General features: G+C 42.6%; 3 protein-coding genes across 4 annotated transcripts in view; all 3 read right to left on the minus strand.

The window, feature by feature from the left end:
* Window positions 1–12864: 12864 nt before the first annotated feature.
* Window positions 12865–52541, minus strand: LOC124114437 (monocarboxylate transporter 12-like). Of its 2 annotated transcripts, XM_046474996.2 has the most exons (8): window positions 52411–52541; window positions 47931–48147; window positions 37079–37303; window positions 35239–35382; window positions 28791–28855; window positions 18689–19409; window positions 17715–17765; window positions 12865–15104 (listed from the first exon to the last, which is right to left on the minus strand). In XM_046474996.2, the coding sequence occupies exons 3-8, from the start codon at window positions 37272–37274 to the stop codon at window positions 14860–14862; spliced, it is 1422 nt and encodes a 473-aa protein (XP_046330952.2). In that variant the 5' UTR covers window positions 37275–37303; window positions 47931–48147; window positions 52411–52541; the 3' UTR covers window positions 12865–14859. The 2 variants fall into 2 exon arrangements, with proteins under 2 accessions (XP_046330952.2, XP_046330953.2); XM_046474997.2 differs by lacking the exons at window positions 47931–48147; window positions 52411–52541 and having other exon boundaries at window positions 37079–39880.
* LOC124114421 (sarcoplasmic reticulum histidine-rich calcium-binding protein-like) lies at window positions 48741–51098 on the minus strand. Its single transcript, XM_046474977.2, has one exon. The coding sequence runs from the start codon at window positions 51096–51098 to the stop codon at window positions 48741–48743; it is 2358 nt and encodes a 785-aa protein (XP_046330933.2).
* An 18993-nt stretch (window positions 52542–71534) lies between the features above and the next one.
* Window positions 71535–72089, minus strand: part of LOC124114436 — a 14870-nt gene continuing 14315 nt past the window's right edge. Inside the window, exon 9 of the mRNA XM_046474995.2 lies at window positions 71535–72089. This exon is cut by the window's right edge and continues 2429 nt beyond it. The gene's annotated coding sequence lies outside the window, so the exon portion shown is untranslated.

Raw genomic sequence — 72089 nt, forward strand, 5'->3', positions numbered from 1 at the left:
GTCTCGTAGGTTCACCTGTGTCCTTCCTCGAGGTGATACATTGTCTCGTAGGTTTACTTGTGTCCTTCCTCGAGGTGATACATTGTCTCGTTGGTTCACCTGTGTCCTTCCTCGAGGTGATACATTGTCTCGTAGGTTTACTTGTGTCCTTCTTCGAGGTGATACATTGTCTCGTAGGTTTACTTGTGTCCTTCCTCGAGGTGATACATTGTCTCGTAGGTTCACCTGTGTCCTTCTTCGAGGTGATACATTGTCTCGTAGGTTTACTTGTGTCCTTCCTCGAGGTGATACATTGTCTCGTAGGTTTACTTGTGTCCTTCCTCGAGGTGATACATTGTCTCGTAGGTTCACCTGTGTCCTTCCTCGAGGTGATACATTGTCTCGTAGGTTCACCTGTGTCCTTCCTCGAGGTGATACATTGTCTCGTAGGTTTACTTGTGTCCTTCCTCGAGGTGATACATTGTCTCGTAGGTTCACCTGTGTCCTTCCTCGAGGTGATACATTGTCTCGTAGGTTCACCTGTGTCCTTCTTCGAGGTGATACATTGTCTCGTAGGTTTACTTGTGTCCTTCCTCGAGGTGATACATTGTCTCGTAGGTTTACTTGTGTCCTTCCTCGAGGTGATACATTGTCTCGTGGGTTTACTTGTGTCCTTCCTCGAGGTGATACATTGTCTCGTAGGTTCACCTGTGTCCTTCCTCGAGGTGATACATTGTCTCGTAGGTTCACCTGTGTCCTTCCTCGAGATGATACATTGTCTCGTAGGTTTACTTGTGTCCTTCCTCGAGGTGATACATTGTCTCGTAGGTTCACCTGTGTCCTTCCTCGAGGTGATACATTGTCTCGTAGGTTCACCTGTGTCCTTCTTCGAGGTGATACATTGTCTCGTAGGTTTACCTGTGTCCTTCCTCGAGGTGATACATTGTCTCGTAGGTTTACTTGTGTCCTTCCTCGAGGTGATACATTGTCTCGTAGGTTCACCTGTGTCCTTCCTCGAGGTGATACATTGTCTCGTAGGTTTACTTGTGTCCTTCCTCGAGGTGATACATTGTCTCGTTGGTTCACCTGTGTCCTTCCTCGAGGTGATACATTGTCTCGTAGGTTTACTTGTGTCCTTCCTCGAGGTGATACATTGTCTCGTAGGTTCACCTGTGTCCTTCCTCGAGGTGATACATTGTCTCGTAGGTTCACCTGTGTCCTTCTTCGAGGTGATACATTGTCTCGTAGGTTTACTTGTGTCCTTCCTCGAGGTGATACATTGTCTCGTTGGTTCACCTGTGTCCTTCCTCGAGGTGATACATTGTCTCGTAGGTTTACTTGTGTCCTTCCTCGAGGTGATACATTGTCTCGTAGGTTCACCTGTGTCCTTCTTCGAGGTGATACATTGTCTCGTAGGTTTACTTGTGTCCTTCCTCGAGGTGATACATTGTCTCGTAGGTTTACTTGTGTCCTTCCTCGAGGTGATACATTGTCTCGTAGGTTTACTTGTGTCCTTCCTCGAGGTGATACATTGTCTCGTTGGTTCACCTGTGTCCTTCCTCGAGGTGATACATTGTCTCGTAGGTTTACTTGTGTCCTTCTTCGAGGTGATACATTGTCTCGTAGGTTTACTTGTGTCCTTCCTCGAGGTGATACATTGTCTCGTAGGTTCACCTGTGTCCTTCTTCGAGGTGATACATTGTCTCGTAGGTTTACTTGTGTCCTTCCTCAAGGTGATACATTGTCTCGTAGGTTTACTTGTGTCCTTCCTCGAGGTGATACATTGTCTCGTAGGTTCACCTCTGTCCTTCCTCGAGGTGATACATTGTCTCGTAGGTTCACCTGTGTCCTTCCTCGAGGTGATACATTGTCTCGTAGGTTTACTTGTGTCCTTCCTCGAGGTGATACATTGTCTCGTAGGTTCACCTGTGTCCTTCCTCGAGGTGATACATTGTCTCGTAGGTTCACCTGTGTCCTTCTTCGAGGTGATACATTGTCTCGTAGGTTTACTTGTGTCCTTCCTCGAGGTGATACATTGTCTCGTAGGTTTACTTGTGTCCTTCCTCGAGGTGATACATTGTCTCGTAGGTTTACTTGTGTCCTTCCTCGAGGTGATACATTGTCTCGTAGGTTCACCTGTGTCCTTCCTCGAGGTGATACATTGTCTCGTAGGTTCACCTGTGTCCTTCCTCGAGATGATACATTGTCTCGTAGGTTTACTTGTGTCCTTCCTCGAGGTGATACATTGTCTCGTAGGTTCACCTGTGTCCTTCCTCGAGGTGATACATTGTCTCGTAGGTTCACCTGTGTCCTTCTTCGAGGTGATACATTGTCTCGTAGGTTTACCTGTGTCCTTCCTCGAGGTGATACATTGTCTCGTAGGTTTACTTGTGTCCTTCCTCGAGGTGATACATTGTCTCGTAGGTTCACCTGTGTCCTTCCTCGAGGTGATACATTGTCTCGTAGGTTTACTTGTGTCCTTCCTCGAGGTGATACATTGTCTCGTTGGTTCACCTGTGTCCTTCCTCGAGGTGATACATTGTCTCGTAGGTTTACTTGTGTCCTTCCTCGAGGTGATACATTGTCTCGTAGGTTCACCTGTGTCCTTCCTCGAGGTGATACATTGTCTCGTAGGTTCACCTGTGTCCTTCTTCGAGGTGATACATTGTCTCGTAGGTTTACTTGTGTCCTTCCTCGAGGTGATACATTGTCTCGTAGGTTTACTTGTGTCCTTCCTCGAGGTGATACATTGTCTCGTAGGTTTACTTGTGTCCTTCCTCGAGGTGATACATTGTCTCGTAGGTTCACCTCTGTCCTTCCTCGAGGTGATACATTGTCTCGTAGGTTCACCTGTGTCCTTCCTCGAGATGATACATTGTCTCGTAGGTTTACTTGTGTCCTTCCTCGAGGTGATACATTGTCTCGTAGGTTCACCTGTGTCCTTCCTCGAGGTGATACATTGTCTCGTAGGTTCACCTGTGTCCTTCTTCGAGGTGATACATTGTCTCGTAGGTTTACTTGTGTCCTTCCTCGAGGTGATACATTGTCTCGTAGGTTTACTTGTGTCCTTCCTCGAGGTGATACATTGTCTCGTAGGTTCACCTGTGTCCTTCCTCGAGGTGATACATTGTCTCGTAGGTTTACTTGTGTCCTTCCTCGAGATGATACATTGTCTCGTAGGTTCACCTGTGTCCTTCTTCGAGGTGATACATTGTCTCGTAGGTTTACTTGTGTCCTTCCTCGAGGTGATACATTGTCTCGTAGGTTTACTTGTGTCCTTCCTCGAGGTGATACATTGTCTCGTAGGTTCACCTGTGTCCTTCCTCGAGGTGATACATTGTCTCGTAGGTTCACCTGTGTCCTTCCTCGAGGTGATACATTGTCTCGTAGGTTTACTTGTGTCCTTCCTCGAGGTGATACATTGTCTCGTAGGTTCACCTGTGTCCTTCCTCGAGGTGATACATTGTCTCGTAGGTTCACCTGTGTCCTTCTTCGAGGTGATACATTGTCTCGTAGGTTTACTTGTGTCCTTCCTCGAGGTGATACATTGTCTCGTAGATTTACTTGTGTCCTTCCTCGAGGTGATACATTGTCTCGTAGGTTTACTTGTGTCCTTCCTCGAGGTGATACATTGTCTCGTAGGTTCACCTGTGTCCTTCCTCGAGGTGATACATTGTCTCGTAGGTTCACCTGTGTCCTTCCTCGAGATGATACATTGTCTCGTAGGTTTACTTGTGTCCTTCCTCGAGGTGATACATTGTCTCGTAGGTTCACCTGTGTCCTTCCTCGAGGTGATACATTGTCTCGTAGGTTCACCTGTGTCCTTCTTCGAGGTGATACATTGTCTCGTAGGTTTACTTGTGTCCTTCCTCGAGGTGATACATTGTCTCGTAGGTTTACTTGTGTCCTTCCTCGAGGTGATACATTGTCTCGTAGGTTCACCTGTGTCCTTCCTCGAGGTGATACATTGTCTCGTAGGTTTACTTGTGTCCTTCCTCGAGGTGATACATTGTCTCGTTGGTTCACCTGTGTCCTTCCTCGAGGTGATACATTGTCTCGTAGGTTTACTTGTGTCCTTCCTCGAGGTGATTCATTGTCTCGTAGGTTCACCTGTGTCCTTCCTCGAGGTGATACATTGTCTCGTAGGTTCACCTGTGTCCTTCTTCGAGGTGATACATTGTCTCGTAGGTTTACTTGTGTCCTTCCTCGAGGTGATACATTGTCTCGTAGGTTTACTTGTGTCCTTCCTCGAGGTGATACATTGTCTCGTAGGTTTACTTGTGTCCTTCCTCGAGGTGATACATTGTCTCGTAGGTTCACCTCTGTCCTTCCTCGAGGTGATACATTGTCTCGTAGGTTCACCTGTGTCCTTCCTCGAGATGATACATTGTCTCGTAGGTTTACTTGTGTCCTTCCTCGAGGTGATACATTGTCTCGTAGGTTCACCTGTGTCCTTCCTCGAGGTGATACATTGTCTCGTAGGTTCACCTGTGTCCTTCCTCGAGGTGATACATTGTCTCGTAGGTTTACTTGTGTCCTTCCTCGAGGTGATACATTGTCTCGTAGGTTTACTTGTGTCCTTCCTCGAGGTGATACATTGTCTCGTTGGTTCACCTGTGTCCTTCCTCGAGGTGATACATTGTCTCGTAGGTTTACTTGTGTCCTTCCTCGAGGTGATACATTGTCTCGTAGGTTTACTTGTGTCCTTCCTCGAGGTGATACATTGTCTCGTAGGTTTACTTGTGTCCTTCCTCGAGGTGATACATTGTCTCGTAGGTTTACTTGTGTCCTTCCTCGAGGTGATACATTGTCTCGTAGGTTTACTTGTGTCCTTCCTCGAGGTGATACATTGTCTCGTAGGTTCACCTGTGTCCTTCCTCGAGGTGATACATTGTCTCGTAGGTTTACTTGTAGCCTTACATTATCTTACAGGTGTACTATTATATTAAGATGTTGAATATTGGCGATCGTCTAGAATCTGATCATTTACCTTTGGAATTGACTTGTAAGTTCCCTCATATGGATCAAACACATACCAAATTAAAATATGATGGTGTCACTAAGAAGAAACTAATATGGGATGACAAACTTTCGAACAACTTTTTAAGCAAACTACAAGAAAGTATAACATATTTTAAACGGTTACTTCTAGATAAACTTGATAATAATATTGAGGGGGCAATTGATGACTTTGTTGAAATTATGAACTTCAGCAGCTTGTGTGAGAAAAGCATTAAAACTGGACATGGAAAAATAAAACTAAAACGTTTAATACTGGATGTAGAATTGCAAGGCGTAACGCCCGCAAAGCGCTGCGGAGATTTAGAAAAACCCGTACTAGTCTTGACAGAAAGAAATATTGCGAAAGTAGGAATAAATATAAAAGTTGCTGTCGGAAATACAAATTCGATATGCGTAGACATAGACAAGACAAACTGAAAAAGTCTGTTAACAACCCTTCAGCGTTCTGGAAACAAGTACGATCTCTTAAGAATAGATCTTCTGCGACAGATAACATAACAAAGTCGCAGTGGCTTAGTCATTTTAAGAAGGATTTTACAAATGATGCAATATTCACTATGGCAACTGATGATATGCAAAATTATTTAAGTGAATGCTACACGGATGTTGATGAAGTTCTGCTAGATTCACCCATTGTTGAAAACGAAATATTAGATGCGATAAATCACCTCAAGAAGGGAAAAGCAACTGGTCCTGATGATGTAGTTATCGAAATGTTGAAGTGTTCTTAGTTTGAAGTTATGCCTTTTCTTTGCATATGTTTCAATAAGTTATTTGAAAATGGAGTTTTCCCCAGCAATTGGTCATGTTCTATGATAACCCCCCTGCATAAAAAAGGAGACAGGAGTGACCCAGATAACTATAGAGGTATTTCATTAATGAGCATTTTAGGAAAAGTATTTACTACAATATTGAACAATAGAATTTCTAAATGGGCTACCATGCGTGATAAGATTCTTGAATTTCAAGCTGGCTTCAGAAAAAGTTATTCCACCGTAGATCATGTATTTACACTTCATGCACTTATTCAAAAAACTTTGTCCCGGCATAAGCATAAACTGTATGTAGCATTTGTAGATTTTTAAAAGGCTTTTGATTCTGTCAATCGCTTTAAGCTATGGACATGTCTACGAAAAGCTGGATTACGTGGAAAAACGTTTAGTATTCTAAAATCAATCTATTCTAATGTGAGATCATGTGTTCGTTGTGGGGATAGTGTACTTGTTTACTACCTCGGGGTGATACATTGTCTCGTAAGTGTACTTGTACCCATCCTCGAGGTGATACATTTTCTCGTAGGTTTAATTGTTTCCCACCTCGAGATGATACATTTTCTTGTAGGTTAAATTGTGTCCTTCTTCGAGGTGATACATTTTCTTGTAAGTTCACTTGAAGCCTTCCTTGACGTGATACATCGTCTCGTAGGCGTACTTGTATCCTATCTCGAGGTGATGCATTGTCTCGCAGGTGTTTTTGGTGCCAGTCTCGAGGTGATACAATGTCTCGCAGGTGTACTTGTATTCTACCTCGAGGTGATACATCGTCTCGTAGGCGTACTTGTATCCTATCTCGAGGTGATACATTGTCTTACAGGTGTACTTGTACGCATCCTCGAGGTGATACATTGTCTTGCAGGTGTTTATGGTGCCAATCTCGAGGTGATCGATTTTCTAGCAGGTGTACTTGTTTCCTACCTCGAGGTGATACATTGTCTCGCAGGTGTACTTGTATTCTACCTCGAGGTGATACATTGTCTCGCAAGTGTACTTGTTTCCTACCTCGAGGTGATACATTTTCTCGATGGTTTACTTTTAGCCTACCTTGAAGTGATATATTTTCTCGCAGGGCTACTTGTGTACTTTCTCGAGGTGATACATTGTCTCGTAGGTTTACTTGTATCATCTTGCTGCAGCCTCCAGAAAAGCATACATTCCATGCAAAAGTTGACTTTATGCAAACCCCATGCATTTCACTACCCAAGAATGGATATAAAATATGTGCGTTAACGGGATTCCATATGCATTGTTTAGCATCGTGCTGGCAACAACCACTCAGAAAAACAACAAAATCACGCAATTATTCAACATTACGAAATGCCAGGCCTGTCCGAAAATGAGCGTCTGCGAGCCATTGGGATGCTTGAAGCAGGATCGAGTCCTGTTGCAGGACAATCTAACGTCCACAGAAACACCAGTCGGTGTTTATGGCAACGTTGGCAACAAACGAATGTGACCATCTTTGGAGTGGCAGGCCACGCGTAACCAATAATTGACAAGACAACTGGATTCGAACAACACACATACGAAATCGATTCCAGCCAGCAACAGTGACTGCAAGAAGCATCCCTGGCCTTCGACGAATATCTTCACAAACCGTACGTCGTCGCCTCAGATGTGCAGGGATTGTCGCCAGACGTCCCGCCAGACGTCCCATTTTGACAGGAAACCACCGTCAAGCACGTCTACAGTGGTGCAGACAGCGTCTACGCTGGACGGTCATGCAGTTGGGACAAGTTCTATTCAATGACGAGTCTCGTTTTTACCTCAGCCACAGCAATGGGCGGATTCGAGTGTACCGACGTCGAAGTGAACGTTACGTCACTCATTGTGTCATGAAAAAAGATCGGTTCGGGGGCGGCAGCGTTATGGTATGTGGTGGGATTACAGCAAGACAGAGGACCCGTTTGATAGTGGTAGAGGGATACCGCGAAGAGATCATCGGCCCTGTTGTTCTACCATTTTGCTTCGTCATGGCCCTGGCATTTTCTTTCAACATGACAACGCCCGGCCTCATATTGCGCGACTTGTTCAGGATTTTCTTCGACAAAACAACGTGAATGTCATCCCCTGGCCGGCTCGCTTCCCTGATCTCTCACCAATCGAGCACATGTGGGATAAGATGGGTCAGCACCTTCGACGTCAACCAGTGTTCCACAGACACTCCAGGAACTTCGAAACATGCTCCAGCAGATATGGACAGATATCCAACAGGACCTTGTGCGACGCCTTGTCCATTCCATGAGACGCAGATGTGTTGCTTGCATCGCAACCAGAGGTGGACACACACGCTATTGGTCTGTAAATTGACATGAAATCAAAGGGCGAGAGGTGAGGTGATGTGAAATGGGGTTTAACATCGCGTCCAAGATTATTGCACTTATATAGTGACGTGCATGTACGTGTGTGTGTTTGTGTGGCTGCATGTACTAGTCCGGACTGATGCCGATTTATAGTGCTAGCACACTGAGATACCATGCCGCAGTTTAACATGAATACCCCACTCAGACACAGTATACTGACTCCGAGCCGACCAGTCCTTGTTTTATCCCCTTAATGCCGAGCGCCAGACAGGGTAACAACAAGTACCATCTTTTAACGTCTTTTGGTATGACGCGGTCGGGGATCGAAACCCGGACCTTCCGCTCTCCGGGCGGACGCTCTACCACTAGACCACGGAGGCGGTCTTCAAAGGGCGAGAGAAATTGCTCCAAACTTTCATCAGGCAACTGCAGTACGAGCTTCGATTAATTGGATTTTGAAACTTGCATATAGGTTTGTATTTATTTCTCGTGTGACAGTAAATGCGTTTACATGTTGGAATGTTTTCAAATGACGTCTAGCTTCTCGTTTAGCCTGTTCACGTTTCCATTCATGTCATAGTCGTCTAAGGCGCTGCAATTCGCTGTGCAGAGTTGCGTCCTTGGGGCACGCCAGAAACCTGTGATTGTAGGTTTGAATCCTGGTTCGCCTAGATTATGTTTCTAGGTTTTTCAGCACCATACCCGTGCTCGTGCTCGACTTGCATCACTTCGGGCTTTCCTCCCACACTAAGCTGACACGAGGTGATAAAACTGGAATACTGTTCAAAGCGACGTTAAAACAAATTATAAAATTCATTTTTTTTGTATCTATTTACAACAGACTTCTGTCGTCATTCCGTTGCATTGAGAATAATGTTTACAAACATTTCTTCACCAACAGCAGCATTAGTTTCCACTATACTTATGTATGTGTCATTCATAGACGGTCAGGAATTAATATCTAATAATGTAGCCTGGTTCACATCTCATCTGAATTTACACGATGTTTCTGCATTCTCGGCATTTACACTGTTAATTATTATATTGAGTTAGCCAGTGGTCAACTGTCTCTGTGACTGCGATAGGAGGGGCATTAATTCCTAGAATTTGTTGTCGAGGAATAAGCGTTGGACCGAACACCTTAAAACAACCAAGAGAAGCATCTATTAGTGGCCAGTCTTTATTCGGTGTATCTCATCAGTCATTTACATATCACAATAAAGCAAGGTACAACCTGAGACAATTAACATATTCCGAAAAATATGAATAACAGTTACAGTAAAACTCTTACTGACAATGTATCATACAATAAACAATTGCGTTTTTAAACAATGAAACGAAGACACTTTAAATTTGGTTGAAAATACACGTGATATAGAACAGTTGAGGACAATGTATGGTAAATATACTCTTCAAAAAAACCCGCAAAGCCAGATTTGTGTGAGGTAGGAAAATACATTTATACGTACAAGGTATTTTGCCAAAATGTTGTGGAGAGAACACTTGGTGATTTTAGTCATCTCAGTTATCGGTACATAGGAAAGGTTCAAGGTGAGGGTCAGCTGCCGTCAATAACACGTATGTCCCCCGTTGGAATCGATAGCGGCCTGACATCACCTGCCCATGGAAGAGATGAGTATGTGAATCACATCCTGGGGAATAGTAGCCCACTCGGCCCGCAACGCAAAAGCCAACTGCTGCAAGGTCTGGGGTTGTGGTTGACGTCGGCGTAGCCGTCTATCCAATTCATCCCACGGGTTCTATCGGGTTCAAATCCAGGCATCTGGAGGGCCAGGGGAGACCATCAACGTTGTTGTTGTGTTGACAGGCTCTTGTATGCATCGAGAGTTGTGCTGCTGGAATACACCATTGCCGTTGGTTGCAATTGGGAGAACGTTTGGTTGTAGAATTTAATTGATGTATCGTTGAGCCGTCAGACTGCCCTGGATATGAACCAAATCTGTCCTGCCATAACGAGAGATAGCCGCCCACGTCATAACGCTTCCTGTAACGTTCCCCCCGACGTCTGTAAACCCCTGCTCCCCTACTCTTCCATCCCCTCGCGATCGGCGGAGGAAAAATCTTGATTCATCGCTGAACCAGACATCACTCCATCGCAGTTGAGGCAATACCTTTTGTTGACGACACCAATGCAGTCGTTGTTGACGATGTTGTCGACTCAATATGACGCGTCGATGTGACGTCTTTGTCGTAGACCTGCTGCTTCTATTTCGTACGGTCTGGTCGGAGATTCTGAGCAGTCCGCGTATTTGGGATGCGGTTGAGGTGCCTGTGGTCTTCCTTTCACGTAGGTGGCGCAGTCGGATGTAGCGATGTTGGGCGGGGATGATTACTCTTGGTCGGCCTGACCTTAGCCGGTCACCTGTGACCCATGCTGTTGAAACCGATCCCATAGCCTCGTGATGGTGCTGGGCGCTACATTGAAAACCCTGGCTACAGCTGATCGGGATTCCCCTGCCCGCAAGCGGCCTATGACGATGTTTCTTTGCACATATGTTAACCTTGGCATGTTGTTGAACTGTCACTGTTCGATTGACGAAGATGCCAGGAAATCAAAAACCCCTGCACTTTAATACCGTTCATAGTGCTGCTGCACGTGCAATACGTGCAGCTCCATGGCCGTTTTCTTTATGCACTAGGTGGGTTTTTCCGAATCGTACGTGTTTCCCGACTAATGGTTTGCATGTCCTTGTTGTTATCATTTTGATCCGGGAAATTTGTCCCTCACACCATAACACATTAAACCTCTTCATTTTGCACCTCTTGGTCCACTAATTTTGCTTTTATGGCCACAAATTTCCGTTTTGTGTTTCCTTTTTTGACGAGTATACATAAGATAATTTAAGATAACTCCTCACGTACTAGACACATACTACATAATTATGTAACCAATAACTAATAATCATACATGATCTTTGATATTTATGAAGAACGTAATGATAAGCTTTACTTTAATACAACCTTACTGGATACAACTTAAACCGATTAATACAAATACACAATATTAATATAAAATTTCAGTCTGTAAGTTCAATAATATGGCCACATCTTTTATATTTAATCTACCGTTAATTACCCAAAATCTAATGCCAAACGGCATGCCATTGAATCTGTACAATGTATACATATAACTGTTGTTTGTAGACAATGGTATTTTTTATAAATGATTCTAAACGCACCAAATGGTCAATGTTACTTCTGGGTTTTTTCTGAAACCACACTGGATGATCTGATTGACGGACAATTGGGGAAAGTTCAACTGTTCAAAGTAACACGTACAGTAGCAGCCTGAAGAGAAGTGTTAAGTAGAACATGGCTATGGATTATGCCCTGCTTCAGGATAGAAGAACCTCCTCTAGCTTTATCACCAGGAGGGGAAAACGAGTGGTAAGAACTGTACTGACGGATATCAACTTGATCTGTGTTTTTTAAATATGTTTCTTAGAGACAAAACGCTGACGGTTTAAATCCTTGAATGAAAAGTTGTATTTCATTAAAATTCTTCTTCAGACTTCTGTAATTCCATTGTATAATGTGTTGTGGATTTATGGTGGTGGTGCTTCCACTGGTGAGATGTCACGGGAACGTGGGGCCGACTTGTAGTACTCCTAGTTGTGTGGTGTGGAGATAGAGTTACCTCCATGTCCGGAGGATCACAGAAGCTATGGACCTCTATAGCAGTCAAGGATGTGTCCGAGACTGACCACCCTGTCCCGTTAGTCACCTTCCATAACAAGCTTCTGTTACTGCGGACCCAATTCACCCCGGGATTCCACAGACTGGCAAGGAACTGTTCCAGCAAGTTCATATCGGGTGTTGTCGGGAAAGCTTCTGAAGTAACACATATGTGTGAAACACTTTATCACTGACCGTCTCCCAAACAATGTGTTTCCGCACTCAGTACATCAGAAATGTACTAAAGAAATATATAATATGTATTATCGTGAAATAAATCACGCTTCGTTCTTTATTGTTCTTGATCATTTATCGCGTAGCTATCTTTATTTTGAATAACATACATCAAGTCATGCATAAGGAATGTAACACCCCATGAGACAGCAGAACGTTTGTGTTTTCGATGACTGTCAAATACGTCAGCAAACAACGCAAGGATAAATGTTCATTCACATCCCACCATGGACACTGTTTAAAGGGGGAGAACTCTTCACGGCTTAACCTGTGCGAGCAGCATTGCACCCCCGTCCAGGCTTGCCGCCATCACAGACAACATGACTCCACTTGGAAGCCACAAACTATCCATACCCTCGTGACGCAGTGAAGCGCGAACGCTGGGTGGTAACGAAGAGATTGTGTGAAAAGGCATAGCGTGAGTCCGGTGTTAAGAGTGGAATGCCTCTCTGTATGAACGTAACACCCGTGTAACGCTGTCTCTGCTAACAGTAAATATCAATAGTAATACTATATCCATACCACAGGGACATGCTCAAAGCGCTACACTATTGTGGCCCCGGTCAACGGATCAGTGTGCACTCAACCATCATTCTCAGCTCCCTAGGGAGTATGCTGGATTGCCATCCCATCCTACCGGGTACCCAGTCACTGCTTGGTGAACAGAGCAACATTTCGAACAAAGTCTCGTCCCCAAGGAGACGACACATGTGTTGCAACTAACGGGGTCGGGTGGTTAGACTCGCTGACTTGGTTGATGCATTTCATCGTATCCCAGTTGCGTTGATCGATGCTCATGCTCTCAATCATTTGATTGTCTGCTCCAGGCTCGATAATTAACAGACCGCCGCCATATAGCTGGAATATTGCTGAACGCGGCGTTAAACAACAAACAAACAAAAACATGAGTTGCCTTTGTGTCAGTGTGTGGTAGTACCAAGGCCCCATTACTCTCAGGAGCCAAGCTGCCCAACACGCCCACCTGCCCAAGACCTCCGTGGTCTAGTGGATAGAGCCTCTGCCCGGACAGAGAAAAGGTCGTGGGTTCGATCCCCGGCCGCGTCATACCACAAACACGATAAACGATGGACCTTGTTGTTACTCTGCCTGGCGCTCGGCATTAAGGGGCTAAAAAACATCTTTCTCATTGCTCTGCAGCAGCTTAATAAACGCGTCCTTGGCTGGAATTTCAAGAAGATGGCGTAATATGGTTCTTTCTGAGCCGGCTGTAATGTTGACAATAAAGTAAACACTGTTCCATAGCTATAACTAATCACATCTGGTTTGGAAACTGGTTGATGTTAATATGTAAAGGATTATTACCTGTTTGTTACTGATTTCAGGGCACCAAACTTCGATATGTCTCTTCATATCGAACGTTTTGTCCATCACAACCGCTGATGAATATTACTGATTTTGATATAGTCGACCATGAGTCGACCATAACAACTTGATATATTTGTAGCGCACGGCAAACTCTGTGACACTTGTAGAGAACACACACTGGCTTCACTACAGTCGACCCTGAGTCGACCATAACAACTTGATATGTTTGTAGCGCACGGCAAACACTGTGACACTTGTAGAGAACACACACTGGCTTCAGTACAATCGACCATGAGTCGACCATAACAACTTGATATGTTTGTAGCGCACGGCAAACACTGTGACACTTGTAGAGAACACACACTGGCTTCAGTACAGTCGACCCTGAGTCGACCATAACAACTTGATATGTTTGTAGCGCACGGCAAACACTGTGACACTTGTAGAGAGCACACACTGGCTTCAGTACAGTCGACCCTGAGTCGACCATAACAACTTGATATGTGTGTAGCGCATGGCAAACACTGTGACACTTGTAGAGAACACACACTGGCTTCAGTACAGTCGACCCTGAGTCGACCATAACAACTTGATATGTGTGTAGCGCACGGCAAACACTGTGACACTTGTAGAGAACACACACTGGCTTCAGTACAATCCACTCTGAGTCGACCATAACAACTTGATATGTGTGTAGCGCATGGCAAACTCTGTGACACTTGTAGAGAGCACACACTGGCTTCAGTACAATCGACCGAGTTACATCCATAAACTGAATGTTTAAAACTTGTCTGTTCTCAAATTTTGTACACAAAGCCCTGTAGCCTATATGTATAGAAATAAAATGATGATGATGTTCATCACAATCGCCGATGAATATTAAGGAGTGAGTGAGTATGATTTTAAGGCAATTTTAGCAATTTTCCAGCAATATCATGGCGGGGACACTTTAAAAGGGGTTCACACATTGTACCCATTTCGAGAATCAATCCGGGTTCTCTGGGTGACGAGCGAACCTATAACCACTGGGCTACCCTACCACCTTCAGTGAATTTAAACAAGTCTACCCAGAGTTATACTTGATATGTTTGTAGCGCATGGCATACACGGTGGCACTTGTAGAGAATACACACTGGCTTGAGTACAATCGACCCTAAGTTACATCCAACTTAGATGGGGATCATATGTGTTGATGATGAGCATCGCTAAAGGTCTTCATCCACACAAGAGGATCAAATTGACTTCGTTGTATTAGTCCCTTCGGGACATCCGACTTCGATACACCCGGGGACACAGGTGTTCCTGTCTTCTAAGGCGACATGGAGAGTTGCGTCCCATTTGTCATCAGAAAGCTTGGATCTTGTGTTCAAATCTTATATTCTCCATGACTATGTTTCTAGGTTTGATAGCACATGGGTATCATTAAAGTGGTAAACGTTTAGTCGTTTCCTCCCGTCTCCAGCTGGCACGCCTTGATATAACTGAAATAATGTTCAAAGCGGCGTTGAACCCATCTCACTCACTCACTCAATGCATTTATGCTCATTCCACATGTCATCTCGGAAAGGTGCACTAGGAATGGGGGCGTGGCCTGTGCTGGGAGGCTGGATGACGAGAGTGATTCCGTCAGCCTGATGGGCGTGGTCCTTCCCGTCTGTCAGACTCTGTAACTCTGGGATGTCGGACTTCTCCTCCGCCAGGTCCGAGTGCGTCTTCTTCAGCAGCATAATCATCAGGCCACACATGGACGACACAAAAAACGTTGAACCTTTAACGTAAATAACGATTTTTGTATCAAGGTATTTTACAGACTTCAGTCAGTCTTATTTTCATAAAGGGGTAACACGGAGGTTTAAGTGTTCTCTAGTTACGTGTTGGCATGATAAGTACCATGAAAACTTGGAGGATTAGTTGGGGGAGTGGGAAGGGGGGTGGGGGTGTGGGTTGGTGTGGGTGGGTGTATCTCTATAGACTGTAAAAGATAAGTCAATACAACCTTTTTAATATTGAGTCGATATTGATATCTTACCAACTTTTAAGGGTATTCAACCAGGTACAACTCCTGTGCATTCCAATTTCGTTAATACGATTTCAGGTTTTAGGAAAACTAAACCCATAGATGTGCCAGAGGAAAACAGTTAATTATTTTTCAAAGACCGGACTTTTTGCAGGTTTGTCTTTGTGAACGATGACGATGTTGACATCATTGGTATACTAACAGCCAGGACATTCCATACACTCTCACTTCATGTGCTGGAGTGAGTGAGTATGGTTTTACGCCGCTGGAGACAGGAATGGGCTTCACACATTGTCGGGAATCGAACCCGGGACTGCGCCGTTACGAGCGAACGCTTTAACCACTAGGCTACCCCACACCCCCCTCATGTGCTGGAGGTGTGGAGACTACGGGTAGGAGAGCAACTGATCTCATCCTCCGATCATTAGACGGAAGTTGGAATTACTCTTTTTGATGTAATCACATCCCAGATGTGGGAGAAGAAAGTCCTACCCCCGATGTCGCCAGACATCACTGTCACGTGACGGATATCGTAGACTACTGACCGGACCGGGAACAGAATGCATCGATCCCTTGGGTTGCACCCCTCTGTTTTCTATCTCCTAGAATGACTTTACCTGACAATAGATCTCAAGCTTTGAAGCGAGCCCAGATACTTCATGATAGCCTTTGGAAGAATCCAGAAAATTCATGCAGAAACTGTTAGATAACAATCATGCGTAAATAAGTCTGCCTGTGAGAAGTGGTGAGGAGTGCTGGTTTATGCCAACATCTGGAGTATGCCACCTTTAAGATGGCATACTCCAAATATGGACAGAAGGCAGCACTTCCAAAAAAAATCTGTGTTATTTCGGTAATATGTTATTTAGATATTAGCTGACCTCTTGTTTGTAGAGCATACAGAATATATTGGTTCATTTTTCTCTTAATGTTATCTTACCAACTTTATTAGTATTGTGATAAGTGTAATTGTGGTATCTTTTTGGTTTTCAGTCTTTTACCCTTAAAGGAACCTTCAGAATATATTCTTGGCTTGAAGCATGCCTTGTCTGTGTGTCAAAGTAATCCAGAGTCAGCCGTGAATAACGGTGCAATGTGTGTACATGTAGATTACCTGATCACCTTTAAAACGTCAGTATACATTTTTAGTTTGCATCAAAGAAAAGCGGTGGTGTTTTTTTTATAAAATGTTTTAGTTTGTCCATGCATAAAACTAGTAAACCCTTATCACATCACAGGGAAATATACTTGCTGCTCCGTACAATGCCTACAGAAGGTGGATATTTGTTGTACAATGTTGGAGTGTATCAAACAGTAAACCGTTGTCACATCACAGGGAAATATACCTGCTACTCCGTACTATACCTACAGTAGGTGGATATTTGTTGTACAATGTTGTAGTGTATCAAACAGTAAACCCTGGTCACATCACAGGGAAATATACTTGTTGTACAATATTGGAGTGTATCAAACAGTAAACCCTTGTCCCATCCCAGGGAAATATACTTGTTGTACAATATTGGAGTGTATCAAACAGTAAACCCTTGTCACATCACAGGGAAATATACTTGTTGTACAATATTGGAGTGTATCAAAGAGTAAACCCTTGTCACATCACAGGGAAATATACTTGTTGTACAATGTTGGAGTGTATCAAACAGTAAACCCATGTCACATCACAGGGAAATATACTTGTTGTACAATATTGGAGTGTATCAAACAGTAAACCCTTATCACATCACAGGGAAATATACTTGTTGTACAATATTGGAGTGTATCAAAGAGTAAACCCATGTCACATCACAGGGAAATATACTTGCTGCTCCGTACAATGCCTACAGAAGGTGGATATTTGTTGTACAATGTTGGAGTGTATCAAACAGTAAACCCATGTCACATCACAGGGAAATACACTTGCTGCTCCGTACAATACCTACAGAAGGTGGATATTTGTTTACAATGTTGGAGTGTATCAAACAGTAAACCCATGTCACATCACAGGGAAATATACTTGATGCTCCGTACAATGCCTACAGAAGGTGGATATTTGTTGTACAATGTTGGAGTGTATCAAACAGTAAACCCATGTCACATCACAGGGAAATATACTTGTTGTACAATATTGGAGTGTATCAAACAGAACACCTTGTCACATCACAGGGAAATATACCTGCTACTCCGTACTATACCTACAGTAGGTGGATATTTGTTTACAATGTTGTAGTGTATCAAACAGTAAACCCTGGTCCGCCCAAACAAAAGGTAATAGAAAGGTTTCCTGGTCAAACAAAGTGAAATACGGATTACACCCGTGAAGAACCACGTTACATCGCCCAAAACTATACAGTTATCAGCACTTACCAGCAAAGTAAAAGGCTTCTTGATATGTCCCGTGTTCTGCAGCGATGATACCTGTATAAAAAATATATATTGTGTTTGCTGTTTTACACTGCAATTACCATATTCCAGATCCCAGTTCCACAAAGCGATCGTGATGCTAAGATAGTATAATGTCCACGTTTAAATATGAGAGGTACGACCACCTCAGCTTTGTGGAACGGGGCCCTGAAGTATCAATAATCCAGTCTGGACCTGGGGTAGAATGTGTCACCAGCACCCCATTGCTGGGCAGCCCTGTGGGGACCCGGGCTAGAACGTGTCCCCAGCACCCCATTGCTCCTAATATCAGTCACTGGTTGGCAGGATCAGACTGATACCACCTTCTTGTAGTTGGAATATTGCCGAGAGTGACGTTATAAAAATAAACAAAAAAACATAGCATAGTCTTCAAACCAGGCTGGACCAGACAAAGTATTGGATAATAAAGGAATTACAACTGAGGTTGCACTTAAACATTGCACCCATAAGGATCCCACACCGGGCCGACAATCCTGACCTCTCCTCCACTTTCATGATATAAACAATTACTCCGGGTAAGAATGAGGTAAGGTTCCCCACCAATCAAACACATAGTAAATACGAGGCTGTGGAATTGTCATAGACAACTGGATGGCTGGACCTGTCTCTATTATTACAGACCACTGTCATACAGTTGACAGAATGCTGAACGTGGCGTTAACAACCAAGGATCCGCGGCCGACATCCCCTTTGATAAGATTAACTATTTCTATATAACCCCCATGTCATATTCGTGGGGATTCCGAGTAAGCATTTGGGTTCCCAGAAAGTATATCCCAATTGCTTTGATGTCAATCACTGGATTGTCAGGATTATTTACTGCCCGCCATAACCTTGAACATTGCTAAGTGCGGTGTAAAACAACAAACACACAATCTTAATTACGAGACTGCAGAGTATCAATAGAAAACACTTACTTGCTACTGGAGGCCCAACCAAGATACCTATTCCTGAGGCTAACATCACAATCCCGTAGGCAGAGGCGAGGTTCCTGACCCCCACAATGTGCAGAGTGAGGGGGTTGACCAGCACCCAGCCAACTGAGGCATACAAGCCGAACATAAAAGCATACGCTACTTTTCCAACTATTGTCTTCGTCATTGGCGTTATAAAAAAGTCTATGGTAGCGATGACACCATATGTTCCTGAGAATAGAACAGAAGGTCCTATATTTGGATCGTTGGCAGCGAACCCCCCAAGGAGTCTGGACAGGGCTCCCCCTATTCCAACGACGGAGATGAGGAAGGAAGCTTGTTGAGGAGACGAGCCTTGTTTGATGAAGATGTCGGGGAGGAAGAGGTAGGAGATGAAGTTGCCCACACTGAAGGAAAACGTTGCCAACAGCAGCAGGAGAAACGCTGGATGGAACATCTCCCCAAAACGGCCACATTGTCCGCACAAAGAAGTAAGGATTTGTTGACAGAGGGTTTTCCCCGACTTGGCACTGACTGCTAACGCCGTCTCAAGGTCAGAGGGTCTCATCAGGGCCCCGAACACTGCTGCATGGAACGCTATTGCTCCCAAGAAGAGGAAGCATCCTTCAAGTCCATAAATGTCCACCAGATACTGAGTCAGGGGTGGCAGGAAGAAGGTGCCCATTCCAACCCCCGCCATTCCAACGCCAGTTACTAAACTCACCTGTAACACAATAGAACAAGAGATTATTGGCGGATAATGTTTTCGTCAATGTCACATATTAGGAGTAACATTTGCATTAAAATAGCCTTTGTCGAGAGAAGTGGCCATACCAATTCCGAGTCCTGTGATGGGATTCGAACCACAGACATTCTGATCCGAGGTCGGGCATTACGCCGTCGGCACAAGCACAATAAAAATACACATCTGTGGGGTGATGCCACGCCCTGCTATACAAGCACAATACACATCTGCGGGGTGATGCCACGTCCTGCTATACAAGCAGAATACTCATCTGCGGGGTGATGCCACGCCCTGCTATACAAGCACAATACACATCTGCGGGGTGATGCCACGCCCTGCTATACAAGCACAATACACATCTGTGGGGTGATGCCACGCCCTGCTATACAAGCACAATACACATCTGTGGGGTGATGCCACGCCCTGCTATACAAGCACAATACACATCTGCGGGGTGATGCCACGCCCTGCTATACAAGCACAATACACATCTGTGGGGTGATGCCACGCCCTGCTATACAAGCACAATACACATCTGCGGGGTGATGCCACGCCCTGCTATACAAGCACAATACACATCTGTGGGGTGATGCCACGCCCTGCTATACAAGCACAATACACATCTGCGGGGTGATGCCACGCCCTGCTATACAAGCACAATACACATCTGTGGGGTGATGCCACGCCCTGCTATACAAGCACAATACACATCTGCGGGGTGATGCCACGCCCTGCTATACAAGCACAATACACATCTGTGGGGTGATGCCACGCCCTGCTATACAAGCACAATACACATCTGCGGGGTGATGCCACGCCCTGCTATACAAGCACAATACACATCTGCGGGGTGATGCCACGCCCTGCTATACAAGCACAATACACATCTGTGGGGTGATGCCACGCCCTGCTATACAAGCACAATACACATCTGTGGGGTGATGCCACGCCCTGCTATACAAGCACAATACACATCTGCGGGGTGATGCCACGCCCTGCTATACAAGCACAATACACATCTGTGGGGTGATGCCACGCCCTGCTATACAAGCACAATACACATCTGCGGGGTGATGCCACGCCCTGCTATACAAGCACAATACACATCTGCGGGGTGATGCCACGCCCTGCTATACAAGCACAATACACATCTGTGGGGTGATGCCACGCCCTGCTATACAAGCACAATACACATCTGTGGGGTGATGCCACGCCCTGCTATACAAGCACAATACACATCTGTGGGGTGATGCCACGCCCTGCTATACAAGCACAATACACATCTGTGGGGTGATGCCACGCCCTGCTATACAAGCACAATACACATCTGTGGGGTGATGCCACGCCCTGCTATACAAGCAGAATACACATCTGTGGGGTGATGCCACGTCCTGCTATACAAGCACAATACACATCTGCGGGGTGATGCCACGCCCTGCTATACAAGCACAATACACATCTGCGGGGTGATGCCACGCCCTGCTATACAAGCACAATACACATCTGTGGGGTGATGCCACGCCCTGCTATACAAGCACAATACACATCTGCGGGGTGATGCCACGCCCTGCTATACAAGCACAATACACATCTGTGGGGTGATGCCACGCCCTGCTATACAAGCACAATACACATCTGTGGGGTGATGCCACGCCCTGCTATACAAGCACAATACACATCTGCGGGGTGATGCCACGCCCTGCTATACAAGCACAATACACATCTGTGGGGTGATGCCACGCCCTGCTATACAAGCACAATACACATCTGTGGGGTGATGCCACGCCCTGCTATACAAGCACAATACACATCTGTGGGGTGATGCCACGCCCTGCTATACAAGCACAATACACATCTGCGGGGTGATGCCACGCCCTGCTATACAAGCACAATACACATTTGTTTATTCTTGATATATAGACCTGTAAAATGCTCCTTGTAAAGTTACTGCCACGCAACAGCGAATTTAGTTGGTAAAATCACTTTGGTAATGACACGAATAGATATCCATACCTAAGATGTGAATGTTTGGTAGAGGTTCTGCCGCGTGATGCACGTGCAGCAAACCACACGCGTTAATATTGTTCATAATGTTCTTCGCACCTGTGTGGTATGATGACGTCATTGTGTGTTATCTTCTCACCTGGCACACTATTGAACTATAGACCACATCATGTACAGTACATTAATTCATACCTCAGTGTTAAACAAGGTATATTTGTTTATTTTAACTGATGGATAACGTGCGTATCATCACCAGAAGCTGAGGCAGGCTGACCAGTGTATGCAGGATTCCATGACGGAGTTGATCACTGCTGACTAGTGTATGCAAGATTCCATGAGAGAGTAGATCACTACTGACTAGTGTATGCAAGATTCCATGACAGAGTAGATAAATACTGACTTGTGTATGCAAGATACCATGACAGAGTAGATCACTACTGACCAGTGTATGCAAGATTCCATGACAGAGTAGGTCACTACTGACTTGTGTATGCAAGATTCCATGACAGAGTAGGTCACTACTGACCAGTGTATGCAAGATTCCATGACAGAGTAGGTCACTACTGACTAGTGTATGCAAGATTCCATGACAGAGTAGGTCACTACTGACCAGTGTATGCAAGATTCCATGACAGAGTAGGTCACTACTGACTAGTGTATGCAAGATTCCATGACAGAGTAGGTCACTACTGACCAGAACATACAAGATTCCATGACTCAGTTGAACACTACTTATCAGCGCATGCAAGATTCCATGAGGGAGAAGGTCACTACTGACCAGTGTATGCAAGATTCCATGACAGAGAAGATCACTACTGACCAGTGTATGCAATATTCCATGACCGAGTAGATCACTACTGACTTGTGTATGCAAGATTCCATGACAGAGTAGATCAATACTGACTTGTGTATGCAAGATACCATGACAGAGAAGGTCACTACAGACCAGTGTATGCAAGATTCCACGAGGGAGTAGGTCACTACTGACCAGTTTAAGCAAGATTCCATGACAGAGTAGGTCACTACTGACTAGTGTATGCAAGATTCCATGACAGAGTAGGTCACTACTGACCAGTGTATGCAAGATTCCATGACAGAGTAGATCACTACTGACTAGTGTATGCAAGATACCATGACAGAGTAGATCACTACTGACTAGTGTATGCAAGATTCCATGACAGAGTAGGTCACTACTGACTAGTGTATGCAAGATTCCATGACAGAGTAGGTCACTACTGACCAGTGTATGCAAGATTCCATGACAGAGTAGATCACAACTGACTAGTGTATGCAAGATTCCATGACAGAGTAGGTCACTACTGACTAGTGTATGCAAGATTCCATGACAGAGTAGGTCACTACTGACCAGAACATACAAGATTCCATGACTCAGTTGAACACTACTTATTAGCGCATGCAAGATTCCATGAGGGAGAAGGTCACTACTGACCAGTGTATGCAAGATTCCATGACAGAGAAGATCACTACTGACCAGTGTATGCAATATTCCATGACCGAGTAGATCACTACTGACTTGTGTATGCAAGAATCCATGACAGAGTAGATCACTACTGACTAGTGTATGCAAGATTCCATGACAGAGTAGATCAATACTGACTTGTGTATGCAAGATACCATGACAGAGAAGGTCACTACAGACCAGTGTAAGCAAGATTCCATGACAGAGTAGGTCACTACTGACTTGTGTAAGCAAGATTCCACGAGGGAGTAGGTCACTACTGACCAGTTTAAGCAAGATTCCATGACAGAGTAGATCACTACTGACTAGTGTATGCAAGATTCCATGACAGAGTAGATCACAACTGACTAGTGTATGTAAGATACCATGACAGAGTAGGTCACTACTGACCAGTGTAAGCAAGATTCCATGACAGAGAAGATCACTAATGACCAGAATATGCAGGATTCCATGACGGAGTTGATCACTACTGACTAGTGTATGCAATAATCCATGACCGAGTAGATCACTACTGACTAGTGTATGCAAGATTCCATGACAGAGTAGATCAATACTGACTTGTGATATGCAAGATACCATGGCAAAGAAGGTCACTACTGATCAGTGTAAGCAGGATTCCATGAGAGAGTAGATCACTACTGACTAGTGTATGCAAGATTCCATGAGGGAGTAGGTCACTACTGACTAGTGTATGCAAGATACCATGACAGAGTAGGTCACTACTGACCAGAACATACAAGATTCCATGACTCAGTTGAACACTACTTATTAGCGCATGCAAGATTCCATGACGGAGTTGATCACTACTGACCAGTGTATGCAAGATTCCATGACAGAGCAGGTCAATACTGACCAGTGTATGCAAGATTCCACGAGGGAGCAGGTCAATACTGACTAGTGTATCTAAGATACCATGACACAGTAAGTCACTAGTCACCAGTGTAAATAAGATTCCATGACAGAGTAGATCACTACTGACCAGTGTATGCAAGATTCCATGAGGGAGTTGGTCACTACTGACTAGTGTATGAAAGATTCCATGAGGGAGTAGGTCACTACTGACTAGTGTATGCAAGATACCATGACAGAGTAGGTCACTACTGACCAGAACATACAAGATTCCATGACTCAGTTGAACACTACTTATTAGCGCATGCAAGATTCCATGAGGGAGTTGATCACTACTGACCAGTGTATGCAATATTCCATGACAGAGTAGATCACTAATGACCAGAATATGCAGGATTCCATGACGGAGTTGATCACTACTGACCAGTGTATGCAAGATTCCATGACAGAGCAGGTCAATACTGACCAGTGTATGCAAGATTCCACGAGGGAGCAGGTCAATACTGACTAGTGTATCTAAGATACCATGACACAGTAAGTCACTAGTCACCAGTGTAAACAAGATTCCATGACAGAGTAGATCACTACTGACCAGTGTATGCAAGATTCCATGACAGAGAAGATCACTAATGACCAGAATATGCAGGATTCCATGACGGAGTTGATCACTACTGACCAGTGTATGCAAGATTCCATGACAGAGCAGGTCAATACTGACCAGTGTATGCAAGATTCCACGAGGGAGCAGGTCAATACTGACTAGTGTATCTAAGATACCATGACACAGTAAGTCACTAGTCACCAGTGTAAACAAGATTCCATGACAGAGTAGATCACTACTGACCAGTGTATGCAAGATTCCATGAGGGAGTTGGTCACTACTGACCAGTGTATGCAAGATTCCATGAGGGAGTAGGTCACTACTGAACAGTGTAAGCAAGATTGCATGACGGAGTACATGTAGGTCTCTTCTGACCAGTGTATCGAGATTCAATGACGGAGTAGGTCACTACTGACCAGTGTATTCAAGATTCCATGACGGAGTAGGTCACCACTGACCAGAGCATACAAGATTCCATGACTCAGTTGAACACTACTTATTAGCGCATGAAAGATTCCATAAGGGAGAAGGTCACTACTGACAAGTGAATGCAAGATTCCATGAGGGAGTAGGTTACTACAGACCAGTGCATGCAAGATTCCATGTCGGAGTTGATCACTACTGACCAGTGTATGCAAGATACCATGACAAAGTAGATCAATACTGACCAGTGTATACAAGATTCCATGACAGAGCAGGTCAATACTGACCAGTGCATGCAAGATTCCATGAGGGAGTAGGTCACTACTAACCGGTGCTTGCAGAATTCCGTGACAGAGTAGGCCACGTCTGACTAGTGTATGCAATATGCCATGACAGAGTAGATTTATACTGACCAGTGTATGCAAGATTCCATGACAGAATGGGTTTCTACTGACCAGTGTATGCAAGATTCCATGACAGGGTAGATCAATACTGACCAGTGCATGCAAGATTCCATGACAGAAGGGGTCTCTACTGACCAGTGAATGCAAGATTCCATGACAAAGTAGATCAATACTGACCAGTGTATGCAAGATTCCATGACAGGGTAGATCAATATTGACCAGTGTATGCAAGATTCCATGACAGGGTAGATCAATACTGACCAGTGTATTCAAGATTCCATGACAAAGTAGATCAATACTGACCAGTGTATTCCAGATTCCATGACAAAGTAGATCAATACTGACCAGTGTATGCAAGATTCCATGACAGGGTAGATCAATACTGACCAGTGTAAGCTGGATTCCACGACAAAGTAGATCAATACTGACCAGTGTATGCAAGATCCCATGACAGAGTAGATCAATACTGACCAGTGTATTCCAGATTCCATGACAAAGTAGATCAATACTGACCAGTGTATGCAAGATTCCATGACAGGGTAGATCAATACTGACCAGTGTAAGCTGGATTCCACGACAAAGTAGATCAATTCTGACCAGTGTATGCAAGATCCCATGACAGAGTAGATCAATACTGACCAGTGTATGCAAGATTCCATGACAGGGTAGATCAATACTGACAAGTGTATGCAAGATTCCATGACAGGGTAGATCAATACTGACTAGTGCATGCAAGATTCCATGACAGAAGGGGTCTCTACTGACCAGTGAATGCAAGATTCCATGACAAAGTAGATCAATACTGACCAGTGTATGCAAGATTCCATTACAGGGTAGATCAATACTGACCAGTGTATGCAAGATTCCATGACAAAGTAGATCAATACTGACCAGTGTATGCAAGATTCCATGACAGGGTAGATTAATACTGACCAGTGTATGCAAGATTCCATGACAAAGTAGATCAATACTGACCAGTGTATGCAAGATTCCATAACAGAAGGGGTCTCTACTGACCAGTGTATGCAAGATTCCATGACAGGGTAGATCAATACTGACCAGTGAATGCAGGATTCCATGACAGAAGGGGTCTCTACTGACCAGTGTATGCAAGATTCCATAACAGAAGGGGTCTCTACTGACCAGTGTATGCAAGATTCCATGACAGGGTAGATCAATACTGACCAGTGAATGCAGGATTCCATGACAGAAGGGGTCTCTACTGACCAGTGTATGCAAGATTCCATAACAGAAGGGGTCTCTACTGACCAGTGTATGCAAGATTCCATGACAGGATAGATCAATACTGACCAGTGTATTCAAGATTCCATGACGGAGTAGGTCACTACTGACCAGTGTAAGCAAGATTCCATGACAGAGTAGGTCACAACTGATCAGTGTAAGCAAGATTCAATGACGGAGTAGATCAATACTGACCAGTGTATTCAAGATTCCATGACAGGGTAGATCAATACTGACCAGTGTATTCAAGATTTCATGACCGGGTAGGTCTCTACTGACCAGTGTATTCAAGATTCCATGACAGGGTAGATCAATACTGACCAGTGTATTCAAGATTTCATGACCGGGTAGGTCTCTACTGACCAGTGCATGCAAGATTCCATGACAGAGTTGATCAATACTGACCAGTGTATGCAAGATTCCATGACAGAGTGGATCAATACTGACTAGCGTATGCAAGATTCAATGAGGTCGCTACTGACCAATGTATGCAGGATTCCATTACAGAATATGTCACCAGTGTATGCACGATTCCATGACAGAGTATATCACTACTGACGAGCGTATGCAAGATTCCATGACAGAATAGGTCACTACTGACCAGTGTATGCAGGATTCCATTAACCGAGTAGGTCACCACTCGTGAAGATCGTTTGTCGCCTCTTTCGGCAAGCATGGGTTGCTGAAGACTAATTTTGAAACGGATCTTTACGGGTCCTGCACGTGCCGACTGATAGGGATGGTTGCAGTGTGTGAGGGGGCTGATTGGTGCCATCGTCACCCGACGGCGTGGATCGTCCCATAGGGTTTACTGCAACGGTGTTTGCCTGGCCCGGACTTGATCAGTTACAGATGTACGTGAAATTATGGTGGCCGAGAGGGGACATCGCTCCATCGCTTTCTCGCTTTATCGCTCTATCGCTTTCTCGCTTTATCGCTCTATCGCTTTTCTCGCGGTTAAGCAATATCCCCTCTTGACCATTATAGGGGCCGCATGTGATATCTGCTGCAATTTGGAGGTAATGTTGAACTTTTCTCACTATTTACTTAAAACATAATTTAACTGTAGAGACGTAGGTGATTTTAAAACAATCCACAGATTTTTGCGTAAAATGTAATTGATTTATTTATGGCCCTATTCAGTTGTATGTGACCATCACGCAGAAAGCGCGTGGCAGATCATGGCAATACGTTCTTAATAAATCAGGTCAAAATCTAAATATATACTTTTCAAAAGAAGTTAAGAAGACTATGGTTAATTAGTCATGGCTAATTGTTTTGCAAAAATACAATCTTTTAATTGTGGGCGTTCTATAACTTGTTTCGGTAGTATATGATGTTACAGTGTGTCACAAGGTTGTCCGTAAATGTTCTTTTTGACATTTGATGTATGTTTAACTTGAATTGTGCTTCTTGTCTTGTGAAAATCTACAAATATATGTACTTGCATATAGTAATAAACACCGCTGTGAGTGAGTGAGTGAGTGAGAATGGTTTCACGTCGCTTTTAACAATAATCCAGTAATATCACGGGGAACACCAGAAATGGGCTTCATACATTATACCCATCTGCGGAATCGAACTGGGTCTTCGGCTTGACGATCGAACGCTTTAATTTTTAAATATAACCACTAGGTCGTCCCACTGCCCCCATCGCTGTGGCGTTACCACAGTTGATATGTGTACTTGTGTAAACTACACATATGGAGAGACATTATAATTAGTGTGGCCACATAGTTAAGGTTGATAACAATTTGAAAAAAAATAAAATATGAAATGCATTACTATGATTATCTATAACATATATTTAATCAGCTATCATTGTAATATGTTATGTATATGTTAAGTAAAGTTTTGTCAAAATTATGTATGTGTGTGTGTGTGTGTGTGTGTGTGTGTCAGAACGCACAATTGTAAACCATACAGAATAAATGGATAGAGAATTGCTACATAAATATGTATATTCCTGCCTGAGCCTATACTATAATTGGATATCTAGTCTGTCATGGCGGGAAAGTTAAACTTTATTTTACAAGCACTTTAGCATTAAATTTAATTCCCGAAGACAGTTTGATCGAAAGGTACTATGAACAAAATGAAAATATGAACAGTGACTATCTGTATTCTGTGAATCTTGCTTATTTATTACACTACAAGAAACTATACAAGCTAAACGAGAAAACACTATGTGTTTATTTTGTAACATATTTATCTACTACAAGATGTTTAAAGAATCTAATCATAAGAGGCAAAATAGCGGTGAGAATTACAGGAATGGATCACTAAATATCAGCAAAAACCGTTTTAATGTACGGCATTATGGGAAGTATCGCATTTTCGCTCACTCACTCACTCACCTGATCTCGGAAGTAGAAGCCCAGAATGACGATGGAGCCGGTGTAGACCAAACCCTCACCTAAACCTGGAACATAGACAACACGGTCCCTCATTTATCAGACCAAACCTTCCCCTAATCCTGGAACAAAGACAACACGGTCCCTCATTTATCAGACCAAACCCTCACCTAAACCTGGAACATAGACAACACGGTCCCTCATTTATCAGACCAAACCTTCCCCTAATCCTGGAACATAGACAACACGGTCCCTCATTTATCAGACCAAACCTTCCCCTAAACCTGGAATATAGACAACACGGTCCCTCATTTATCAGACCAAACCTTCCCCTAAACCTGGAATATAGACAACACGGTCCCTCATTTATCAGACCAAACCTTCCCCTAAACCTGGAATATAGACAACACGGTCCCTCATTTATCAGACCAAACCTTCCCCTAAACCTGGAATATAGACAACACGGTCCCTCATTTATCAGACCAAACCTTCCCCTAAACCTGGAACATAGACAACACGGTCCCTCATTTATCAGACCAAACCTTCCCCTAAACCTGGAACATAGACAACACGGTCCCTCATTTATCAGACCAAACCTTCCCCTAAACCTGGAACATAGACAACACGGTCCCTCATTTATCAGACGCCACATGGGGGATTCCGGACAAGAATATACGCCCCCAGCATCACAATCTGGCCGAACGAGGTGACTGAAAGGATCAGACTTGATGGATTGTGCCACATGTCATCGTATCCCAATTTTGTGAATCGATGCCGATGATGACAGTCACAAACGTGTCCGGTCCAAACCGGGTTTGCAGACCGCGGTCATATGGCTGTAATATTGACGAGTGCGGCATTAAACAAACCAACCAACCTTATTATATACACTTGACGTGATCAGATAAGCGTTTATTGTTTATGTAATGGTAATCGCCTTATTAAGCAATATTCCCGATCTATTTAACGCGACTAATAAGTATTTGTTGTCTGAAATGCAATCACCATAACTAACGTGTACAGATAAATATCTATACATTATACTTCTATTGTACATAACATTAAGTACAAACGTTACATACATTCTTCAAAAAAAGAAACGCACAGGGGGTATGCAGTTCATTAAAACTGACAATACAAAATATCCGGTATATAAATTGAATATATGTTATTGGAAAATGTGGGTCTCCTGATATTCGACAAACGGTGCGTCAAAACGCAGCCATTGTCGATTTCAATGACTTAAACGGCATTGTTTTCACACTTGTTCAAAAATGTCATGGAGGAAAAGAGCAAAGCAGAATGCACGTGCAAGTTATGGCATTCGTAACTCGTGGTAGTGGCTATAAAAAGGCAAGAATAAACCAATAATTTGTCATTCAATTGTCAACATTTTTTCAGGTTCGAAAATGCCGAGACTCAGCATAGCCGATCGGAACATCGCCATAGGACGTATCCAAAGAGAGGAATCGCAGTCTTATGTTGCATGTCACTTCAACGTCCGCCACAGCACCATTTGCCGCCTTTGTGACCGATACACACAGTTCAATTCCAATGTAGACCGTCCGATAACCGGCCGACCAAGAGTTATCACCCCTGCACAGGATCGCTACATTCCACTGTTCCACTTACGTCATCGCAATGCTACAGCGACGGAGACTGCAGGACGCATCCCTGGTTTGAGGACGATATCGGACCAGACTCTCAGGAACCATCTTCTGGAATTCAGTTATCGTCCCTGTTTTGCAACAGATCCATCGACAGCGACGCTAGCGTTGGTGTCATACCTTACAGTCTTGGAATTTGAGAAATTGGAGAGTTTCACGATTTCTTCCTCACCGGCGAGATGGAAGACAAGGTGTAAATCGTCGTCGAAATGAGCGTTTTGTCCCACATGTGTACGTGAATTCGACAAATTCGGTGGCGGAAGTGTCATAGTGTGTGTGTGTGTGGGGGGGGGGGGGGGGGGGGGGCATATCCTATACCAGGAGGTCTGCATTAGTTGTGGTTCAATCTGACATCAAATCGCTACAACCTCACCTTCTTCCATTCAACAGGACAACGCTCCACCACACACAGCTCGTGTCACGGTAGACTACCTTCATAATCTCAGCCCTAAGGGATGACTCGATCCACGTGTACGTCAACGTCAGAACACGCCGCAGACACTCCAACAACTGGCCAACGCGTTACAAGCAGAATGGCGAGAATTCCACAGGACAGAATTCGTACACTTATCCAGTCAGTGCCGAGGAGATGCAGAGTCGTGTTTGCTGCCCGGGGCGGTCGCACGAGATACTGAGTTCAGCGCAACCTTATGGCCTTATGTGACATGGCAATGAACAGTTTTCAATGCCTGTGCACAACGACAACATGTGACTATCGAGCTCCAAAATTTCATATTTGTATCTATGATATTACACTAAATATATCGACTTTACATTCACTAAAAATCTACCTGTGCGTTTCTTTTTTTGAAGAGTGTAGATTAAAGTGAAACAACCACATAGATTAAAGTACAAGCTGTTTCCAGCTCCAATGTCACTAGCGTTGTTGTTGTAGCCTAACGTTGAATGATGGGAGCAACAGATTGGCGCTAGCGAGGCCACAGTGACTTATTTACATCATAAACTGGTACCTCCCAAACTGTTGCCATGACAGCAAGGTCAGGTTGACTGAGTGAAACCAACTACATTCTGATGTCAAACAAACCTGTAGGAACTGAAACATATGTTGTCTGAGTATATAATTGATATAAAATTAACGCGTCTTGTAAAATTTATTTAAACTTGATGCAATTTTCACCAAAACTCGTGTGACCCAAACAATCCTCTGTTTTAATTCTAACGAGGTAAAACATGTACAGCTTTGACATACGCAGTGCAACAAAACTGGTATCAAATTTTCATTGTGAAATTTCTGACTTTGATGAAAAGTCGGCTATGTCATTCACTGTAGAGGAACTTGAGTCGCTCCCACACTGCCAGGTGAATGGGGAATCTCGGGGCTCAAGACATATCAGATATTGCAATCCATTTGGCTATTATACTAGTAGTTTTTTTTCCAAGATTAGAATCCAAGATAGAAAAGCAAGAACGCAACAACAGGATAAATAATATAATGTTATATGGAGTGCTTGAAAAACAACATGAATCCTATATGGCGTGTAAGGAATGTACTGGTAGCATTGAATAGTGCCAGAGAGGTAGAGAAGAAATGTTCCCTACTCAATTCCAGAGATGCAGAACGTGCATATCGTATTTTGACGAAGAATCCTAATACACCTCGACCTCTTATCGTGAAGATGCTACACTGGGACGATAAAATGATGAGGAGTGTCCTTAAAGATCAAGGGTATGACATCTCTAATGACTTGACTTTGAATCAGAGGCAAGAATTACTACAATGCACAACAGATGAACCAGACACACGGTTCTACAACAAAGGAGGGGAATTAGTGAGGGAAACCAAAGAGGGGAGAGATACAAGTAAAGACGAAGCTGCACAGGAAGCATATCTGGAGACAAAGAGAGAGAAGGAAGACAACAGGATGGACGGGACGTAAGGATGAGAGACGGGATACGCACTCGAGGTCACAGAGGTCAGCAGCAGGGAGACGGAGATAAGGGTGTGGCCAGGGCTATACACTGATTTCACTGCCCATGAAGAGAACCCATCAAGTGAGAGAAGCGATAGAAATAACAGCTTACTTTACTTTCTCTCCTGGAATGTTTCAGGCATCAAATATAAGTAAACAGATAATGACTTTGTCAACTTTGTCAACAACTTTGATATAATTGGTGTTACCGAAACTTGGAGGGAGAATGTAGAGGATGTGAAAGTCACTTTCACAGACTTTACCCTTTATAGTAAAGATGCTGATAGACTGTCTAAGACAGGCAGACATTCAGGTGGGATAATAGTACTTGTAAAGAAGCAACTACAGCAATATATTAAATGGTGGAAAATAACGGAAAATTGTATATATATATATAGATATATTGATAATTCCTCGCTCGGCTGTCAATCTGACATACTATATGCATGTGTATATATTCATCCTGAGGGATCTAGCTGGTATAACATTTTATCTGTTGATTGTAAAAATGGCATCACTATATTTCAAAACCGTTTGTTGGACATTTTATCAGAATTAAGAGATGCTATTGTTATCTGTGGTGGAGACTATAATGCCAGAACTGGAACGAAGTCGGATTTTGTAGAAGATGACATTATTAAATATATCGAAGGGCTGGGGCAAGGTAACTCAAGCTGGAGTTTTATGTGCGATTATTTTTGCTTAAATCGTTTCTCAAGTGATATTAATGTAAACAAATTTGGTAAATTCATGTCATGAACGGAAGATCAGGAACTGACCGTGAAATTGGGGATTATACATTCATTCTTTTAATATTAACAAAAGACTTGAGTGTTGGGCCAATACCATAGATAAAATTTCGGAATCGCAGGCTGGATTCAGGAAAGGATATTCAACAGTTGATAATGTCTGTATGTTGCAATCTCTGATTCAGCGCTTTATCAACAACAAAAAGTGGGGAAGTTTTATGGATTGTGGTGACTTTTCTAAAGCATTTGATTCTATACACAGGTGTAAACTATGGAGATTATTTACTGCACGTGGACTCAGTTTCAAAATGTTGAAGTTCGATGTCTTATATGTTTGAATGCAAATTTAGCGTCCGCCAAGCATGTATATTGAGTCCGTCTTTATTTTACTTTTTCATAAATGAATTAGTATCGGAAATCCATACCAATTGTTCACACGGCATTCAGTTACATCCAGTTGTTCTTCAACTCTTTCTTGTATTATTTGCAGATGATATTATCATGTTCTCAACCACAGCTGGTGACTTGCAAAAGCAAATTGATGCCTTAGAAAATTACTGTGATAAATTGAAACTTACTGTTTATAGAGTCAAACCAAAATTATTGTATTCAAAATGAAAAATGGTCCATTAAAGGTGAAAGTCTGAATGTGACTACACACTATAAATATTTGGGTGTTTATTCAGTAACAGTCTAAATTGGTCTATTCATTCAAGAGAAGCATCAGCTCAGGCTAAAAAGGTTTTATTTGGCATGCTAAAGTAAATACATATCCTTGGTGATATAAGTTACAAGTCATTTTTTAAGATCTTTGATGTTAAAATTAACACAATCTTACTTTACAGTGCTGAAATATGGGGATTAAAACAATTTAATGACATCGAAAAGGTCCACTTATTTGCGTGTAAAAGATTTCTCGGTGTAAAATCCAACCCATCTAGCCAATGGTTTATGGAGAATGTGGTAGATTTCCTCTGTTCATATATTCACAGCTGAGAGTCATAAAGTACTGGCTGAAACTCCTTAAAATGAATTCATCTAAGAAATGTTACAATATGATGATGTTATACGATACGAATGGAACGACTAATTGGGTAACTTATGTGAAAAAATTGTTATTCATTTGTGGATTTGGAAATGTTTGGTATGATCAATTTGTACCATCTGAAAGCGTATTTACCCATTCTTTTCCGCAGAGGTTACAAGATATTTATCTGCAATCGTGGTCATTTTCGTTGACATTATCGAATAAATGTTTATATTATAGAATGTTGAAAACTCATATACACACTGAACAGTATCTGTTTTATGTAAATATAAAGAAATACCGCAATTCATTAGCAAGATGTCGATGTTCATCCCATGATTTATGCATCGAGGGTGGGAGATATAAAAAACTCCAATATTATGTAAAATGTGTAGTAGGCAAGATAAAGTGGATGAATATCTCTTTTTACTTGTATGTCCATTGTACTCCACTGTGAGAGAACAAATATTTTCCTTTGTATTACTTTAACGATCCAAATATTGTGAAATTCCGACAATTGTTAAACAGTCTAGATAAATTAATAATGCAAAACTTAGCCATGTACATATTCCACGCACTGTTATATAAACCAAATCTGTAAATAATAGTTCAAATTGTGTGCAACATCTCATGTCACATGTACTATAGGCCTGGGGCCTCTTAAGTACTTGATTAAAGATTGATTGAATTTTGTAAAAAGGAATTTGTATACATATGTAATTTATTATCTCGGTAAGATACTGTTCGCTCACAGTCGAAAAAGTGTACATTTATCGATGCAAGATGCAAAGTGATTAATGTTTGCTTTTTGTTTAGTAAAATAAACTTTTGGACATTTGTTTTGTAACCAGTTGTCTATTTACAATTAGTGTTACACTATATTTTATACTGCATCAGTTCAGATTAGACCCAGTGCCGCCGCGTCTTATGTAGTTCATATTTCCAATAGTCGTGAGACGAAGTCCCCATCAAGATATGAATCTCCTTCAATGAACCCATTCCTGTTTCTGCATATTGCTCTCGCCCACCAGAATGACGTATTGCCCTCACCCACAATTATATAAGAATTGCCCTTACCCACAAGGATGGCGTAAGTCAGGAAGAGCCATCGCATGTCTGTGATGAACGCACTACAGGCGAACCCGACCAGCTCGAAGACGCCTCCCAAGATCACACATGTTCGACAGCTGAACATGTTGATCGCCAAACTGGCCACGGGCCCTGGAACATGTATACAACATAATATCATAGAAGGGTGATTATTAATTTATTTTCAGGCCAAATTAAATAAGTATGTGAATTAGGGTTCAATGCCGAAATCGGGAGAATTGTGTCAATAAGGACGGACTTCACATAATCGAGACAGGACCATGAAACCAATGGTCGATAACATAAGCATCGTTCCGGGGTGTTGGTGTACAACGGCTTGCACTCGGCCATGTCACAGAACCTCATTACCCGAGCTACGGCTCTCACGGCTCTTACGACTCTTACAGCTCTCACGGCTCTCACGGCTCTCACGGCTCTTACGGCTCTTACGACTCTTACGGCTCTCACGGCTCTTACGACTCTTACAGCTCTCACGGCTCTCACGGCTCTCACGGCTCTTACGGCTCTTACGACTCTTACGGCTCTCACGGCTCTTACGACTCTTACGACTCTTACGGCTCTTACGGCTCTTACGACTCTTACAGCTCTTACGACTTTTACGGCTCTTACGGCTCTCACGGCTCTTACGACTTTTACGGCTCTTACGACTCTTACGACTCTTACGGCTCTTACGACTCTTACGGCTCTTACGACTCTTACGGCTCTTACGACTCTTACGGCTCTTACGACTTTTACGGCTCTTACGACTCTTACGGCTCTTACGACTCTTACGGCTCTCACGGCTCTTACGGCTCTTACGACTCTCACGACTCCAATGGCTTTTACGGCTCTTACGGCTCTTACGGCTCCTACGGCTCTTACGACTCTTACGACTCTTACGACTCTTACGGGCTCTTACGGCTCTTACAGCCAAACGGGACCAGTTAATCTCAAGACATTTCATTTCAAGTCATTTGTGACAAGAAATATATATGTTATTCGTTTCTTCGAGAGGTACTTTTCGTTTTGAAAATTACTTCTCAAACAAATGAACAAGATGTATGTTTCTAGTATAGAACCATTGCTGGCTTCTTGAACTTCGTGAAAACGCCAAATACAAGACACAGGGGGCCAGATTCACAAAGCGATCTTAGCTCTACGACTATCGTTAGTCCTTTTTTTTAAAGTATTGGAGTTACGATTGTCTTAGCATCAATGCGGTTCTGAAAAGTGGTGCCGTCAGGGGTCATTGGTCAATCATGAGAAATGTAATGGTTACGAGAGGTCAAGGATTAAAGGTGCAATCATCAATGTCTCGCCAAGAATCAATCGTCACGATGGCTCAGAGGTACAGATGCTCGAATAACATCTTGGTCAAACCACAATCTCACACATATGCATAATGTTCTGTGGGATGTTTCCCCCATCGGTAGCACTTGTAGTAAGTTAGTGTGTACGTCACATGTGTAGATCTGTCAGCAGCAATCCTAATATAGTCGCAAAACCTTTAGTTCCATGCTTGCATTTTTTTGGATATTTTGTCAACCATCATTTAAGAGAATCTGACTTTTTTCCTTTACTGCCAGACAAACGCCAACAAAACGCGATAGATTGTACACTAGGCGTTCAGCGTGCAACGGAAGAAACCATTTTCATTGAAAGGGGACTGCGGAGGTGTGCGCGTGAAGTTCATGCTTTACGTGTACTGGGCAATGCGCCTTGACCACTGACCCTCTACCCCTAGATGTGTTTATCGACTGAACGGATTAGCACATCACGAGTCTTCTTAAGTTCGTTTAACCTCAATGAGGAACACCTGACTGGTCACCTGTTAGAGCGAACATGCTGGCGAAGAGGGACCCCAGCCACGCCGTGACGGTCACGTCCTCGTTGTAGTGTTCCAGCAGCGCGACGTGCACGACGCCGGCGCAATACGACACCGTGCCCCCCAGCAGCAGGGCGAAGAAGGACGACACCATCACCACCCACTTCCACCACTGGGGACTGTGTACAGTGGTTGCCATGGCAACACACCAATGACCTGGTCAGTGGTCTGAAATATTAAACATAAAAGGAAGACAATGTAGAAGAAATGTAAATTCTGTCATTTTTTATCAATCAACATGTTATTTCGACGAGTGGCCTGATTAAATGGATATTGCTATGATTGGAGCAACGTTGTAGGTCACGAGAGGAGCTCAACACTTTACAATAAAAGCAACCAAAACATTTCCATACCAAGGACGATTCCGACTCGATACTGTAAGCATCACCATCAAATTATTATGATTCCAAGTGTTCGCGAAAAGATGGGAGTATGCTGCCTCATCGGTACCCTTCACAAAAACATGTAAAGTCAAGTCAAAATGGGAAATTGCACCGGGCATATTGTTTGTCACTGACGTGTCAAATTTGGAACTGTCCTCCACGAGACTTACAGAAAACTGCCTGAAAGCTTTAATGATGCATTGAAAGCTGTAATACCAGGATCAAACAGTTTCTGAGCAAGGATACTAAGACGCTGTTATTAATAATTGTACCAACTACAGGCCATTTACTTTCACGTCATGTTCAGCCAAGACATTTTATTTACTTAGAGATAATGATATTTTGTCAATATTACAGTCAGGTTTAATAGCTGGAGATTCCATGTAATGTCAACTCACGTACTTATACAATGAGATAGTTACTGCTTTAGGTAATGGTACGGAAGTAAGGTCAGTGTTCTGTGAGGTAAGTAAGGAATTAGATAAGGTATGGCTCAAGGGATTATCATCAAAATTTAAAGCAGTGGGCATCAATTGAATTTTATTGAAATGGTTAAAAAACTACTTGTCCAATCGATCACAGAGAGGAGTAATTAATGGTCAGGAATCCAACGTAAAACATTTAGCAGCCGGTGTACCTCAGGGATCTGTTTTGGGTCCCTTGTATTTGTTTTATTTATATAAATGACATTGTTGATAATACACGACTGATTGCTGATGACACGTCGCTGTGTAGTATTCGAAGATCCCCTGACTACAAGCAGCATACTTTATGGTGATCTCCACAGAATCGTATAATGGACTGATAAATGGCAAGTTAATCCAGAGAAGACAGACTATTCAGTTTTAACGCAAGCGTCTACCTTGTCATAGAGACGCGTGTATCCTTGAAAGGGGGATTATTCATGAGCTAGGATCTCATAAGCATGAAGGAGTCGCATTGGAGGGAGGCGCCCCCTGACGTGAACATATCAGTAATATTGTTAAGAAAGCTAGCCGATGATACATTGCTTGAGGAGTTCTGAATACCGCTTTATACCATGTATTTATCTCTTCTTTTGCCAGTATTAGACTACAACTCCAATATGTTGGAATCACTGCACATCACAGCAGGACTTACTCTGAGGGTAGCTTCATCTTGATGCCTGGAGAACAATATGTGGTGCAACGGGTGGTCAGAGCTATAGCAAATTTTAAAACAAAACTGGTCTACACCCTCCCAAAAAGAATAGAAAAGTAAAAAATCTGTTTATATTATAAACTGATACATAATATTGCTCCAGAATATCTGTGTAATCTCGTTCAGCGTCAGACAGATATTGATAGGCATTACTTATAAAGCAATGGTATGCAGTTACAAGAAATGGTTTGTAAGACTAAGTTTTGCTGTCAGTCATTTCGACCAGCTACGACCCGTCTTGGGAATCTGGTACCTGATGATGCTAAATATTCTTACATGTACGCGGGTTTTAAAAACAATACTGAATAATTCTGAAAATTGTATATACTTTCACTTAAATTACTGTACTCGATATTGTCAAATTGCAGTGATCTCAATACTCATAGATTTGAAAGACATATTTCAAATATTGCAGCATCTCAGTGTGGGTTTTATTTGGAGTCTCCACTTCGCTTCCTTTTCTTGTCCTACTTGTCATGCCATTAGAAGCACGATGTCCTACCACATAACGGGGTATTGATCTGAATACAGCATTGTGTGGTAACAAGAGATGCAAACTACACAATACGTATGTCTGTCCATGATTTTATAGAAAATAGTGGTAGGTTTGTACATTGAGTATAACTATATGTTTAGCTTATACGCATATGCCAGTAGTATTGGTAACATGAGTTACATGTCAAATTAAATGTAATTATGTAACAGGGTGGGCAGTTACATAAGCCAGTTAGGTCTGTTTACCAATCCCTTTCAAGTTAAATTGAATAAAATATGTTTAAACTAAATATGAAATACTTATAATAACAATATGAAATACTTATAATAACAATATGAGGTAGTGATGTAGTAGCAGTGGTCGTCGGTGTCCCCGCACTTCATACACTTTAGGAATTGCCTTTAATGTGATGACATAGATTCCGGTGTCCATACTGTGTAAATCACGTTGCGTGCACATCGTGTTTACGTCAGACTGCTCATCTAACCATTTACACTAAAAACTGTAGACAACAACAACAACAACACTGCTAATTCTATTGTCAGTCAGTCAGTGTGTGTAGGTTTGTGTGCAGGCAGCATCAGCATCAGTCTCTAACACTGTCATTAATGTAGAGTTTATGCAACGTATAGAGACGCATATTCATTACTACAGCCCCTGGCCAAAAGGACTTAACAATTCACCGCATGTAAATGCACATGTACTTTATGTACGCTGTGCTCTGAATTGCACATCCAATTTATCGCGGTATATTTTGCAGATAGCCTATTTCAATATTAAAAACATGTTTGGAGTTTGCATGTGTTTGTGACGGTGCGACCGGAGGCGCAGGATACGCTTACCTTTTCGCGAACACCATCATTATCTGATAAGTTATAAAATCACATGCTCATGGTATGAGCTTATAGCGCCTCAGCAATGGTTTGACTTCTCTAAGGACTTATTGAATTGTAAAGACAAAATGTTACCACCTAACGTCGATACAACAGTATATAATTATATTGATCCTCACATATGTAACAGTTGTTTAGATGTTTCCCTCCCAGAGGAGATGTTGGCTTGTGATATTTCTGATGAAGAAGTGTATTAATGAGTGAACATGGAACAATGCAGCGAGTAAAGGCGGTATTCCTCTTTTTTTTAAATCCTCTGGTGCCATCCAAGTTCCCTATTTGAGAGAACTATTTAAAAAAGTTTTATATTTAGTTATATTTCTAACAGTATGGAACATAGGTGTGCTTGTTCCTTAGCCGAAATCCGGTAACTTGAGTGAACCATCTAACTACAGAGGTATTTCGCTCCGATATCTCGGGTAAACTATTTACCAGCATTTTAGAAATTGGTTTAGGTTATTGTTGGAACTAAATGAATTACCTAGTGAGGAACAGTGCGGGTTTAGACATTTGACCTCGAGATAGGAAAAAAGCTTATATATATGTTCCATACTAAAGGATGTCATGGAAAAATGCATTTAATGTTGAAGTGCATGTATGAGTGAAAACTAACTCGGATAAGACAGGGACGTTTAATACCATATCAGGTGTGCGACAGGGCTGCGTCCTGTATCCACTATTTTCCATTTTCTTTATAAATGTATTTAAGAGAAATGCAGTAATGGGATATGTGTAACTCAAGAAATTAAGGATCTACTTTTACTTTTATTTTGTTACCTGAGAAATACAAGATATTAGGAAGAACCAAGTTCCTATTGTAAATCTGGCTCCTTTGAAAACGAGTTCCATAATCTTTTTATCTGTGACGCCTTTGCTTCCAAAAGAAATATTTGCCACATTTAGAATATACACTCTTCAAAAAACGAAACGCACAGATAGATGTTTAGTAAATTCATAGTACCTAATAAAGTCGATATATTTAAATTAATATCATAGATACAAATATGAAATTTTGGAGCTCGATAGTCACATATCGCCGTAGTTCATTGTTATGTCACATAAGGCCATAAGGTTGCGCTGAACTGAGAATCTCGTGTGATGGCTCCGGGCAGCAATCACGGCTCTGCATCTCCTCGGTACTGACTGAATAAGTGTACGAATTCTGTCTTGCGGAATTCTGCGCCATTCTGCTTGTAACGCGTTGGCTAGTTGTGGGAGTGTCTGCGGCGTGTTCTGACGTTGACGTAAGTGTCGATAGAGTTCATCCCAGAGGTGTTTGATTTGTCGTGAAATCTGGAGATCTCGATTGCCAGGGCAAGTCGTTGATGTTGGCATTATGAAGGTGGTCTACCGTGACACGAGCTGTGTGCGGTGGAGCGTTGTCCTGTTGAAACAGCTCCCTCTGGTGGTCAATGATTGGAAGAAGGTGAGGTTGAAGAATTTGATTCATGTAGCGATTTGCTGGGAAATTTCCCTGAACTACAGATCTCTGTGTGTAGGCTATGGCCCCCCACGCCATGACACTACCGCCACCGAATGTGTCGAATTCACGTACACAATGTAGAGCAAAACGCTTATTTCGACGACGATTAACACGTTGTCTTCCATCTCGCCGGTGAAGAAGACGTCGTGATTCATCGCTAAACCATACTCATCTCCAATTTCTAAAAATCCAAGGCTGTAAGGTATGGCACCAACGCAAGTGTCCCTGTTGATGGATCTGTTGCAAAGCAGGGACGATAACAGATCTTCCGGGTCGGATTCCAGCCTTGCGAAGATGGTTCCTGACAGTCTTGTCCGATATCCTCCTCAAACCAGTGATGCGCCCTGCAGTCTCCGTCGCTGTGGCATTCCGATGACGTAGGTGAAACAGTGGAATATAGCGATCCAGTGCAGGGATGGTAAATTTGGGTTAGCCGGTTCTCGGACGTTCGGCATTGGAATTGAACTGTATGTAACGGTCACAAAGGCGGCAAATGATGCTGTGGTGGACGTTGAAGTGGCGTGCAACAGAAGACTGCGATTCCCCTCTTTGGTAACGTCCTATGGCGATGTTCCTATAGGCAGCGCTGAGTTGACAATTGAATGACAAATTATTGGCTTTAGCTTGCCTTTTTATAGCCACTACTCACGAATGCCATAACTTGCACGTGCATTTTGCTTTACTGTTTTCCTCCATGACAATGCCGTTTCAGTCACTGCAGATCGACAATGGCTGCGTTTTGACGCGCCGTTTGTCGCATATCAGGCAACGAAGATTTTCCAAAAACATATCTCCAATTTATATACCGGATTTTTTGTGTAATCAGGTTCAATGAACTACATACTACCTGTGCGTTTCTTTTTTTAAGAGTGTACATACGTAAATCACCAAGTAATGTAGACTTTACACAACTTAAATGATGTTCATACTATTAAGTCAGTAGCCATCTTTATCAAACACATTTTCGAGATGATTTCAAAAGGGTGGTTAATTTAGCAAATTCCCTGTCAGCCACGTGACTACCAACTTTATTCTGTCCACTGAATTGTACTCTGGGCCGAAATACTGAATACTGCCTGATACAGTCGGAATCGTGCAATCGACTCTGCTTTCGGTGGAGATTTCTTATGAATATGGAAAGGGTTTTGTCGCTTTCATTTATCTCTCACCTTTTTTCTATTGAGTAAAGCAGAACCCCGTTAATCTTGAGTCTTCAGTTTCCAGGATAACTCAGTGTTATTGTGTTCATGAGCGCCACGTGCACCAATAATACCTGCTCCCTTGCACTTGAGTATACGCGGCGTGTGCTGCAGGTAGAGCAGGATCTGCTTACCCCTTTCGTGAACACCTGGTGTCTTCACTGTTTTTCAGGTATCCATTCGTATAATTGTCATTAAACATTTGCCATCAAAGACCTTGGATCTGTGTCAGCGGATAGTCGAGACGCATTGGCGTGTTGGGTTTATGTTATATTATATCATATTATTTTACACCTTACCTGGCTGAGGAAGAAATTTCGGATGATGATGCTTTGGCTTTGATTGAAGAAAACACTGATGCTTTGGCAGGAAGAAATGAGAATTTTAAAGAGAAAATTTGGGTATGGGAAATTGAAAAAGGAAACTTGAGAATTGAATCTGAAAAAGACATTAAGCTAAAACAACTTTCAGAAGGATGTCTCTCCCCGTACCTCAACAGGTGATGGATTGTTTGATCTGTCCAAGCAGAGTAGACTTGTTCCGCTCTTCACTAAACGCCTTGTTTGGAAGTTTTTCTTTCATTTTGAAAAGTTGGCTAACAGTTTGAAATGGCCTCAAAATCAGTGGACGATGTTGTTGCCAAGTGTGATGAGGGGAAAGCTGAGGAATTGATTCTGCCTTACCTTTTGAGATCAGTTCTGATCATCAGGTTATTAGGGCTCAAGTTTTGAAGGCATATGAATTGGTTCCTGAAGCTTACAGCGAAAGTGACCCGTGAAGATCGGGGTAGAATAGGTCTTCAGCAACCCATGCTTGCCGTAAAAGCGACTATGCTTGTCGTAAAAGGCGATTAACGGGATCGGGTGGTCAGGCCCGCTGACTTGGTTGATGCATGTCATCGATCCCCATTGCGTGGATCGATGCTCATGATGCAAATCACTGGATTGTCTGGTCCAGACTCGATTATTTACAGACCACCTTCGTATAGCTGGAATATTGCTAAATGCGTCGTAAAACAACAAACCAAACCAAATACAGAGAAAGTTTAGGTCTGTTAAGAAAAGGGATGGTTCTGATTTTGTTGAGCTTGCAAGGGAGAAGGAAGTTCTGTTTGATAGGTGGTGTACTGGAAAGGAGGAGAATTGTAATTGTGATAGCTTGTGGCAGTTGGTTTGGCCGGAGGATTTTAAGCAGTGTGTGTCCACGGACATTCTGGCATATCTTCATGAGCAGAAAGTGGATCAGTTACACAAGGCTGCAACTCTGGCTGATGACTTTTTGCTAACTCACAGGGTTAGTTTTAAGCAGTCAGGGTTTACAGGCAGGAGTTTGCAGGGTCACACATCAGGACAGGATGGTCCATCCCCTCCTAGATCTAGTTCTAACAAGTCTGGTTCTAAGTTTGTTGACAAAAAGTCAAGTCCTTCTCCAGCTGGTTTTAAACCTACTTCTGGATTTTCGTCAGAGCCTACTTGTAGAAATTGCCTCAAGTCTTAGCTTTTGTAGACCAGTCATCAAAGTCTGTTGTTGTGAGAGAGGAGTACTCACCTTTTTTAGTAAAGGTTTTGTGTCGGCTAAAGGTGACAGTTCCAATGTTAAACCCATTACCGTTTCGAGGTATACTGGTGCCCTTCAAGTTCGGATTTTGGATGGTATTTTGCCACTTTCTGAGGAGTCATCAGCGAACTCTGAGGTTTTGTTGGAGGGTGTATGTGGTTGTACCATTGCACTTCACCATTTTGTGAATGTGAAGACAGATTTGGTGTCTGGGTTGGTCAAGGTGGGGTTTGTTGAAACTCTAGGTGTTTGACTGATCCTGTTGTTTGTCTTGAGCCTAGCACTTCGGAAAATACTATATTTAGATACTGGTGTGATGTGTAAACTTCCGGCATACCGTGGACTGGACAGCTTTCATGTGAGGATCACTCATCATCCATGATTTCCTGCCTAGCCCATACGGAAGCCTGACAACTGTCGCGGCTGGGTGAATATATATTAGTACCACTGTTCATTTAGGTACAGATTTCTAGATTAACATATTTTTTCAATTTTGGGAATCGACACATAACAAACATGACCTGTATGGGGCGTCTAAGGCCCTTCATTTCGCTTTGAAGAATTGTGCCCTAATTAGGCGTGTCTGAAACATGTAGTCGTGGGTTCGAATCCCAGTTGTCCTCCATATGACGCTCGGTTTGTCAGCACCACACCCGTAGTCATGGGTTTCGCGAAAGTGGTAAACGTCTAAGACCCGCATCACTTTAGGTTTTCTCTCTCTCTCTGACTAGGTGTGGTATAACTGGAATACTGTTTAAAGCGGCGTTCAACCCAACTCAGTACTTCATGGGGACCTGCTAAATAAAATGGCACCACTATTTTGCCATTTGCGCGCATTTAAATCTGATTGCGCAGATAAACGGTAAATAAATGTACAGGCGTTATAGGCTGCGTTGTACAGTTGTGATGGAGCACAAAATAAATAATCATACGATTATATGATTGGGCTTAACATTTATAGTTTACACACGAACACATTTAAATGATATCCGCCATCTGCATGGATAAAATATCATTCTATGTGGATGACGGTCTTCCGATGCCACGTGTGACAGGCATACGCGGCCCCGAGGCTCGCAGGAACTCACTAAACACTGTTACATTCAGAGAAAGCTGGGACCTCTAGGGGATCGGTACACTAACAGTAAACATTGATACATTCAGAGACAGCTGGGACCTCTAGGGGATCGGTACACTAACAGTAAACATTGATACATTCAGAGACAGCTGGGACCTCCAGGGGATCGGTACACTAACAGTAAACATTGATACATTCAGAGACAGCTGGGACCTCCAGGGGATCGGGTAAACTAACAGTAAACATTGATACATTCAGAGACAGCTGGGACCTCTAGGGGATCGGGTACACTAACAGTAAACATTGATACATTCAGAGACAGCTGGGACCTCTAGGGGATCGGGTACACTAACAGTAAACATTGATACATTCAGAGACAGCTGGGACCTCTAGGGGATCGGGTACACTAACAGTAAACATTGATACATTCAGAGACAGCTGGGACCTCCAGGGGATCGGGTAAACTAACAGTAAACATTGATACATTCAGAGACAGCTGGGACCTCTAGGGGATCGGGTAAACTAACAGTAAACATTGATACATTCAGAGACAGCTGGGACCTCCAGGGGATCGGTACACTAACAGTAAACATTGATACATTCAGAGACAGCTGGGACCTCTAGGGGATCGGTACACTAACAGTAAACATTAATACATTCAGAGACAGCTGGGACCTCTAGGGGATCGGGTAAACTAACAGTAAACATTGATACATTCAGAGACAGCTGGGACCTCTAGGGGATCGGGTACACTAACAGTAAACATTGATACATTCAGAGACAGCTGGGACCTCTAGGGGATCGGGTACACTAACAGTAAACATTGATACATTCAGAGACAGCTGGGACCTCCAGGGGATCGGGTAAACTAACAGTAAACATTGATACATTCAGAGACAGCTGGGACCTCTAGGGGATCGGGTAAACTAACAGTAAACATTGATACATTCAGAGACAGCTGGGACCTCTAGGGGATCGGTACACTAACAGTAAACATTGATACATTCAGAGACAGCTGGGACCTCTAGGGGATCGGTACACTAACAGTAAACATTGATACATTCAGAGACAGCTGGGACCTCTAGGGGATCGGGTAAACTAACAGTAAACATTGATACATTCAGAGACAGCTGGGACCTCTAGGGGATCGGGTACACTAACAGTAAACATTGATACATTCGGAGACAGCTGGGACCTCTAGGGGATCGGGTACACTTACAGTAAACATTGATACATTCAGAGACAGCTGGGACCTCAAGGGGATCGGGTAAACTAACAGTAAACATTGATACATTCAGAGACAGCTGGGACCTCCAGGGGATCGGGTACACTAACAGTAAACATTGATACATTCAGAGACAGCTGGGACCTCTAGGGGATCGGGTACACTAACAGTAAACCTGTAACAGCACTGCATCATACTCCTTTGGTGAAAACTGCACTGTCAGAAGGTCCCATCACGAGGACCCTCAGTATTTGTATGACGTTGCTGTGGATGTTGACATAAGCATCCTAGTTGTTTGATGAAGCGACTGGAAGGCTGCGCTGATCGTGTGGGTGGAATGTGAATGTGTTATGAATGTTACATGTATACACTCCACATGGACGCTAATACATATATTCATATAAGCTCCTTTTCCTGGTGCCATTTCGTTTGTCAGCTCTATTCTTTGTAAATAATGTCTTATTAGATTTGGCAATTAATAATTATATTAATTTTATTTCCTCATATTTAACACAACATCTATATGTTACACACCATCCTCACAAAAGTATTTTGCTGTAAATAAATGTCACTCTCCCAGTTATTGTTTACGATGAATGCGTTCCCTGAGCTCCAGAAAAAATAATAATAGCAATAACAATAATAATAGCAATATTTTAAAATAATAATAATAATAATAATAATAGCATATGTTGTTGGTGAAATATATCTATGTACAAAATAGTTCACGATGTCCTCGCCTTCCGCTGTGTTAGTTCATTAGAAATTAGATTAAAACATAAAATTAATGCATTACCTCTGATCGTCGTATAGGACGTTATGCCGACAGTGTTCACTGCAGGTGCTGCCGCCTAAATGGCGTTCATGTATTGCCTAAACATGTATCATGTGGCAGCCTCCCACTCCCTCTTCTCAGTTGCATCCCTGCATCCCTGCTTCACTGCTTCACCAGCATCTACATTCGTTCACTGAAGCGCAGTGTTATGTCCACGGCATCACCATATAACGTCTATCGATGTGATCTGAGATAATACCTATTATGTTTGTTGTGTACATATATACATGAACAGATGTCAGAGGAGAAGGGAGGGAGAGGGGGGGAGAGAGAGAGAACTCACGCACCATCCAGCACGTGTATGTTGTATAGAAACCGTCGCCCTCACACACCCTTCTTAACCACACGGTTGTGAAGGGCCGATGTATAGCTTCCTTCCGCTGGCATAATGTAACGGATACCGCCTCGCTCTGCCGTCATTACTTACTCCGAGATGGTACTTGATGGGAATAACATAGGAAGCCTACCTGCCACGGGGGATCCGCTCCTGTTGTCTTGTCCTGAACAGCGACACTGACACGTCTAACGGACTCCGCCACACCTTAGGGGCCGGGATCCTCAGTCTCAACAGCGTGGGACTCACTCAAGCGTACCAAACTGAGGTAAAAACTAGGTCGCTGACTCCACCGTGACGTGTTTCAGGCGAAGCAACAATGGTCGACTTGGAAACTGCACACACCACTGCTGTGTAGTATATATTTTTTATCAACAGCGTAATATGACAACATGTATTCCGTTTTTATTTAACGCTTCAGTTAATTTAGAGAAATAATTGCACCGAGTTGTTAGACAATTATAATCTTCCCCTACATATATACGAGTTGTATAGCGTATAGTCTGTGAACTTTAGTACATAATGTGGTTGATTCAAATGGACACAGATGGCATGCAAATACAATTACTGGTATATTAAATCACGCGATGAAAATGAAACTGAAAACTGAACATTCGAACACAGTTTGTGGCGTCTGTTTATTAGGCCACCAATGACATTGTACGCAAATACAATCGGTACCCGAGGCAACCTGTTTTGTTTTCTCCTGACATCGACACGGTGTGATTATCTTAATACGAATAACCTGTTACCTGTACCCGTACATTTGCCGAATAGAGGAGGGTCTTAGCGCCAAGGTGTTCTTAACTCCAATACCTTAGCATAGACTTACGCCTGTCGTAGCGCTACGGTCGCTTTGTGGAACGGGGCCCTGTGAACTACAGTTTTTTTCCATAAATAACTCGGCTTTTCATTGGTCGACGGTACACTCCCTTCCATACTTTCATCCTTTCAGTCCATCATCCACGTGTTCGTACGGAATGAGAACAAGTTTCCTTGTGTCCTGCGTGTGTCTTGCGTGTCTCCTGCGTATGTCCTGCGTGTCTCCTGCGTGTCTCCTGCGTGTGTCCTGCGTGTGTCCTGCGTGTGTCCTGCGTATGTCCTGCGTGTCTCCTGCGTTTGTCCTGCGTGTGTCCTGCGTGTGCCCTGCGTGTGTCCTGCGTGTCTCCTGCGTGTCTCCTGCGTGTGTCCTGCGTATGTCCTGCGTACGTCCTGCGTGTCTCCTGCGTGTGTCCTGCATGTGTCCTGCATGTGTCCTGCGTATGTCCTGCGTGTCTCCTGCGTATGTCCTGCGTGTCTCCTGCGTGTCTCCTGCGTGTGTCCTGCGTATGTCCTGCGTGTCTCCAGCGTGTCTCCTGCTTGTCTCCTGCATATGCCCTGCGTGTCTCCTGCGTGTCTCCTGCGTGTCTCCTGCGTGTGTCTTGCGTATGTCCTGCGTGTCTCCTGCGTGTCTCCTGCGTGTGTCCTGCGTATGTCCTGCGTGTCTCCAGCGTGTCTCCTGCGCGTGTCCTGCGTATGCCCTGCGCGTGTCCTGCGTTTCTCCTGCGTTTGTCCTGCATGTGTCCTGCGTGTGTCTTGCATGTGTCATGCGTGTCTCCTGCGTGTCTCCTGCGTGTGTCCTGCGAGTCTCCTGCATGTCTCCTGCGTGTGTCCTGCGTGTGTCCTGCGTGTCTCCTGCGTGTGTCTCCAGCGTGTCTCCTGCGTGTGTCCTGCGGGTGTCCTGCGGGTGTCCATGTCCTGCGTGTCTCCTGCGTTTGTCCTGCGTGTGTCCTGCGTGTGCCCTGCGTGTGTCCTGCGTGTGCCCTGCGTGTGTCCTGCGTGTCTCCTGCGTGTCTCCTGCGTGTGTCTCCAGCGTGTCTCCTGCGTGTGTCCTGCGGGTGTCCTGCGGGTGTCCATGTCCTGCGTGTCTCCTGCGTTTGTCCTGCGTGTGTCCTGCGTGTGCCCTGCGTGTGTCCTGCGTGTCTCCTGCGTGTGTCCTGCGTGTCTCCAGCGTGTCTCCTGCGTGTCTCCTGCGTGTGTCCTGCGTGTCTCCTGCGTGTGTCCTGCGTATGTCCTGCGTTTGTCCTGCGTGTCTCCTGCGTGTGTCCTGCATGTGTCCTGCATGTGTCCTGCGTATGTCCTGCGTATGTCCTGCGTGTCTCCAGCGTGTCTCCTGCGTATGTCCTGCGTATGTCCTGCGTGTCTCCAGCGTGTCTCCTGCGTGTGTCCTGCATATGCCCTGTGTCTCCTGCGTGTCTCCTGCGTGTGTCCTGCGTGTGTCCTGCATATGCCCTGTGTCTCCTGCGTGTCTCCTGCGTGTGTCCTGCGTATGTCCTGCGTGTCTCCAGCGTGTCTTCTGCATATGCCCTGCTGGTGTCCTGTGTATGCCCTGCGCGTGTCCTGCGTATGCCCTGCGCGTGTCCTGCGTGTGTCCTGCGTGTCTCCTGCGTGTGTCCTGCGTGTCTCCAGCGTGTCTCCTGCGTGTCTCCTGCGTGTGTCCTGCATGTGTCCTGCATGTGTCCTGCGTATGTCCTGCGTATGTCCTGCGTGTCTCCAGCGTGTCTCCTGCGTATGTCCTGCGTATGTCCTGCGTGTCTCCAGCGTGTCTCCTGCGTGTGTCCTGCATATGCCCTGTGTCTCCTGCGTGTCTCCTGCGTGTGTCCTGCGTGTGTCCTGCATATGCCCTGTGTCTCCTGCGTGTCTCCTGCGTGTGTCCTGCGTATGTCCTGCGTGTCTCCAGCGTGTCTTCTGCATATGCCCTGCTGGTGTCCTGTGTATGCCCTGCGCGTGTCCTGCGTATGCCCTGCGCGTGTCCTGCGTGTGTCCTGCGTGTCTCCTGCGTGTGTCCTGCGTGTCTCCAGCGTGTCTCCTGCGTGTCTCCTGCGTGTGTCCTGCGTGTCTCCTGCGTGTGTCCTGCGTATGTCCTGCGTTTGTCCTGCGTGTCTCCTGCGTGTGTCCTGCATGTGTCCTGCATGTGTCCTGCGTATGTCCTGCGTATGTCCTGCGTGTCTCCAGCGTGTCTCCTGCGTATGTCCTGCGTATGTCCTGCGTGTCTCCAGCGTGTCTCCTGCGTGTGTCCTGCATATGCCCTGTGTCTCCTGCGTGTCTCCTGCGTGTGTCCTGCGTGTGTCCTGCATATGCCCTGTGTCTCCTGCGTGTCTCCTGCGTGTGTCCTGCGTATGTCCTGCGTGTCTCCAGCGTGTCTTCTGCATATGCCCTGCTGGTGTCCTGTGTATGCCCTGCGCGTGTCCTGCGTATGCCCTGCGCGTGTCCTGCGTGTGTCCTGCGTTTGTCCTGCGTGTGTCCTGCGTGTGTCTTGCATGTGTCCCGCGTGTCTCCTGTGTGTCTCCTGCGTGTGTTTCCTGCGCTTGTCCTGCGTGTGCCCTGCGTGTGTCCTGCGTGTGTCCTGTGTGTCTCCTGCGTGTCTCCTGCGTGTGTCCTGCGTCCGTCCTGCGTGTCTCCTGCGTGTGTCCTGTGTATGCTCTGCGTGTGTCCTGCTTGTGTCCTGCCTGTGTCCTGCGTGTGTCCTGCGTGTATCCTGCGTATGTCCTGCGTGTGTCCTGCGTGTCTCCTGCGTGTGTCCTGCGTGTGTCCTGCGTATGTCCTGCGTATGTCCTACGAGTCCGAGTCAGTCTTGCAGTATGGGTCCTGTTTCGTTTTGAAACAATGCCCTTGCTGGTGGTTTTGTCAGAACGGAAGCAAAACTGGCTGCAACACTTGGTCTCTGTACTGCACAGCGTTCAGGTATCCCTGTATAATCACCAAATCAGTCTACTCATCTCTACAAATACCGATCCACACCATGACACCTCCGCCGCCGAATGAATGGACCTCTCGAATACACGCCAGAGCCAAACGTTCCCCTATGCGTCGATAAACTCGTTCTCTGCCTTTATTTCGAAACAAGTTAACCCGACTTTCATCCGTAAACAGCACTCGACGCCAATTTCTCACTTGCCAGCGTCGAACCAGCCTCGCCCATGGAAGTCTCAGGCGTCGATGTTGAGCAGTCAGTACTATTCCTCGGAAAGGACGATGCGCTCAGATTCCAGCAGCACGAAGTCGTCGTAGTACTGTACGTTGGCTAATGGGATGTCCCAACGCTGTTGCTGCAGTCGCCGTCGCTGTTACGAATCTGAATGAGCCCTATCTGACCGTATTCCAGTGGTGTTGTCACTCGGGGTCGTCCGGTTCTGGGCCTGTCCTGTGTCCTCCCTGTCTGTCTGTACCGTTGAATCAGCCTGGCAATGGTGTACAACAAAACCTTCATGTAATTTGGACCTGTGTTGCCCCCATTTCGGCCATACCGATGTCTCTCTCTCTCTCTCTCTCTCTCTCTCTCTCTCTCTCTCTGTCTCTCTCTCTCTCTCTCTCTCTTTTGTGTGTTTTCATCAAAGGTTAAAAAGTTTTATTGGTCTTTACTGAGCTTCCTATATTCTATATCACTGCAAACAATACCCTTAGCCTTTGCTAACAAACGCAACCCGATAAAGGTCAAACGCATTCATTATCTAAGAAGGATAAGATTGATGGATAAACAAACTGTGGTGACTTGCTTGATAACGGTGTTAGAACCTACACCGAAACGTCGCCCCTAACTGTAATAAAGGAGTTGTTCGTCTATAAATCTTTACCTTACTTAGTACTCCAACTTCTAAAATCTTCTTCTTCCAGAAGACAATCAGTATCTGGTTAATCTGTATCCATCAACGGCTTGGGGTAGCTGACTCACAGCCCACAGTCTGCAGCAACTCAGTAATTAGAGGTTAGGTCTACTATCGCCTACAGCGCACTTTGCCTACAGTCTTATCAAAAAAATGTAATGCACCAGTGGCTGTCACAAATGAGGTGAATTGTACGGTGGCCCATAAGGGACATGGAGTCTGTTTTGCCATATTTTGATATTTCACTTGCTGTTATCGTAACCTGTTGCAAATTAACACGATTTGTCTGACAAATATGTGATAAATCATGTTTAAAGAAGATATTGAATCGCTGAAAAACGAAACGAAAATGTCAAAAACTAAAATGAAACTACAGAAAACTATTTCCACCGCGGTGATAATATTTCTACCACGGTGGAAATAGTTTCTAATAGTTTTCTTGAGTTTTTCAAGTTTCCTTTCTCTATAATTTCCACCGCGGTGGAAAGTCACGTGACAATGATAACCTCGTTTTGGAATGACGGCCATTTTGTACCTGCTCCACAAACATTAAGATCACTATTCCTGAAAACTACATGCCTTTTGGCTCAGAATCCACAGACAGAGATGAACTAATTGAACGTTATTTTCATTTAGGCTTCTCTTACAAAGAGATTACCATGTTTTTATGTGTCCTTCATGACATAAATGTGAGCGTTAGACACTTAAAGAGAATTCTGCGACATCTACAGCTGACTCGAAGAAAGTTTAAAGATGATGTAGAGACTGTAATTGGCGCCATTGAACAGGAACTCCGAGGCAGTGCTTTCACTCTGGGTTACCGATCTATGCATAGACGACTGCACCAGTTACATGGGATTGTGACTGACAGGGAAACTGTCCGTTCAGTATTGAAGATATTGGATTTTGATGGTGTACTGTCAAGGCGTCAGAGGAGACTGAGACGACGAGATTATAGTGTGAAAGGCCCCAACTATCTCTGGCACATTGACGGGTGGGATAAATTGAAACCATACGGTTTCAGTGTACATGGTTGCATCGATGGGTTTTCAAGGAAAGTGCTGTGGTTAGAAGTTTCAGCGTCAAACAAAAACCCTTACGGAATATGTACAAACTTTGTCAGTACAAGTATGTCATTGAGAGGGATTCCTTATGTTATACGGGCAGATAGAGGCACAGAAAATGTTAACGTAGAAATAATGCAAGAGTGTCTCAGGGAATCGTTTGGCGACAGCAGAGCCCGCCTTCAAGCTACTTTTTTGTATGGGAAGTCAACGGCGAATCAGAGGATCGAAGCATGGTGGAGTAAGTTCAAGCAACAGGGGATGGCTTTCTGGATCAATCACTTCAAAGAGCTAGTCGACAATGGCATTATGGACACATCTTCAGATATGTCGATCAAGTGTGCAAGATTTTGCTACATGGAGTTATTACGTAAGGAACTAAACCTTACAGTTCAACTTTGGAATACTCATCCAATGAGAAAATCCAGAAACATCACTTCTCCTAATGGACAACCAGACGTCATGTATACCTTTCCAGAGATGTACGGTGCATGCGACTACCTAAGACAGTTGAACGAGGATGATCTACTGCCCCTTGCAGAGGCACTGACAGCAGATGAACCCGAATGCAACGACAGGGCTTATGATTTATTCAAGGTAATGATGGAGGAGGAGAATCTGCAAATGCCCAGGAACATCAGTGAGGCTGACGATCTCTTCGTGTACATACTGGACACACTTGATGCACATTAAGTGGCATATACATTGTGTTAAAGTTAATTTCAGAACTTAACACACCGATAGATGGTTTGGTGTTTCTTTAGTGCTACTTTGACGTTTTGTCACAACAGAGAAAATCCTTCTATTATGTATTTCACCATTCTGCGTTTTGTTACATGTACAACTTCACATGATGTGGACAGCTATCTGTATTTTCAAAGCTTTGTTACCCATAAAGTTGAATTGTGTGTTGCCTAGTCCAAAATAACGTCTGGTTTTTAATTTGATGAACCAGCGTGCGTGCAATCACATAGAAAATACTCGTAGTCATACCAGAGACCACAGCTGACACGTACGTGATGAGTGTCCCTACTATGCATTGAGGTTTTCGACTTTCCGGAGTCACGGGATTATTGTCATGTGCAGAGGCTCCGGTCCATCAGCTGATTGAAATGAAATTCACGTATGTTATATATACAAAATAATGTTATCTCATGTGACTATCATTCTGTACATGTTTCCTATTACTATGCTTGCTGTACGAGGTTTGCAAGTTGTAAATGCGTCTCGTGTAGATTGCACAAACGCCCGGTTTTCAAATAGTCCCTGACATCCCAACTGGTAAATCTTTTCCCAAGTTATATTCACACACAGCGTTAACTAGTTGATCAAAAACTTTTAAATGAGTTGGAATAGTAAAACCATTCAACCGATAACCATTTTGTTGTATTATGGAGTAAATATGACCTCCATATGTGTTAACTCATTTCAGTTTCGGGCGGTTGGGTAGCCTAGTGGTTAAAGCGTTCGCTCGTCACGCCGAAGACCCGGGTTCGATTCCCGACATGGGTACAATGTGTGAAGCCCATTTCTGGTGTCCCCCGCCTTGATATTGCTGGAATATTGCTAAAAGCGGCGTAAAACCATACTCACTCACTCATTTCATATTCAGCCGACAGGTGATATAGTTCCTATTACGATCGTATCACTGTGCGTCTGGTCAAAGGTAACTTATAATAATACGTGTGTCAGTTTGTAACGCCAAGGACTCGCATTTGTGTTCACCCTCAATTTTCCTAACTTTTCGTTAACACAGATTTCAGTGGTAATGCAAGATTTGTTACTTGACTCAGTAGATCGTCACGTAATTAAGGTTTCTGTTTTGTAAGCATCATCCTTTGAAACCAGTTTTGTATAATAAACCTCAGTTCAGGGGCGTATCAAGAAGGAGTGAAAAACCATCATCTATAATATAATAAAAACAAACTGATGACGTTGAACCATGGCACCTTCTGCATCCTGCCCTTGTTTCGCCAGTACCAGCTGATCTTCGCAGTTTTCACTGTACTGTATGACTGTACTGTATACTGTACGACTGCCGTCGTTATGTAAAAAAACTGTTGACTCTTTAAAGAAGCCTCTAATTAAAATGGAGAGGGAACTCCGGGTAAAATAAAAGTTCAATTAAAAACACTTTTCATATTTAAATAAAATCACAAAGACCTGGTCTTCAGAAAACTTTTACTAGGGACTTAAATAGGTATTTTTGGCGAGTAACAGGTGAATGAACAAACACGGTCATATTCTATATAATCAGATACGTTAACATAACTTGGTAACTCTGATCCTCTGTATCTTTTTGCCAGAAATGTCTCAAAATGGCCAATAAATGTACCAAGATAAAAACGTTCCTCACTGAACTTAACACAATTAATTGTATGTATCATGATTTCTGAAAATCTCATGATGGGAATTTCACCATGACGCTGTTTATACTTGTGTCAAACATCTTTTGTATTTGTTCTGAATTAAATTACGACATTAAATGTACACCTGAAGATCAATTTGATAATAGAGATTTTGTCAAAAAGAGAAAATATTGAGTTTTAGCAATAAGCTAACAAAGAACAGAGTTTGAAACCACTGATCGTCGTTAATGTATCTGATGCTCTGTTGTTTTTTGTTGAAACTTTATAAATAAACGTTACAGTATGTTTCCATCAAAACTATCTCAGTACACTATGTGATCGACCTAACAGTTATATCATAGATATAATTCTCTTAGGCAACATCTGTTTTAGAAACAGACTGATCATGATGAACATAAATTAAATTATCAGATAGTTATCTGCAAGATTCAGTGTTTGTGGTATACATATAATACAATATAGGATCCGTGCATGATCTTACATTTGTAAAACCTATCCTAATATTACCATCAATATTGTGACGTCGAGTTTAAAATATTACTTACCGAACAAAATGGAATATTTATAGGATTTGTTTAAAAAATTGTGCTCAAAGACACATGCTCAGAATGGAAGTGGCACGACTCTTTACGTCGCACTTTGGTCAAGTGAACAGGTAATCCTAATGAAATTCTGAATAAAATGTATACAGTTCACGTATCTGATGAACACGTATCTGATGCTACAAATAAACAAAAGAGCGACATATATTGCCCTTTAATCCACAACACATCTCCTGGACATACACCACACCCTTATCTCGCTGTTCATTCTGTCAGAAAGTATCGAATCGGTAACTGGTTTAGGAGTTTCACAATCCGTATTGGTGTGTTTAACGTACCTGCATGATGAAAAACGAATGTAACAAAGATAAAAAAAAAAATCAGTTTTAATTGTACCATGCTTACTTGAACACACATGTCAAAGCTGTAGTTTGCTGTTTGATAATCAGTTAATACACGTGTTTATGGATTATTTAACTGTGTAAAGAGTTCATTTCAAATATCATAACTACGATTTCAAAAGTGTTTTACGTATCTGGTGATAACTTTTGGGACAGATTCATGAATGTTCTCAGTCAAAGACAACTGACAATACTGATATAATATTGTTCAAATGCAGTTTCTATGTCAATTCTATTAACAAATAACATAGAATATTATATGCGTATTGGGAAAATGAGAACTATAGTTTGAAAGTTTGGATGTATATAGGCGAAGGACAAGAGTAGAAATGATGTTATTGACTGTATTTCAAGTATAATTTGATATCAAATAATATATAAAACAATGTTTTCGTGAATATTCTTATTTAACCACATCTGGTATACATATCTAAATTTGTACTTGTCCATGAAATAGTAATGATGACTGAGGGATGTCAAAATTCAGCAAATCTCCACTTAATGGAGAATGAATGTTAAATTCACTGAAAGTGGAAGTACATCAAAGAATAGTAAATGGGGATTCAGTTTTCTCACAAAAATAACTCTTTAATGTCGGTTAAGAACGTTAAAACGTAAAATGTATAACATAAATTGTGTTCCCAGACTTGGTGACCCACGTTTTACTCACCAATATTTCACTTTCTTAACATTTTGGTTTCATTCATGAGCTATGAAAACAATGTAAAATGTCTAAAATCTCTCAATACTGCAGAAATGAGTATTGTTTAACCAAAGTATTCATATGAGTCACTGAAGTAGATATAACAAATAAATAAATAGATTGTTCAGGGCCTTGTCTGAAAAACCAAAACAACACAGTGAATCAGCGACGGTTAAAATGTACTGTACAGTCACTGGCGCGCGGCGTTAAAATAGTGTTATAACCAAAACAGCAAACAAAAAACCTGACATAGTAAAAATATCTTTTATAAGAGACCCGTATCAGTCTAGCTCGCAATCGCCCGTCTTCTACAAAAAAAATAAAGATCGGACACCTCTGGACACCTCTCCCGGTATGCTCACTTGAGACCCACTAAGAGTTTTTCAAAGTGTAAAAATTGCAATACCCAGAATCAATGGACGTCCAAAGAATGTTTTTAAAGCTGTTCTAAATATTGCAATTTACAATTTGAAAAACTCTAAGCTGGTCTCAAGGGAGCATACCGGCAGAGAAGTGTCCAACCTTTACTCTTATGGAGAAGACGGGCGAGTGCGAGTTAACCTCATATAAAATATTTTTTTACTCTATCGTTTTGGTTGTTGTTTTAACACTATTTAAAGACGCGCGCCTTTGTGTACAAACTCCCAGACACCGCAGTGGTAATGGTAGTTTTAACGAAACAAACTGTACTTTTTCTTCAAGCAGAAAATGCTGATCAAATAGGAAAGTCTTCCTCATACTATAGGTGTTCTTTACTGTCAACAATAATTATAGATAACAACTGTCAAAGGTTATCACGCAATACCAAACCTAACAGCATTCAACACTGCAAACTCAAAGTTTTCTTTGAATTAGCTGTATTCATCATAGGTAACAGGCAATCTTAAAATGCAGCTGCAGGTATTGGCTGTTGGATATCTCATGTGTGGTGAATCTGGCAGGAACTCAAGTCGTGGGTTTGTATCAAATCCACAAGGTGGTATGGATTCAGATCCAGTGGCGAACATCAATATGTCGGAGAATTGCAGTCTTGATTCCCCCTCTGAAATCACACCCATAAACAGGCATAGTTTATTATGTTTTAATTTAAAATAACAGTTATGCATATGTGCCTGCACTGTGCTAAATATACAAACAGAAGACCAATTGCAGATAAAAATGTAATGACTCCCTTCAGGGATATTAAATCATACATTACCAGTAAAACCTAAAAAATGCATTATAAGTCTCATTTGTATGTTCCCCATCAAAATCTTCATGAAAAATACCAAGTTTCATTTCATTTGAATACCGTTCACGTCACTCAGGTAGTCATTCCAATACGCCAATGTGGACACTTCCTTTCGTCTTCTGTTTGTACCTTCAGGGTTCAGAACATGTTTAAACAGTTCCGTGACGGTGTCCAAGCCAAGATTATCCACGGATTTGCAGAACAGATCACTGCAGGAAGATGGCTGTTTTCTCACTGTTTCTAGGACACCAAGTGTCGAAAGACCTTCTAAGAATCTGAAAACGTTAAATGTTGAGCATTAAATTCATTTAATATTATTTTCTCCGCTAATCCTAATGAGTATACATTAGCAGCATTATTACTTTCAGCAAACATGAAATTTAATCAATGACAGATTTGGAAACGTTTAACCACTGTTAGTGAAGATGCTGATTCACATATGTATAAAGATGTTATTGTTATGTTTCCAGAATGTTATTTCATTCTTTTTTCCAAATTTCACTCGCAAAACTCTAATGCATACTGTAATAACTGTCAATGTTTAGTCTGAAACCATGACATTTCAAAATTCAAATACACAACATCTGTACAAAGCACACTGACATATAATTTATTTTCCAACGAGAATGTATAAATATTCTAAAAGATGAAGGTATGTTTATTTTCATGAGGGTGGTATTAAATAAATGAATTGAGCAAACATTAGATTATACTTTCACTTACCTTGTCATACATGACTGAACTCAATCTACCATCTAGAACTGTACACACGCTCGGACGAGTCTCTCCTTGTCCTTCATATTCTGAAGGATTATACTGCATCCGGCCACTTCTAGGAAGCTGCTCATCTCTCCAGCAGCAGCCTGCAGCTCGTCCAGGTTATTGGCATTATTCACCTGTATTAAAACAACAATATCAAAACATGTAATTTAATGCGTATATTTTAAAAGAAATATATACCGTTATCGCCCCTTTCGTGTAGTTTTCTCCGTTCAGTTAAAAATCAAATGTATTGTTTTGGCCTATAGTTATGCATCAGATTTAGTCAGAAATTATTGATAAGAAGAGAAACAAAATTGAGTTTGTACACGGTGAAGCTTCTCGTAAATGTCTGTTCCACGGGGAAGGTCTGCCAAAACAATACTCGATTTGATGAAATTCGGTCCTTGTGTTATCCAGCTGTACATTTTCTCCGAAAATATCCGAGGTGTAGCACCGCCATGCGCCAGGGACAAAGAAATCAGCACACCCACAATAAAGTACAGATCTTTATCCATAGCTGAAATATAAATAAATTAGAGACGTTTACTTTACTATCAAAACACAACCTTCCTTGTGCTTCTAAAATGTATGAGAACAAATGAAGCACCTGCATATTCAACAATGAAATCAGACCATTGTATGATGGAAGTATGGTGACCGGTGACCGAGGGAACATAAATGACCTACTTAGCAACTGTCAATATGTAATTTCAGCGCTACATAAATGGACTTATATGATACTGTTACAGTTTACCTCTTTGGTTCGGGATAATAAACTTATCACCAGTTGGTCCTGAGAACATCGGACTATCGTTGATCTCTCTTGCGACGAGACTAAAGAACTCCCTTCTTGGTCCACCTTCATCAATGGTACCTTCAGTTGTCCCCACATCATCCATGAATTTAACAGAAAGCGAACATTGTGGATCGAAAGAAGGACGCTTGATCGCTCTACTGGCACCATCTAACACCTTTCCTCTGACTACATTCAGGAGCGTTGTTCCTTTGTCCGGAGCAACTTTCTCTCTTATACCTATCACCACTTCGGAGGAATCCGGGCACCTTCAGTAATAACCAAAACTACATGAGATCGGGAATAAGATCACCTGTCAACCGAATCTTAAAGTTTGAACATAATACGCCAGGTCTCATAGATATGGGGGGCACGGGTGACCCAGTCGTCTAAGGCGCTGCAATTCGCTGTGCAGAGTTGCGTCCCTTGGGCACGCCAGAAACCTATGATTGTGAGTTCGAATCCCGGTTCGCCCCGATTATGTTTCTAGGTTTGTCAACACCATACCCGTGCTCGTAGGTTTCACCGAAGTGGTAAACGTCTTAGACCTGCATCACTTCGGGCTTTCCTCCCACATTAAGCTGACACGCCGTGATATAACTGGAATACTGTTAAAAGCGGCGTTAAACCAAACTCACTCACTCACTCATAGATATGATTCGATATCTAGATCTTTTAAATCTAAAGCAACGTTGATCAGCCGTGGGGACGGTTTTAAGAGTTTACTTTTTGTATTCATACATGGGTTTAATTGTGTAAGATACACATACTTTTCTATTCTTCCAGTGGACACAGTCTCACTTAGGTTTGCCTGGATGGCCGCCTGGAACTCTTCCTCGGAGTCAGAATATGTTATTAGTTCGGCATAGTCTCTGAAATATAATCAGAAAACAGCATTAAATTCGGTAATCAAATGTGACTTGTTTTACAGGAATTGCTACATTATAGAAGGAAATAGTCAAACTCAATTTTAATATGTCATGCGGGTCCCTAGCCAGGAAAACTAGTCAAACAGTCCTTTTAGCCACACTAACCTAAGTTAACTAACTTAAGTCAAACCTGTTGTCACAGAAACGTCAAACATAAGAATCTGTAAAATTCATCAATAGCAAAAGCACCAGTTGAGCATGAGCCTGATCAGCATGCAAAGGTTCGTTTGGAAATATTTAACGGTTTCTGAGCTATGCACCGGAAACGATTTCGGGACGTACATGCGGACGGGCAGACGGACGGACGGACGCCGTATCATGATCCCCTGTCTACTTCGTTGTAGCGGGTTATAATATGTTTTGTCCCAATAAGTAGGCTCCCGTCACTTTAAGATAAGACTAATAATATCCCCAAAACAGTTTGACTATAACCTTTGATAATGTTTCATACCTACCGCTGCATGTTGTATCCTGCTAGTGATGTCGATGGAACAGAAGGACAGTTTATTTCCTGTGAAGTGGTCAGATGATCAGCGGTATTTTGTGAGGTGTTGGTTGATGGGTGTACTGTGAAGTGGTCAGATGATCAGCGGTATTTTGTGAGGTGTTGGTTGATGGGTGTACTGTGAAGTGGTCAGATGATCAGCGGTATTTTGTGAGGTGTTGGTTGATGGGTGTACTGTGAAGTGGTCAGATGATCAGCGGTATTTTGTGAGGTGTTGGTTGATGGGTGTACTGTGGAGGGTGGCATGGTCAGAGGATTCAGCGGAGGCTGAGACGTGAAAGCGAGATGAAACGTTGACGATGCTGTGACAAGGGGTAACTCTGAAGACGAAGTCGTGGTGGAAGGGTATACTGTAGTTGATGACGTCGAGGTCGATGATCTGTTTGATTGACTTGCGGAAGGTGAGGTGTTTGATCGGTTTCGAGTCCTTCGATGAAGCAAAACTTCCCCACTTGGCGTTCCAAGGTCAAATTCTGGAAGTATTGTGTCTGAATCTGGAAAGTAAATTAATAAATATGCACCAAAATCAATTACAATCAACGCGTCAAACAATCTTGTATGCGATCCTGTTAAATGATGTATGATACTCACCACTGTTGCCATCAGTCTCACTGACTAGACTCCGTGGACTGCAAAGAAGGTAGAAGCGAATGGCTCCCGGGATCCTTTTTTCCTCAATATAGTTTCCTAAATTAAAACTGCAGGATAGAGTGTCATTAAGATTTTCATTCCTTCCATTGACGACCTCTAAATCATAGTCAGTAGCATTTCCGAGAACGGAATTATTTCCGTTCACAAACAGCGCCGACTCTATTTTAGTCTTCAATGTGTCATATGTTGAATCCAGTGAAAATTCCATAACAATACAGTTCTTGTCTCCAAGTGGGGCTTTGATTGATTTAGCTATTCTCCAGCCATCTTTGTCGCGTTTTCGTTCATTAAGAAGTCGCATACCGATATTAATGGTTCTTGTGCTCTTTTTAGGTCTGCCCGCTGTGTTTGTAGTCTCTGGATTTGTTCTACTTGACCTCTTATTTCTTCTCAGCATGTCTAGCAATTTCTTCCTTCTTCCCCGTACATGGGACGCAGCTTGCAAATCTTCCGAGATGGTTGTTCTTGGAGGTGTATGCTCTGTGTTATCCGAAGGCGGGCTATCACAGAAATGTTTGAGCTTCGCAACATACCCCAAGGCTGTCAACCCTAATTTTTGAAAGTCACAGTTACCGAATATTGATACTGCTTCTGAGTCAACCTGAAACATCATGGTTAAGATCGTTTGTTAAGATGAATTTTAAAATGCACAATCAGATTTCTGCAAGCTCGTTCAAATTCAGCAATATGAATGTTATGTAGCCTATTGTACCCAGCTAACATACATGTATAACGTAATCCGAACGCGCAAGGTTGTGTTCTGGTTATTTCCCCCACAATTTTTAAGGCATAACGTTTCAAATACGTCAGACAGGAACGCGTTTTAATTTTAAACGCGGTTTGGGGTACGTTTAGGGAGGCGGATGAGATGCTATAGAAAAACTATGTTGAAAAGTACAGCGGCTCAGTTTCCATATGGCGCGGTTTTACCACTGCAAGACGCTAACCGCTAGGGGCTAGTGGTTAGTAAAACCGCGCCGATTGAAACAATTTATTTATGATGTAGTATTTCAATTGGCGCGGATAATAAAATCGAACAGTGCTCAATTATCTCGAACCCTGTGATGGGAACTTTAAAGAGGTTTTTGCCTCTATGTCGTGCCATAAAGTCTGTCTAATTTCTTGAGGAATTTATCCGAGCGTTCTATCATTAAGCTATTGCGACTGGGATGAAAGTAATATATTTTAAATAGTAACTCTTGATTAAATCACGTAATTGTCGATGTTGAAATGGTCAGGTTATTCCGAGGCGAGAATATACGTTGTTTTATGTACGCTTATTAATTGATTAGAGCTATGAACTGACTGAGTTATGTACCACAAAGTAGACTTTATAACTCTCAGTCATGTAAAGAAACGAAAGTCGATAAATAATTTCATACTGATAAGCTTTAAAACAGACTAGAACATACCCACAACAATGTTAGTATCTGGAAAATATTGGGTTTCTTTTTCAAATATCAACAATTAAAGATGCAGAAAGAAGATCAAGCACACTAAATCTAAAGAATTTTTGTCTCCAAAACAACTGTATCTTCATTAACAACTTTAACTTCTAATTTGGGGAAAAGGAACAGTTTAATGAATACAAACAAGTCATTTAGACTGGCATGAGGAATATTTACTACTTTTGAAGTAAAGAAAAGTCTTGATAGTTTACTACACTGTATACTTAACAACATCTGCTTACAGTGATAAGAACTGTCGATTTAAACCCGAACCAAAATGATTTAACCTCTTTTTATGTGAACAAGAAGTGGTCCCTCCGTGATCGTTTAGTGGTGTCTTTAACAGTACCTTGTTAGATGTTTACATTATTGAAAGCGATTTAGTTTTGCAAAATTTTATATCTATAATTCGGGCCCAAATAATTACAATTTAGACTGTTTCCATTTTTCCTGTAACTTACCTTGTTTTGTCGGAAACGTAACACTGTAGCTGTTTCTACACCAATGTCTTCGAGAAATACGCAGACCTATAGGGAAATATATATACCATTATCAGTATCACAGACCTGCACATATTTTCAGCGGTAAAGATCGTATCTCTAGTTAACATCAACTTTATTTACTACTTGGCTAACATGTTATACTAGATAATCATGCATTTTACTGTGGTCAAGGATAATTGTCAAACACCCTACCATCAACTGTCCGTTTCATAATCGGCCGCTGCAACCAGTAGAGCAGACGAATTACAAATGGCTGTCGAGTATCAAAACGAGGCTTGTACATCCCACGTGACTTTCTACCGAGGTGGGAATAGTTTTCACCGCGGTGGAAATAGTTTTCTGTATTTTCATTTTAATTTTTGACAGTTTCTACGGTGGCCCATAAGGGACATGGAGTCTGTTTTTCAATATTTGATGTTTAACTTACTTTTATCTTAACCTTTTGAAAATTAACACAATCTGCCATACAAATATGCGATAAATCATGTGTAAAAACATCCGAAAACATAGAAAATGTACTTTTAAGTAGCTTTTGAGTCGCTGAAAATGTGAAGTCAATGTCAAAAACTAAAATGGAAATGTCAAAAACCAAAACGAAAATGTCAAAAACTAAAATGGAAATGTCAAAAACCAAAACGAAAAGGCCAGAAACTAAAATGAAAATGTCAAAAACACAAAACGAAAATGTCAAAAACTAAAATGAATGCACAGAAAACTATTTCCACCGCGGTGTAAATATTATCACCGCGGTGTAAATAGTTTTCACCTCGGTGTAAATATTATCACCGCGGTGGAAATATTATCACCGCGGTGGAAATAGTTTTCTGTATTTTCATTTTAGTTTTTGACATTTTCGTTTTGTGTTTTTGACATTTTCATTTTAGTTTTTGACATTTTCGTTTCGTTTTTCAGCGATTCAACATCTTCTTTACACATGATTTATCACATATTTGTAAGACAAATCGTGTTAATTTGCAAAAGGTTATGATAACAGTAAGTGAAATAACAAAATATTGAAAAACAAACTCCATGTCCCTTATGGGCCACCGTAGAATTGGGTATAACGTCGCGTCCAAGATTACTGCACTTATATAGCGACGTGCATGCACGTGTGTGTGTGTGTGTGTGTGTGTGTGTGGCTGCTTGTACTAGTCCGGACTGATGCCGATTTACAGTGCTAGCTCAATTAGATACCATGCCGCAGTTAAACATGAATACCCCTCTCAGACACAGTATACTGACTCCGAGCCGACAAGTCCTTGTTTTATCCCCTTAAGGCCGAGCGCCAGACAGGGTAACAACAAGTACCATCTTTTAAAGTCTTTTGATATGACGCGGTCGGGAACGAACCCCGGACCTTCCGCTCTCCGGGCGGACGCTCTACCACTAGACCACGGAGGCGGCCTGTGACTAATGAGCTGCCATTAGAAGGTAAGACCAGGGGTGTCGTGCCAGGTTAGCGAAAATCGAATATTTTAAGATATAAGTTATTGTTGTTTTTGTAGAAATTATAATGTATATCTATGAAATATTAAAGTATTAGAGTTATTAAATTTGTTAAATGTAAAGTACTTTTGTGCAACTATACTATACTTCAGCATCTAATAAATTACTACTGTGATTACGGTATACGCATTTCTGTGTTTTTCTTGAGAGTCCCGGTACAGCAATATCCCGTGTTTACTGTAGCGTGACCAGTCTTACTGTAGCTTCACGAAAGCGAAGAGATTTAAAGGGGCACTGATCTAACGCAATTCCCCGGGACTGGTTGTTGCCTTTGTTATTGTATTTTCCAAGTGAGTACCCGGATGTATAGCAGAAATCTAGACCAGTTCGCGACCTCTGCTGCGCCATTCGTAAGCGCATTAGTCACTTTTATGGGTAGTAATAAGGGCGTATGGTCACATTGATCAACAAAATGACATACAGTTTTCGAAATAATAAGGAAATGTAGGTATCTTTGCGGGTAGCATCGGTAATGGTGACGAAATGTAGATAAGTCACTTCCTTGGTAATTTTGCGATTTTCGTTTACACTATTTTGACTTGCAACACAAAGTAAATATTTCACCTGAGCATTGCTTTTTTTTAGTGTGTATATTTTTTCACTGTCAAAATGTGTAACATTTTCAAATTTATTAAACGCCTAAATATTTTACAAAGTGACTGAAAAACATTTCCAATAACAAAGGCAACAACCAGTCCGGGGAATTGCGTGAGATCAGTGCCCCTTTAAGAGATGATTATGGCTAGGTGTCGCTCTCCCGGCCTAGAACCAGACCAGGCAGTTACACTGGTCACACGTGACTGATCTGTCTGATGATTGGGAGTGAACCGTATTTTCCCTGTTGCTATTAGAACGTATAGAAACATGCTGAATTAGATCTGTAAGAGTCAATATTGTATATAATACACAATGCCATTTCGAAAGCGGTCAAATGTAACAAATGTCATATTTGAGATACCACTGTCTTAGTAAAGTACATGTTCTAGTACTTTGTGGGGTTGCCCTGTACTTTACTAAGAAAATATTATCCGAAAAGTGACAATAATTATTAGATTTTTTAATTTGTTAGTGATGTTAGTAATCGCAATCCATTGAAACTGTTTCTCTTTATATGCGGAATGAGTAATACCTTCAGGTGAGTCGACAATACCTTCCCTCGTTCAATGTGCCACACCAGGCATGAACAGACAGTTTTGCAGGTGTTGCTGTTGACAAATACCAAGCCTTTATTCATGTATGTATTTTGTAGAGACGTGTATTACATATTTTCGTTAATTGTGGATATATTAATTAGGCACAAAGCCACAAACAGTTTATGAAAGATGAGTTGCTGCCTTCATATACAAAAGGAACGAATCTTGATTTTTTTCTCCGCGATCCTGATGTGTATTATCGTTTAGTGGTTCATTCCATGACATATTTGTTTGGAAGCGACATCAAAGGAGCCGCCTAGTAGACTCAGACAGTGCCGTCCGTTTCACGTGAACTGCCACCCCACTTCCCCACTCTGTCAGTAAGAGTAATGTAATCGTTACACAAACAACTTTGATGCGGTGTCAGTGTGAAATTGAAGGAGTGTGAATAACGTCCTTCACTGGCCACAGAAATTCCCAAAGCATGGTAACATTCTACAAGGCCTCTGCCGTTCAAATAACCTAGTGATGCACGAGACTCTCGTCGACAACGGCTGTCAATATGTCTGTTACATCTACCATACAATCCTCCCTATCACGACAGGCGTTTAACTAGTTTTTTCAAAATATTAATTGTAAAAACTTCGTTAACAGATTTACGTGTGTTGTACACAGTCCTCTTATTATTATTAAATATAATATATATTGGTATCTTCTCTTAGATGATGGTAATGATCTGAATGTTATAACGTTAGATTAGGAAAGATACAGGAGATTTAGGAACACCCAAACACGTGGTTGAAATCAGTCACTGACATAAGCAATAAGATTGAGCAACATAAACATGCATAAAAGGGTATAGGGACAATGGTGGAACCAATTGAAATATATTTTAATAAAAAAAATATTGTACTAAATAAATTGCCTATGCACAAGCGATCCCAAATATGTTTGACAGTTTTGTGTTGTTGTGGACTAACGAATAGCAAGTGATGTAAGCTTCCATTACACATTACAAAGTCAGATATACCATCGGTATGAAGCATTATGAAGCTGAGATCTGAGATGCCAGGTATTTCCTGCATTCACACAATAGAAGTCTTGTGTGTATGCCCACTCCTCTGAAAAATGCAACACTAAAGTATTTTGAATTGTAGTAAATATAGTTACGAATAAAACTTTGTAACTCAGTGTTACTTGGTGGGTCTCCGATAGATGGGATTTTCAGTTTATTGACAGCTTTGATTAATGGGGATTACGTACATGCAGTCACTTTCTCTAATGTATCTGCTGGTTAGAAATTTCAACTGTGATGTAATAGCACTGTTATCAAACTCTGGCAGGTTTTTTGTCGGATACAGTCATACTTACCCGATCGAATGATTGGCACGACACGTTCCGGCAGAGAGTTTATTTTTGCATTTTTCTTTCTACATGTATTGTTAATTGTAGTAGATACCTACATCACTGCATCTAATGGGGCCTTTACACAGGATGGCGACCTTTGTGCCTCCCGTGTGCGACCATAGAATTTGCCAGGTCGTCGTTGGAGGGTCAAAGGAGGCAGAATGGTTGCCTAGGTCGTTCCAAGGTGGTACACAGGAGGTTCACACATCGCCATGAACGCCATGGTCGCCGTCATTTTTTGAACATGTTCAAAACAGTCGCACAAAGGTCGCCGAGGAGGTTGGTTGCTCAAAGTGACTCAAAGGAGGCAGAAGGGAGGCACAAGCATTGCCGCTGTTGCAGAATGAAGGCACAGTAGTCGCCAGATGGTTGCCAGGTAACAGATTCGTTCTGCTGAAATATTTTCCCGTCAATCATGGGCGACGCTTCTGCCTCCCTTGTGCCTCCTTTGGGCGATCATCAGCGTGCATTGAACGATGACTTTGGCGACCGCCATGCCTCCATTCGGCGACCACGGCAACCCTTGAGACACCATGGCAATGCTTCTGCCTCTTTTCTGCCTCCTTTGAGCTACCTGTAGTGCCTCCTCAGCCTGCCTATAAATAGAGGGTTTGTACCTGCAGTGTTTCATTGTGGTTGCAGACGCTGAACAACTCGAGCAGTTTCTGCTGAACAACTGCTGGAGCAGTTACATAGAAACGTGTTTTTCTGGGTTTAGGCGACCATTGAGCGTCCTGGCCAGTTTTTGATAGCTCAAAGGTGGCACAAAGGTCACAGTCCTGTGTAACGGGGGCTTAGAGCGCAGAACTGATAACATCCAAATATATAATTAGTACACATATAATCAATACATAGAGGTTATCACGCGAGTGTGTTTGGGGATGATAAACATTGTATTTAGCGAGCCTTGGCGAGCTAAATACATAGTGTTTATTCCTAATACAGGATATTTATCATCCCCAAACACACAAGCGTGATAACCTCTTTATCATATAATGTCATTCTTTAATTCTGTGCTTCAAAATCACTTTCCCTCTCTCACAAACATTACCGAAACATTGCGAGTTTTCCAGGAATGCGCGCATTAATATTTATTACGTAACAGGGTAAGTGATGTGTCAGTCGGACAGTGACAGTAGCCAATGTAGTTCCAACTGAAATCTGTTTCTTATACACTGGCGAAGCAACATAAACGCAAAACAACAATTGCTTTTAATTGCCTTTCGCGACAATCCATCGGTCGGTCCGCTAGAGTAACTGCCCTTTGTCAAAGGGAAGCTACTCTAACCCTAGTCTATGAGACGTCATGGCCACGGTCAGACATTGTTGACAGTCGGTCTGTCCTGTCATAACGTTCAGAAGTGTAGTCAGATGTACACACAGCGACAAAACGAAACAAGGTAACAATTCAAACATATTTCGGCCAAATCCAACTATTTTAATTTGTGCAGAAGGTTTCAAGATGCAGAGGTCTACAAGCACAGATATGGCGGCTGATCCCGCTTGGCTAGGCCTCGTGCCCTCGCAAAATTGTTTCGAAATTTATATCTCCAAAGTTACCAAATCTTATAAAATGCCTTAGCTACGTCACAGTTAGACACTGTTTTTCAGTATATTAGACTGTTCTTTTGATAATGATAGCAATTATCCCTGTAGTTTATCCAGATTCCCGATGGTTCATTCTGACTCGATCGCCGAATGACGAGTGCGACGCCATGTTTGTTTATAAACACTGAAAGAAGTCCCTACTTGACCTTTGATATTTGCATCTCTATCCGCATATGACCCCAACGGATATCGTTTTTATCCGTTGGCTTTATCCTGCCTTTACATGTATGCTGTAATCGATGCAGCTGTGTGTCCACACGTACAGTCTCAGCTAGCTAACGTCACATCTCCCATCGAGTCAGATCTATTTCTCAAGCATAGTTTAATTTCCGAGGAGATTTTGAATGAAAAGAATTAGAAAGAAATTCGTTTAATTACCATATTTAATAAACCTACATGTATTTTATTAAATTCAAACACTGAAACACCCGGTCTACATTTCGTTCCTTGGACCTGGACCAATACAGTGTACGTGAACGTGGATAACTTTTCTTGTGGGTGAGAAACCTTTTTAGACAAATGGTATCAAAGTTATGTGTGATATCGAATTCCATGTCCATGATTGGATACTGCATAGAGATGACCTGATTGTAATTCATTGTGAGTTACTCGAACTACAGTCGGAATCACCAACGTCTTGTCGAAACTTCATGGTTTTAGGCGGAGACACGCATGGGTTGCTGAAGGCCTATTCTACCCCGGATCTTCACGGGGGGAGACACGCATGGGTTGCTGAAGGCCTATTCTACCCCGGATCTTCACGGGGGGAGACAAGCATGGGTTGCTGAAGACCTAGCCTAACCCGGATCTTCACGGGAGCGGGGGGGGGGGGGGGGGACAAGAATGGGTTACTGCCCGGATCTTCACTGGTGCCGGCAAATGAAAGTATACACCCATGTTTGATGATGGCTAAAAATGGAACCAACAAGGAATGGTTATTCGATGGTGATGCATTCGATATACGGAAATCATCATTGTGTTTTGGACATTAAGTTTGCAGTGTTTCGGCGATTGTTTTCACCCTTGTAGCATTTTGATAATATAAGACATTTTTTGGTCAAATCCAATCTTCATGCCTTTTGCCGGGCTGTTTATATCTACAATCAACTGTAAATTAATCATATTGTATTTTGTCTGGAGATTAGATGTTATTTCAGTTAAAGCTGCCAAACCAGGTAATTTATTTCGTTAAAACTATGAGCCTTTATATTATTATATTGAAGAAAAACACCTTGCAACATTTATTTTGTGGTAGGCAAGTGAGGTTTTTTGTAACAGTTGCAAGCAGTGTTTTCTGGGACAATTTATTTTATTCGAAAAAAACCCAGGCCCAATCCCCACCCCCACCCCCACCCCCACCCCCGACCGCAACATGTCATGATTGTTGTCCTTTCAGTACTGACAAAGATCTACCAGGTAATAGCATATATTCTGGTTTCTATGTCATAGACGCCAGAGCACAGGTTTTCAAACCTTATGGCCAAAATAGTAGCGTGTCCCTTTTGTCACAGTCACAGCACAAAATGTAAACATTACCAGTTTGGTTTAATCATATTTTATTGTCTCAAGAGTACAAATGGATCGGGAAAAGTATCGCACGTCCCTCTCCGTACACACATTGCACTATGGCAAACATACAGTTCATTGTTCAGATTGTATCAAGTGTTGTGTGAGTGAGTGAGTGAGTGAGTGAGTTGGGTTTAGCGCCTCTTGGAACAATATTTCAGTTATATCACGGCGCGTCAGCTTGGTGGGGGAAAGTAGCAGTGATGTGTTAGGTGTTCAACACTTCGGGAAACCCTCCAGGACGGGTTTTGACAAACCTCGATTTTTTGCACACCCAGGGATGTACTAATGGCTTACATTGATGTACAGTGTAATATTAAACATTCAAAAACAACAAGTGAATAAACAACCGACATGGCAAGTCCATTAGGCCCATAACAACATACATATAAACACGACAATCTGGGACAATATATTTCCCCCTGACAGAAAATAAACGGAATGTATAACTCCACAGCAAGTTAATATTTGGACAGAAGGACGGGAGGAAAACAAGAGCTTCTCTCAGCTTAAGTCATGATCAAGTAA

The sequence above is a fragment of the Haliotis rufescens genome, unplaced genomic scaffold (genome assembly GCF_023055435.1).
Source record: "Haliotis rufescens isolate VD_foot unplaced genomic scaffold, xgHalRufe1.0.p SCAF_61, whole genome shotgun sequence".
NCBI classification, from domain to species: Eukaryota; Metazoa; Mollusca; class Gastropoda; order Lepetellida; family Haliotidae; genus Haliotis; species Haliotis rufescens.

Excerpts from the sequence above, each read along its gene's own strand:
- LOC124114437 (XM_046474996.2), bottom strand. The coding sequence starts at position 37,274 with ATGGCAACCACTGTACACAGTCCCCAGTGGTGGAAGTGGGTGGTGATG. Across the intron at positions 35,383-37,078 it reads CAGCATGTTCGCTCTAACAG|GGCCCGTGGCCAGTTTGGCG; the intron begins GTGACCAGTCAG and ends TACATGTTCCAG. Across the intron at positions 28,856-35,238 it reads GACTTACGCCATCCTTGTGG|GTTTAGGTGAGGGTTTGGTC; the intron begins GTAAGGGCAATT and ends TCTATGTTCCAG.
- LOC124114421 (XM_046474977.2), bottom strand. The coding sequence starts at position 51,098 with ATGCAAGACACACGCAGGACACACGCAGGACAAACGCAGGACACACGC.